This window comes from Aquarana catesbeiana, linkage group LG10 (genome assembly GCF_042186555.1).
Source record: "Aquarana catesbeiana isolate 2022-GZ linkage group LG10, ASM4218655v1, whole genome shotgun sequence".
Classification (NCBI taxonomy): Eukaryota; Metazoa; Chordata; class Amphibia; order Anura; family Ranidae; genus Aquarana; species Aquarana catesbeiana.
This window is the reverse complement of record NC_133333.1, coordinates 90168780-90240868: the sequence shown is the minus strand read 5'-3', so window position 1 is coordinate 90240868 and position 72089 is coordinate 90168780. Positions and strand designations below refer to the sequence as shown.

Here is a 72089-nt window from a genome sequence, read left to right as displayed (position 1 = left end):
TCCTGACTGTGAAGGTGTTGTTTTAGTTTTTACATTTCTAACAGCGGCAGTCCTCAATTTAAAGTGCACCAAACAATACTTTTCATTGAAAAACGTGCATCCAATTACACATTTACCAGTATCTATTGAATATGGGCAATAAGACCCCCCCATCATTCCTGGGAGGCCATCTAGGAGAGACAGATGTTCCCATGCCACTATGGGGGGGGGGGGATCAGCGTCTGTGTCCACAGGCAAAGGTGGACGTAGTCTGTCCTCAGGCAGGGCAAGTTTTTCTCTGTTTAGGGATGTTTCCTGTGTTATCCAGCCACAGCATGCAGAGGAGGTGGTGACCATCCTCATCCTCTATCACCCAGGCTGACACTTGTGCGTAGACCACCGCAGCTGCCAGAGTGGCTTATTCTGCCTCCTTGTCCACAGCTACTCCTGCCATAGCCCCAAAATCATGCATGAAAGAGTCACCTAAATTACTTGAACACGGCATCAGCCACTTGCTTCCTGATGATGCACAGGCATTACTTGATTCTGATGTTGGTTATGAGATCTTAGAACACTGATAAACCACAAATTGGCATTCATGTTCCCCCAGCCGCAGTGTATCGCCAAGGTGGCTCCAGTGATAATGAAATAAATTTCCAAAACACCAATTAAATTTTATCATTCAGAAGGACTTCTCCCATGTTTTAAAGTGGGAGTAAACTCCCATCTCTGACTCTTACCTAAATGTAAGCCTATAATAAGGCTTACCTATAGAGTCCTGTGCCATAAACGGCTGCTCCCGTAAATGACGTCATCGCGGCTCTGGCCAGTAACACAGCCGGAGTCCATGAACCCGGAAGGAAGGCGCTCCCATCTTCATCCGGTCGGATGAAGATGGGAGCACCTGCAGCGGGACAGCATGGCACTGGAAGACTTAGTTTTCAGGTAAGTTTAACAAAATATGCTAGTATGTGATGCATACTAGCACATTATGACATTACCTTTCAAAGTACAAAAACATTTTATTAAGATTTCTTCTCCCCCGCAGGGGTCACTAGTGATTTGGGTCCTCTCCTCTTGTCCAGCCCTATGTGAGGCCTCACCCTCTCTCACACCCAAGCTATGATTAAGCACTGACTACAGTGTGAAACGCGTCAGATTTCCTGAATTTTTCTGCTGTGGCATGTATCTTTGATGACTTTTATTCAATAAAGGCAACATATCAGTTTGAGTGCGGCTGTCCAGGACTTTTTCTAATTACTTCACCACCAGAATACCTTGTCTGTGTAGGCCCTCACACAACCCTTTAGAAGATAAGCAGACTGTATTGGTAGATTAGGATAATAAAGCATAACACAGCAAATTGGTACATGAATGTCAATAAGCATGACTACAACAATAACTGTATAGCTCACCCTACAGGGGTGCTTAAGAAAAGTAAAATTCCAACTTACACTGTGACCTCAAGAATATAAACAGCAGCCCTCCATGTGAGATGATACACCTCAAGTGACCAATAAAGTAGACAAGAGTGGGACATTTGTCATTTGGGAGCTCTCAAACCAGGGGGCTAGGTTTAGGTCTAAAAAATTCAAACTTATGGTCAAACACAGTCCTACCCGCAGGATACAGTACTCTAGGTAAATTTCTGTGATGGATATTCTGCCAGCTACATTGGGGCCCATTTTAGGCTGCTGGCACACAAGGTGATGAGGATAAATCAATAAATGGAGTATAGCAGCGTTATATTACAGATGCTGGATTTGACAGAAGAAGGAAATGCCTTTGAAGCAAATGAGTGCAAGGGGAGGGGGGCAGGCCCAGATGCTGCAGCTGAGGGAGGGGGACCTGGATGTGTTGTAGTTATAGCCCTCAGATAATAAATAAGAACAAGGTCAGCACTCTGGAACACAGGACAGACTCTTGGGCTATGTAGGGCTCTGCCTAAGATAATGTGGCAATACACACAGCAGCAGGTGTAACGGGGTCTATGATTCTCTATGGCTAACAAATTTATGCAGCTTAATAGCCAACCTTTTGAGCCAACTCCCTTCTCGACAGCCCTCTGATGGTGACAAATTAACTGCACGGTGGGCCCCCTTATCCTGAGGTACAGCAATGGAGGCAACAGATGCAATGACGAACTTCTTAGCAGTTCTGCCTGATAGTGTCCACAAATCTGGCAGTAGTTCCCAGGCCACTGATACTACAGCAGACTCTCTCTAGTTCAGCCTCCTGGCTTTAATGCTCAGCAGCATCCAACAAGTTCAGCACAGAGACCTGCTCACTGGGCACAGCATAACATAAGACCTCCGCTCTCTTCTTGCTCCAGTTGGCACGCTTTCCAACAGTCCCTTTCCCAGTTTTTCTTTATATGACCCCTCCTGCATTCGGGTATATGTGGTGCAGCAGGTGTTGCTGCTGAGAGATGATAATAGCAGATCTTCTTACATCTCTTGTGTAAAGGAAAAGAGAAAATCCTGGGCGGCCATACACTGCTGAAGGCATCTTTATTGGAAAATAAAATTAAAATCCAATGCAGTCACTTCATGTACAAAAGAAACAGAGAAAAACAGGATTTTCTCTTTTTGTCTAAACTTGTGCAGAGCCAGCACCTGCAAGTTCACAATAGGCGGGTGTTTTCAGAGTGTCTGGTGCTTCTGAAGCCGTAATTTTCTCCCATCTCTTGTGTAAAGCCAGTCAAAGCTAAACAAGGCATAACTGACATCGCCATCTTGTGGGCAAAAAGTCTCACAATCAGTAACATTGTCCAGTGTTACACATTCAAATGCTCTTTTTTTAGCAAACCAATCTGTTCTCCAATCTTCAGAAACTTGCCACCCGTCTGAAATAGCTAGTGCTATCTGTGTGCATCTATAAAGGTTTTCTCAATTACTCTTCAGGCCTCAAATCCCAGGGAGCTGAAATATTAAAATGTAATGTTTCACTATATTATTGAGGGCTCACCTGCCCCTTTTAGCTCTCTGCATCTTCTGTAGGTACCCCAGGATTCTGGGGCACCCAAAGAGCCTTTTAAGGGTATTTGCAGGCAATGTCATGTGCCTTCCTAATAGCCTTATGACCAGATTACGGAACTGACAGGTGAGCTTTGAAGAATTGAAAGAATTGAACTTCATAGAAATATAATATTAGCATTATATCCTTATTTTTTCAAGGCTTTATTTCTGTTTAAAAAATGTAGCATGCAGTGGCTAAAATATGGCTGCAGCCAGTGTAAATCATATGTCTGTTTTCATAATCGCTAATCCGTCTTTTACATTTCTGATATTATCTATGGCAAGACATTTTTTTAACAGGAAAATATTGAGATTTCCATACAAGTAACAGAGACAAACAAGAAAATTCTACAATCAACCAAGGTACACGTACTGTATACATGCAGGCATGAAACTTAAGACATTTCTATATAAACATGCTAAAGTAAACCTATCTAGAATGTCAAAGTAACCAAATCAGTATCAGCTGATAAAAACAGTGTGTAATTTAACAAGGTATGGGGGAAGTAAAACCTTAGAACCTTACATGCGCAAATGGGAAGCTGATTTGCAACTTACTTTACTACTGCCCAAATTGAACGGGCTATACTGTTTGCACAAAAGTCTTCAATTGCAAACAAATTTCCACTTAGGCTCTGAAGAAAGGGGTACTCCCATGAAACACGCCAGCCATCTTGTGATATCGGTTTGACCCACTTGACATCAGGTCCTGGTTTGCCGGTGTTCAGAACAGCGTACCTGCTCAATTGTCAAACCGTTATACAAATGCTCATTTGTGAGTATATATTTTGCTGTTTTTTTATGCTTTAATAAAGCTTTACCAGTGATAATGCACTAGGTCGGTGGCCCTCCTTCTTTTCTTTTTCAAACAAATTTCAGGAACAGGGTTTCAAGATCCTGTCTTGTTGGTACAGGGTTCCGACAATTCTTCCCCAGATTTTCTCACAGATATCCAACATATGTTGGCAATGCCACCAGGACGAGGGCGCCTTTCTTATATATTTTTTGAAGCTTCAAAAACTTCACCCATTCTGGGAACAAGTCTGCCAATGGGTATAGTTTAGGTATAGTTTATGAGCTCATTATGGTGGAGTTAGGCTATCAACATATGAGTTATCTACTACACATCAAAAGGGCACTGTTGGCCCAATACATATCTTCATGCACAGTTCACCTTTTAAATGGATTTGTATCTCAGCCTTCTGGCTGGCCAAAGTCAATGATATTAAACACATGGAGAGCCTCACAGCATCACTGTGTCATAGAGAAGAAATGTTCTGTAATATATGGTACCCCTGGTTTATTTTTCCCTGCTCATCTGAATTTTCCTTGTCAAAAGAAGTTTATTGAGTATACAATGTTATAAAGATACATAAAGTAAGTTTACAAGGATCTATAAAGTAAGCTCATTGTTTTACAGTAGGGTTTATATAGGTAAATATCATGAAATTTCAAATATTAAACATTGGGTTCACGTAAACCTAAATTAAAGATATATATCATTTCCTTAGTTACTTTTGTAGGTATTTAAATGATTTATACCTACTATACATATTGTTTACAAGTAGAGTGTATATAGGTCAAATAAATTCTGATAATGAGCTTTAATCGTAAGGTGGAGAAAAGGAAAGAGAAAGAAGAAAAAGGGTTGAAAGGTAGAGGTATGGTCCACAAGGTTGTCCCGCTCGTCAGTTTATTATTCTTTTTAGTTCTCTTTGAAGCCTTAGAATGGGTGTCCCTGTAAGTCATTTAATCTGTTACCATGGCAACAGGACAGAGTCATTGAAGTTTGAGAGGAACTGTTGTTTTATCCAAGGATGCCAAAGTTTTTCAAATTTTGTAATTTGATTTTGATCGATGGCTACCATCTTAGCATGGGACATTGTATTATTCATTCTGTGAATTGTTTCTGCTAGTAACAATGTAGGAGATTTCCATGCCTTGGCCACTGTTTGTTTTGCAGCCGTTATTAGTTGGATCATAAGTTTGAATTGAGAGAGTGTTAACCATTCCGGTTTTAGATTAAGTAAAGTTAAATATGGATCTGGTTGTATTATTTTTTTAAATATTTCAGATGCAATCATGAAGACTTCCTTCCAGAAGGTTTGGATTACTGGGCACGTCCACCATATGTGTAAATATGTGCCTATTTCTGGGCATCCTCGAAAACAAAGAGCTGAGGTATTAGGTGAATATTTTGCCACTCTAGCGGGTTCAAGGTACCAGCGAGTTAGGACTTTATAATTTGTCTCCAGTGCTAAGATGTTGGGTGAAGATGACTTAGATGTGAGCCATATGTTAGACCAGTCCGTGTCTTCTAAAGTTCGTCCCAGGTCCTCCTCCCACCTCTGAACGTAAGAGGGTCTATTAAGATTTGCTACTCCATATAATTGATTATAAAGTGATGAAATTGTACCTTTAGCAAATGGATCTTTTGTACAGATTGATTCAAAAATGGATAATTGGGATAATGGTGTATCCCCCTTTAGGAATGGTGTATAGAAATTTTTGATTTGGAGATATCTAAATATCTCAGAGTTTGGTAGATCATATTTTTCTCTAAGCGATGGGAATGAAAGGAATGATTTAGATGCTATGAAGTCATTTAGTGTCTGAATGCCTGATGTTGTCCAAGCTTTAAAAGAATTTGGGTAGATCCATGCCGGATAAAAGGCCGGATTTCTGATAAAAGAAAGGAGAGGATTGTGTGGAGATTGTAACTGATATTTGGTTTTTAGTTTATCCCAGAGAGATAAGAAGTGTTTAGTTATGGGATTATGAATTTTAAAGCGGTCTTTAGGATCAAGCCATAATAAATTTGATAAAATAATAGAGGGTCATTTTCTGAAGCCTCTATAAATACCCATAATGGGATTTCCTGTTTTGCATGGTATTTGGACAGACTGGCCAAATGTGCTGCTCTGTAGTAGTTAGTAAAATTAGGGTATCCCAGGCCTCCTTTATTTTTGGGAAGATGTAGTGTGTGTATAGGTATACGTGGTTTAGAAGAGCCCCATATAAACGAAGTTGCTCTTTTTTGTACTATTCTCAAAAAATAGGAAGGAATTGGAATAGGGAGGACTCTGAATAGATAAAGCAATTTGGGTAGAATAGTCATTTTGATTGCATTAATCTTCCCTATCCAGGATAAAGGAAGTTGCGACCATTGTTTTATTAGATTTGTGATCTGTCTTAATACAGGAGGATAATTGGTTGAGAATAAGTCAGAATGAGATGCTGTTAAATGAATTCCAAGATATGGGATTGATTTTTCTGCCCATGTGAATGGGAGTGCAGCCCTAGCCGGGATCAATTCCATGTTTGTGAGTGAAATATTAAGCACTAGGCATTTCTTAGGATTAATCATAAGGCCGGATAGGGCTGCAAACCCATCAAGAGCTGGTATTAAGTTAGGACCAGAGACCTGTGGTGATGATAGAAAAAGTAATATATCGTCTGCAAATATACATAATTTGTGTGTAATACCTCCTACTTCAATGCCAGTTATAGTTTGGTTTGTTCTGATGTATTGGGCCATGGGTTCGAGTATAAGGGCAAATAATAAGGGAGATAATGGGCAACCCTGTCGGGTACCTCTTTCGATATTAAAGGCTTCAGATTTGTATCCAGCATATTTTATATAGGCTTTGGGTTTATTATATAATGCTTTGATCCATGTTAAAAAGTGGGGTCCAAAACCCCATTTTTGTAATGAATATTGCATATATTGCCAGGATACTGTGTCAAATGCCCTCTTAATATCGAGAGATAGAAAACATAAAGGGATTTTCCGTTTTTTAGCAATATGTGCCAATAACACTGCCCTGCGTATATTATCGCCTGCCTGTCTATTTGGCATGAAGCCTACTTGATCTCTATGTATTAATTTTCCTATAATGCTATTGAGGCGTTTTGCTATTATTTTTGCTAATAATTTAATATCGAGGTTTAACAGAGAGATAGGCCGATAATTCACACAGGAAGTATCATCAGAAAGGGGTTTTGGGATCATACAAACAATTGCCATTAGTGTTTCTTGCCGAAAAGAATGTCCATCTAGAAGTTTGTTAAAAGTTTCAGTGAGAATGGGAGAGAGTATTTCTGAGAATGTTTTATAGTATAAAGCCGAGTAGCCGTCTGGGCCTGGTCTTTTGTTAAGTTTTAGGTCTTTTATGGCGTTAGCAACTTCATCTATAGTTATAGGCTCATCCAAACTGCTTTTTTGATTCTGAGATAACTCAGGTAAGGTTATTTTTGAGAAGAAGGATTCAGCCTCTGTAGGATTAAATTCATTGTTTGTCTTGTATAAAGTTGCGAGATGTGAGTGAAATTTATGGACTATTTTAACTGGATTACAAGTGTAAACATTTTTTGATAATTTCAAACGTATTGGTTTGAAAGATTTGTTAGTTGAATTTAATGCCCGAGCCAAATATGTACCTGGTTTGTTTGTATTCATGTAGAAATTGTGTTTGGAGCGTTTGAGGGATTTATCAACTGACTCAGTGAGAAATAGATCGTATTCCAATCTAGATTTTTCCAGATGAGATTTTGTACTCTGAGATGGATTATCTTGAAATGATATGTAGGCTGCATTAAAATTGAGTTCTAGTTTTTTTGCTAGATGTTTGCGTTCCCGTTTAAATAGTGCCATTTGTCTTTGTATTGTACCACGCAAGACAGGCTTATGAGCTTCCCACAGTGTTATTGGGGAGATGTCTGTTGTATTATTAATTGATATGTATTCCTTTAAAGCTTGTTCAATGGCCATCTGATGTAGTGGGTGTTTGAGCATTATGTCTGGTAAGTACCACGTTGGGTCATGCGCTTTTGGTATGGCTGAGGCTATAGTAGTGTATACTGCATTATGGTCAGACCACGGAATCGGAATTATATCTGATGCAATAATTTCTGGTATCATTCCTATTGTTAGAAAAATATGATCTATTCTGGTGAAGGTTTGATGAGGGTGCGAGAAATAAGTGAATTTCTTTTTCATTGGGTTACTTTCTCTCCATGAATCTACCAGATTGTATTTGGAAAGAAGTTGAGAAAAAGGTAATCTAGAGTTTATTTTGGATGGTGTAAAAGGTGATTTATCTAGAAATGGGAGGAGGACCTGGTTCGAATCCCCACACATTATCACTGTTCCTATTTTGTGTGTATTAATCACTTGTAATATATGTGAGAGGAATGGTGTAGGTTGTTTGTTAGGAGCGTAGTAGGAAATCACCGTGATTGCTGTATCCATTATATAACCCATGAGTATCAGGTATCTACCTTCTGGGTCTTTAATTTCTGATGATAAGGTGAATGGTGTGGATCGGTGAAATGCAATTAGAGTTCCCCTTTGCTTGGTACAGGCAGAAGCCGTGTAAATTTGTTGATAAAAAGGAGAAATATATTTTGGAGTAGAATCTTTGGTGAAGTGTGTTTCTTGGAGGCATACTATGTGAGCCTTCTTGTTATGGAAAGTACGGAAGGCTTTGGTCCTTTTTTGAGGGACATTTATTCCCTGAACATTCAGGGAAAGTATATTCAGTGGTGCCATGGCAATAGATCAAATAGTTTTGACTTACTTTTTGTTATGCAGAGCTAACTGCGCAGATCAACCTGTGTGGACTGAAGAGATGAATAGATAGAAAAGAAACCAGTGAATTCTGGAGTAAAGAGTAAACAAAAAACATATGAGATTAGATGATACATTGTATAAATTATTTTTTGCAAGTAATCACAATTTACCCGTGAAAGAGAATAAATATCTCTCTCAGGGGAATAAGTGCCTTCGTCACACTCCCACATAATATGGTTGGGAGAATGAGGAGGGCTAATGGGGGAACACGGATCTTCCACTTACAGGAGAGAAGTGCTATGTCAAAAGACATCAAAATGATGTTTCATTAATTGGAGTGCAGAATATAGTTTTTGTTGAAATTATTTATTCCAGGGTGGTTGTATATGGTTAGTCTTGCCCTAGGCTAAATAATTCAGTTAGAAAGGTACTGTTAATAACTTTGGTATTGATGAAGATAGTTTGAATTATTTTGGGATTTTAACCCTTTTAGAGTAAACAATTACATATTTTATTCATACGTAACTGTTTAGATATGTTAACTCATAAAATTGAGGTTGTATTGCTTCAGATTAGAATAAACAAAAACATAATTCTAGGAACTAGTTAGGTAATAATATATTTGTTTTAAGAAAAGAAAGAAAAAGCTTCCATTACTTCTGGATTATTGAACATATTTGTCCTAAAAAGTAATAAATCTATTGTTATTACCTGATAATATATAACTGAACAAGAATTTCCTTATTTCACTTATATATTCTAAGGCTATATGAATCAGAAGTAATAAGAAATATAACTGGAATGTAACATGATCCCACACAGTGTGTGACTATCAGAATGCAGTTACATTCAGTTATAAATATAGGTTTTTTATAGAGAACCATCTCTTAGTATAATAAATGAAGAGATATCAGGAATTAGGATGTCAGTCCATTGAATCTTCTTGGTCCATGGATGATGTGGCATAACGGCCTCTTTTGTGAGAATGATGATTCCCATTTTGTTCTGAAATTTTCTGAGTGCTGCCTGAAGGTGAAGATGATGCCATTCTTCTGCGTGTGGGAGTGTTGCTGCTTGTGGGTTCTGTCAGATTTAATTTTAAAAGGGTTTGTTGTAGTTCATCTGCTGATCTGCTTCTGTAAATTGTACCTTGGTAGTTAAATCTGACTGAAAAGGGGAAGCCCCATTGATACATAATGTTGTGGCGTTGCAGTTCCATTAGTTGGGGTTTCATGGATCGTCTTTTAGTAATAGTAAGTTAGGATAGGTCAGCAAAAATTTGATAATTGTGTCCTTGAAAATTAAGTTCCTTTTTTTCTCTTGCAGCAGTTAGTATTTGTTCTTTCGTTCTGTAATAATGAAATTTTGTGATTATATCACGTGGGGGTCCATCTTTCTTTTTGGCTGTGAGGGCTCTGTGTACTCTGTCCAGTTCTAAACGTTCAATAGGGATATCTGGCTTTAGTTCTTGTAATAGAGCAGTAATAGTAGATTGCAGGTCTGTCACAGTTTCAGGTATTCCCCTTATGCGTAAGTTTGAACGTCTGGCTCTATTTTCGTAATCTTCAAGCTTAGTTTGAAGTATTAAATTCTCTTCTTTTAATTGTTCCAATTCTGTTATATTTTCTTGGGTTGTAATTTCAATTTCATCCATTTTTATTTCTAAGGCTGCGGTGCGGTTTCCCAGCTCTCTTATTTCTTTGGTTAGGCTTTTTGTTATTTGGTCTGAGGTTTGTTTTAAAGCCTTATGAAGCATCTTTTCAAATTGTAATAATATTACTGGGGATACTGAGGAGGCTTGTGGAGAAGTTTGTGAGAGGATTTGTTCTGTATCTGACTCAAATGGAGAGTCTTGCTGTGACATTTTCTGTCTGTGAGAGCGCCCTGATGCTGTATCTTGTGAGGTGACTGGAGCTGCTTCAGCTGCAGTGAGTGCCTGTGAGCTCTTTGTGAGGTGATTTTTATTTCTGCCACGGTTTCCTCCCAGTACCATATTTCCTGCCCAAACTTTCACAGTTTGTTCCCTGGGGCAAAAAGGTTCAAATGGATACCTTTTGAGCCTGCAGGCTCCGCGTTGTCCTTCTCTTCTCTCCTCAGCGGTGTGGAGCTCTAACAATGCATGTCTGCTCCGCTAGGCTCCGCCTCCTGCCCTCTGCTCATCTGAATTTTAAGAGTTGTTACATCCCTCCAATGTGGGGCAGTCACTCAAGAGTTCCAAGCAACCCCATGGCTCCTCGTAAATGGCTCCCTTATCATTAACTTTTAATGGTTACTCACACAAAGCCTTGAAGCCTTGATTCTTAGGGCCTTCTCCCCCCCCCCCCCCGTGCTACCCACCTCCCTCCCATTTTTTTCACTTTTTTTTTCTTCACCATCCTTTTCTTTTCTTTTGCTTTCTTTTCCCTGACCACTGTTGTCTCTTTTCCTATTGCTTTACTGTTTTGCAAAATTCTGGTAGGCATTGGTAATCAAACTGTAGTCAGTAGCAGGTTCTAGGTATACTCTTTAATTGTGTACCTTACTCCTTTTTTACTTGAGAGTCTCTACTCAGCAATTGTAAGATTGCTACTTTTGCTACTTAAAGTGGTTGTAAACCCGATTCATGAAATTTGACTTATGCACATATATCTGTAGTGTTTACTTATCTCCTCTCCTCTCTCTCCAAAGCACTAAGTCACGTGTTTTTCTGCTGTTTTGTTGCTTTGTTATCAGCATGATAACTTCTGACAAGTTCTCTGTCAACCAAGATAAAAACAGCCTGAAATTTGTGTCTTGGGATGTAGCTATAAATAGATTAGCAGAGAGCTTGTCTTATCACAGCACAATTCTGCAAGGATCTTCGTTCTTCTACCTATTTGGATGGGGGGCGTGTGCCTTTCCTCCAATCAGCTGTCACATAGTGTATGGCAAGACTCTACTCCTACTGCTGAATGAGGAAATAAAAATTCAAACACCACGTCAAAATTCTAAAGAATATAGAAAGGGAAAGACAGCAGATAAACAAGTAAAACTTATGTAGGGAGATTTGTTTCATCCCTGTGTATCATCTGAGGCTGTTCACTTCACTGGGTATGGGAGAGTGTTTATATCCACTGTAAGGTCTCTGATCCCTAAGACAATACTGTACTTATTGAATATATTTGTTAGGTGCACTTGTTTTGCTCAGCCGCGTTTGAGATGTCATGATCTATAACATAGTTTAAGAAAAAATAAAAAATCTGCAGTACGTGGCGCCACATCCAATTATGTAAACATAAACAAGGAAGAAATTCAAAAATTGAATTTTAAGGCTGCCACTATAATCCCAATAGGGAAAGAGAAGTACTCAGAAAGTAAAATAAAATGTCAAAATATATTTAAATATCATTATAAAAACAAGTTACAAAAATGAATGTATGGGTATGCCATAGTGTGTACAATCTCCCAAATAAGACCAATATGGCTGGACAAGGAAACCTGTGCCAGTGACCTTAGGAATATTGAATATTCTGTCATAATAGTAATTTTACTATTTGAAGGCCAGCCGACGGAATCACAGCGCCAGTACCAATGAATCACTAGCTTCCTCAGGATATTCTATTGGTAGTGGGAGGTACATTGAAATTTATACACAAACTTACAGACACTTCTCACATGATGACAATTTAGATCAAACATAATAGTAGATTTAATTTCAGAAATCATTATAGTCAAGAGTGGATACTTTGAAATACATACCGTGATCAAATACATGAGAGGTATGGGACATCCAAATCACCATGAAGTAAAGGAGGGAAAAAGGGAGGGGAGGGGAAGGAAAGATATAAAAGCTCGCCTGACTGGCTCCAATGGAAATAGAAGAGGGTACCAAACAGCCCTATGAAGAGCCTCATTCATATGTGGCAGCCGGCCAAAAAGTGAGTAATTCAAAATTGACTTCAGTGGATCTGACATATGTCTATTATTTCACATGACACTACATATAGTGTGAGGGAAAAAGATAGTAGTAAGAACAATAGAAATAAGAACACAAATATTTATGTCAAAAACCATCAAAAAATTATTTTGTAGATGATATATATATTTGTATGTTGAAATAAAATGATGTTCTAAGGCTTATAGCAATGAGGGGGGAAAAAATGGAAGCGATCGATATATGTATTTAGATGTTTATAATAAGTATAGTTGTAAATAATGATTATATTAAATAATTGGTTATGATATACGTAAATGTATTGTGTTTCAGACAGGAAAACTTCATCCACGCCGAACGCCTACAAATCTCCATATATACAAATACACGGGAATATATAAACACATAAAAAACACATAGGAATACACTTGTAAGCATTGGAATAGGACTCACTTTTAAATGATGCTCTGGGATGGATAGTGAGTAGGGATGGGTCGAACGGACCCCTGTTCGGTTCGCACCAGAACTTTCGAACACCACGAAAGTTCGGACCCGAATAACGAACCCCATTAAAGTCAATGGGACCCGAATGTCAAAAATCAAAAGTGCCCATTTTAAAAGGCTTAAATGCAAGTAATTGGGCATACAATGGTTATAGGGTTAGAAGTAGACAAAATTATCTGGATGGCCGCACACCGGACGAAATAACATGTGCCTTTATTAATAAAACTGGTTCATAAAGTACACAGGACACTACAGCAGGAACGTACAGAATAGCAGCTGACGCGTTTCACATTTATATTAAGTGCTTACTCAGAATGGTTATAGGGGTCCAGGTCCTTCCCTGGAGGACATGTATCAATAAAAAAAAAAGTTTGTGAAAAACTTCATTTTAATATGAGCAGTGTTTTTTTGCTTTTTAAAGTGAAAGCATAAAAATGAAAAATTCCTTCCAATATAGTGCCTGGGGGGTCCCCTTAGTCTATCTGTAAAGTGGCAGATCTGTACCATGTCTAGAATCTGCTGCAGCAATAATTGCATTTATAAAAACATGACATTTTCCCTGCAAGCTGCCTTTATTTTGCTCAGCAACAGCTGGGGAGCCAGTGTGTATGATGCGGCCACAATGTAGTGCACTGGGAACAACATTATAGATTTTTTTGGATACATTCTGGTGTAACTTTGACTTTGGATAGAAGTAACGGGTGCGTAAAAATTGTTTTTTGGGTGTCTGGGTGTCAGTAGCGCCTTCCCACCGTAACCCTATAGAGGTAATCTTGATAAAAGCAAGAACTGGCCTTGCTGTAAAAAATTGCAATGATATGCACCTGTCAAACAAGTGCAGAAAAATTGTTCTTTGGGTTTCGGTGGCGCATTCCCACCGTAACCCTATAGAGGTACTCTTGATGAAAGCAAAAATTGGCCTTGCTGCAAAAAATTGCAATAATATGCACCTGTCAAACAGGTGCAGAAAAATTGGTCTTTGGATGTCGGTGGTGCCTTCCCACCGTAACCCTATAGAGGTACTCTTGGTGAAAGCAAGAATTGGCCTTGCTGTAAAAAATTGCAATAATATGTACCTGTCAAACAGGGGCAGAAAAATTGGTCTTTGGTGTTAATTGTGCCCATGAAACCTATACCAAAAACATTCTTCCAGATGAAATGATTGAACGCCCTCAAAGCTAGGCAGCCTCCAAGTCCTGCAGAGATTCCACATCCCAAAAAGACTTAATCAGTGACATCGGCATCAGGGGCTTCATAGCTGGTAATGCGGGACTGATTTATTTTTATAAAAGTTAACGGTCCTCAGAGTCTGTGGACAGACGCGTTCTATGATCAGTAACGAAACCTCCTGCAGCACTGAATGCCCGTTCTGAAAGCACGCTGGACGCAGGGCAGCCCAACAACTCAATAGCATACTGGGCAAGTTCTGGCCAGTGGTCTATTCTCATGACCCAGTAAGTCAGTGGCTCGTCAGCTGGAAAGCTCTCCATCTCTGTTTTGGCCCAGAGTTAATCGTCCATGTGATGCAGACACTGCCGATGGGATGTGGAAGCTGACAGCCCTGGGCGGAAAAGACTAAAAAAATTCCAAAATGCCTCACTTAGCCTCACCAACGCTCCTCTCTATACCAACAGAAGACTCAAAACTACATTTTCCACGACACTGTAACCTACTGGAGTCAGGAAAAGCATAAAATCCTCTTTAACGTGTCCTCAAGATATTTTATCTTCTGCACTCTCTGTGGGAATGGGATGAGTTATGAGACCTTCCCCTTATAACGGTGGTCAAGGAGGGTTGCCAACAGTATTCATCCTTCTCCTTTATGCCACATATTCTTGAGTCCTTTCGCAGGCTTTGAAGCATGAGGTTGCCCATGCGCCACAAATTTGCCGACGCTTGAGAAGCAGACTCCTCGGGGTCATTCAGGATGACAGCATCTGGAACTTCCTCCTCCCAGCCACCAGTGTTAATTTCATCGACTAAAACATTTTAGTCGACTAAATGAATACTATTTTAGTCGACTAAAATACGACTAAAACTAAAACAATTGTGTGGCCTAAAATACGACTATAACTAAAATGGGACTAAAACTAAAATGCCATTTTAGTCAAAAGACTAAGACTAAAACTAATTTGAAATTTGAGTTCAAAATTAACACTTGTCTGTAGTGCGTGTTTATACCTCAATACCATAAATTAATAACATTCGATTTTTCACTCTAGCAGTATATAATGAGTTTGGAAATTGTAGAGAAATGTTAACTAATGCATTACAATTTAACTACACCCAATTGATTTTAGACGACAAAAATGAGTTTTAGTCGACTAAAATGTACTGGAGATTTTAGTCGACTAAAACGTAGGACATTTTAGTTGACTAAAACGAACTGGAGATTTAGTCGACTAAATACGACTAAAACTAAAGCAATTGCAGAAGACTGAAATGGGACTAAAACTAAAATGCCATTTTAGTCCTAAGACTAATGCCCCGTACACACGGTCGGTCATTGATCGGACATTCCGACAACAAAATCCGTGGATTTTTTCCGACGGATGTTGGCTCAAACTTGTCTTGCATACACACGGTCACACAAAATTGTCGGAAAATCTGATCGTTCTAAACGCGGTGATGTAAAACATGTACATCGGGACTATAAACGGGGCAATAGCCAATAGCTTTCGTCTCTTAATTTATTCTGAGCATGCGTGGCACTTTGTCCGTCGGATTTGTCTACACACGATCGGAATTTAAAGGATCGGATTTTGTTGTCAGAAAATGTTATAGCCTGCTCTCAAACTTTGTGTGTCAGAAATTCCGATGGAAAAAGTCCGATGGAGCCCACACACGGTCAGAATTTCCGACAACAAGCTCCGATTGCACATATTCCGTCGGAAAGTCCGACCGTGTGTTTAGGGCATAAGACTAAAACTAAATCGAAATTTGCTGCCAAAATTAACACTGCCAACCACATGCTACTCCCAAGGGTCCTGCGGTTGGAAAGCCATCACTTACAGATTGACGCATGTCTTCCTCTTCTTCGAAGCCTATGAAAGTGCCAGAATCCTCCTCCTCATCCTCATCCCCTCTCTCCTCCTGTGTGTTCTGTGACATAGGAATGATAGTGGCTGGATAAAGTGGACCTTGAGAGGAAAGGAAGTCCTCCTCTTCCTCCTGCTGCTCTGCTCCCAGTGCCCTGTCCATAATTCCACGCAGAGTCTACTCCAGCAGGAACACAACAGGGATTGTGTTACTGATGCATGCACTGTCACGGCTCACCATCCTCAAATGCTGACAATACAGTACATGCATCCTTAATGATCAGCCATTGGCGTGGGGAAAAAAAGCTGAGGCTGCCTGAGCCTGTCATCATGCCGTACTAGCACAGGTACTCATTCATGGCCCTCTGCTGCATAAATAGCCGCTGTAGCATTCCCAATGTTGAGTTCCACCTGGTGGGCATGTCACAAATCAGGCGTTTTATGGGCAGGTGGAATTCCCGCTGAATTTCAGCCAACCGAGCACTGGCTGTGTATGACCGCCTGAAATGGCTACAGACTCTTCTGGCCTGCTTTAGTACATCTTGCAACCCTGGGTACGTACTTAGGAAATGCTGCACCACCAAATTGAGGACATGTCATATCAACTTTCCCTGTCTAGGGGCGGACAGGAGGTTTGAGCCATTATCGGACACCACCATTCCTTGCTCCAGCTGGCGTGATGTGAACCTGTCCCTGAAGAGCTGCAAGAATCTCAGCTCCGGTGTGGCTTCTGTCCCCTAAACATACCAGCTGAAGCACTGCATGGCACCTTTTAGCCTGACTCTGGGAATAGCCCTTTGAATGCTTAGGGGGTACCTGATGTTCATAGGACAATTCTGCAGAGGAGGGCATGGAGGTGGCGGAGGAGGAGGAGGGGGTAGAGTTTACAGGTCTGACATCATCACCACCAGCTGTATGGAGATGTGGGGGCACAACAAGCTGTAGCACTGAGCCCTGTCCTGCATCCTTTTGAGTTGCAACAAAATACATCGTCCCTGCCCATGCTTGCTGGACCACGTGTCAGCAGTAAGGTGGATTTTAAGGCTGACTGCCTAGCCCAACGATGCCAGAACATTCCCTTCCACGTGATGGTAGAGAGATGGAAAGGCCTTATGTGAAAAATAATAGCGACTGGAAACCTTCCATTGTGGTACAGCACATTGTGCAAATTCACAGAAGGGGGCAGAATCCACCAGGCTGAAAGGCAGAAGTTGGAGAGCCAACAGCTTTGACATGCTTGCATTTAGACGCTGGGTATAGTCAGAGTCAGATCTTGCCCCTAGGTATTCCTGCACCATGTAAAAGAGACGCTGGCAATGGTTGCTGGAACTGACCATAACTTTGGGGCTGTGGACTAAAAAATTGTCTGAACGCATCGGTCTGACGGCCACCTTCTCCACCGCTCTTTCTTTGACTGACCGAAGCCTCAGCAACACCTTGTCCAGAAACAGGAGTTTGTAACCTCCCAGTCTCTGGGATCGCGTTGCACAGAGCTTTCTGCAAGGCCTCCCGAAGATGTTTCATCCTCTGCTCCCTCTGTGATGGCAAGATAAGGTCCACATCCTTACCCTTGTAATGTGGATCAAGGAGGGTTGCCAGCCAGTAACGATCCCTCTCCTTGATACCACGAATACGAGGATCCTTCCTCAGGCTTTGCAGGATCAGGGAGGCCATGCAGCATAGCTTTGCTGAGGCATTTGGTCCAGAGTCCTCTGGGTCACTAAGGACGACATGATCCGCAGCCACCTCCTCCCAGCCACGTACAAGTCCATGGGTTTCTTGGGACTGTAAATGATCCCTTGAAGACTGCTACTGATGCTGAGTGCCAGGCTCCACCTCAATGCTGACACAATCCTCCTCCTCCTCCTTGTCCTCTTCCTGTGTGATCGGCGGGCACGCAGGAACACTGTCTGGAGAAAGGGGACCTTGAGAGCTAAGGAAGTCCTCCTCTTCCTGCCTCTGTTCTGGCTCAAGTGCCCTGTCCATTATTCCATGCAGCGTGTGCTTCAACAGGTGGACAAGGGGGACAGTGTCACTGATGCATGCACTGTCACTGCTCACCATCCTCGTGGCCGCCTCAAATGGTGACAGGACAGTGCATGCATCCCTGATCATGGCCCACTGGCATGGGGAAAAAAAAAACAAGCTCCCCTGACCCTGTCCTGGTGCCATAGTCGCACAGGTACTCATTGATGGCCCTCTGCTGCGTGTGCAGCCGCTGCAGCATGGCCAGCGTTGAGTTCCCCTGGTGGGCATGTCACAGATTAGGCGGTTCTTGGGCAGGTTAAATTCCTTTTGGAGGTCAGCCATCTGAGCACTGGCATTATACGACCGGCAGAAATGCACACAGACTTTCCTGGCCTGCCTCAGGACATCCTGTAAGCCCGGGTACCTGCCCAAGAACCGCTGCACCACCAAGTTAAGGACGTGAGCCAAACAGGGCACATGGGTCAGTTGTCCCTGTTGGAGGGCGGAGAGGAGGTTGGTGCCATTGTCGCAAACCACCATTCCTGGCTTAACTGGCATGGCGTCAACCACCTCTGAACCTGCCCCTGCAGAGCTGACAGAATCTCTGCTCCAGTGTGGCTCCTGTCCCCCAAGCACACCAGCTGAAGCACCGCATGGCATCTTTTGGCCTGCGTACTTGTATAGCCCCTTGAACGCCTACGGAGCACTGCTGGTTCCGAGGACAAAGCACAGGAAGAGACCATGGAGGAAGAAGAAGAGGAGGGGGTGGAGGAGAGAGAAGTGTTAGAATCACCAGTTGTAGCATTTTGGAGGCGTGGTGGCGGAACAACCTCCAACACTACTGCACCTTGTCCTGCATCCTTCCCAGCTGCCAGCAGAGTCACACAATGTGCCGTGAAACTTAGGTAACGTCCCTGTCCATGCCTGCTGGACCATGAGTCAGCGGTAATATGCACCTTACCGCTGACCGCCCTGTCCAGCGAGGCCAAGACTTTGCCTTCCACATGCCGGTAGAGAGCCGGAATCACCTTCCGTGAGAAAAAGTTGCGTTTGGGAAAATGCCACTGAGGAACCGCACATTCCACAAACTCACGGAAAGGGGCAGAGTCTACCAACTGAAAAGGTAGCAGTTGAAGTGCTAGCAATTTTGCCAAGCTAGCATTCAACCGCTGGGCATGTGGATGGCTGGGAGCAAACTTCTTTCTGCAGTGCAGCAGCTGGGGCAGGGAAATTTGCCTGGTAATCTGACATTGGTGTACCAATAGCAGATTGCCCACAAGTACTTGGCTGTGACACACCTAATTTTCCACCTTCATTCCTCTCAGTGCAGGTCTCAGAGAGGACTGAAAGTATAGTGGGGTTGGAGATCCCAGCTGATGAGGAGCAAGGAGAGGTCCTCTTTGTTCTTTGGTGCGAGTCTTTTAGGTACGCTTGCCAATGAACTGCATGGCAGGTCAACATATGTCTGGTCAAGCATGTGGTGCCCAAGCGGGAGATGTTTTGGCCACGCGAGATACACTTGAGACATATGTTGCCAATAGCAGCAGTGCGATCTGATGCACTCGTCCCAAAAAAGGCCCACACCAAAGAACTTTTGGAATAACACGCAGAGACAGCAGCGCCCTGCACATGCGGAGCTCTGCAGTGTGATGCAGTCAGTGTGCTGCGCTTAAGCTGGCCCCTGGAGGGCATCCTGCCTCGTTGGTGATGTGCCTCCTCCTCCTCTTCCTTCTCTCTCCTATCAGGCACCCACGTGGTGTCAGTGACCTCATCATCCCCTCCTTCCTCATCACTGGAGAAAACCTGGCAGTATGCTGCAGCAGGGGGAACATGACTGCCAGATTGCTGTCCTTCTTGGGCACCCTCCCTGTCTGGGCTCACGTTACTGCCTTCCTCTAGCTGAGTGCCATCATCAGAGCCTTCAAAACGCTGGTCATCCTCCTGGAGCATGTACCCAACACTGTGGTCAAACAGTTCAGGGGACTCCTCAGGAGGACATGGTGGGGCTAGGGAAGGAGTGACTGATGCCATTGAGCCGAGGGAAGAGGCCGCATTGGCAGCTGCTTTGCCAGACAAAGTACCCTGAGCCTGGGTGAGAGACGATGAGGAGGATGAGGATGGCTTGGTCATCCACTCGACCAAGTCTTCTGCATGTTGCGGCTCAACACGGCCAGCTGCCGAAAAAAAGGCCAAGCATGTCCCACGGCCACATGCTGATGAGGATGCAACGTGTCCACGACCAGCACTGTTGCCTCTAGACACAGAGCCTGCTTGCCCTCTTTTATTGGCTTGTGACTGTCTGCTTCTCCTTGTTGGCCTTCCAGACATACTAATGGCCTGCAGTGAGATGTAGCTGCACAAAACTGGGATGTATATATATATATATATATATATATATATATATATATATATATATATATACAGCAATACAGCAGCTAGCAGAATCAACTGCCTGCCTGTAGTATTATTAGTATGAAAACACCTGCACTTGTCTTCAGGTAGCTATACTGTAGGTGCAACTGTGCAAGGTACACAGTACACTAACTGGAAATACTTCAAGAGCCTCCCTGTGCTATTAATAGGGTCAGAAGAAGCACACAAGCACCTGTCTTCAGGTAGCTATACTGTAGGTGCAACTGTGCAGGGTACACAGTACACTAACTGGAAATACTGTAAAAACACCTGCCTGCCTGTCAGTATATTAGGAAGAGAATAACAGGAACGGATCTAGCTAAACTGAATACAGTATATATATATATATATATATATATATATATATATATATATACATAACACCTGGGATGTATATATATATATATATATATATATATATATATATATATATATATATATACACACACAATACACTGTAAGTGTAGCTAACTGACTCGACCTGCCTACTCTATCTAACTTAAATCAAATGACACTGTTTCTCTGTCTATCTATCTCTCTCTGCCGCAACACACTACACAAGGCCACCACGCAGGTGGCCTTATATAGTGTGGGGCGTGTACTAAACCCCCTGAGCCATAATTGGCCAAAGCCTCCCTGGCTTTGGCCAATTACGGCTCTCTGTACACACGGCGCTGTGATTGGCCAAGCATGCGGGTCATAGTGCATGCTTGGTCAGTCATCAGCCAGCAATACACTGCAATACCGCAGGGAATTATGGGCCGCGACGCGCCACTCGAATTTGACGCGAACGGCCCATAACGTTCGTAATTCGCCGAACACACGATGTTCGAATCGAACATGCGTTCGACTCGAACACGAAGCTCATCTCTAGTCCCCAGAGAGCCTCCCCTTACATCAGGGTCACCAGAGAGCCTCCCTACTTACATCAGGGTCCCCAGAGAGCCTCCCCATACACCAGGGTCCCCAGAGAGCCCCCCTTTACATCAAGTTCCCAAAGAGAGCCCCTCCTTACATCAGGGTCCCCAGAGAGCCCCTCCTTACATCAGGGTCCCCAGAGAGCCCCCCTTATATCAGTGTCCCCAGAGGGCCCCTTCCTTAGATCAGGGTCCCCAGAGCCCCCCTCATTACATCAGTGCCCCCAGAGAGCCCCCCCTTACATCAGTGTCCCCAGAGGGCGCATTCCTTACATCAGGGTCCCCAGAGAGCCCCCCCTTACATCAGTGTCCCCTTTACATCAGTGTCCCCAGAGAGCCCCCCTTACATCAGTGTCCCCAGAGGGCCTCTTGCTTACATCAAGGTCCCCAGAGAGCCCCTCCTTACATCAGGGTCCCCAGAGAGTCCCTCCTTACATCAGGGTCCCCAGAGAGCCCCTCCTTACATCAGGGTCCCCAGAGAGCCCCTTCTTACATCAAGGTCCCCAGAGAGCCCCCTTACATCAGTGTCCCCAGAGAGCCCCCTTACATCAGTGTCCCCAGAGGGCCCCCCTCTTACATCAGGGTCCCCAGAACGCCCCCTCCTTTTCCAGGGGTTCCCCGTGTACCTGGCTGGTACCTGGGCTGGGGAGGTGGGAGGCGACGATCGGCAGCTCTATAGTGTCCACGGGCGGTGGGATCTCCCTGAGGCTAGTAGTTCTCTTCCCCAGTATATACAGTGGAGAGGGGGGGAGCCTCTGACCTGAGCATGTATCAGTAAGAGTGTACAAGCAAAACCGACTCACTTGTACACTGAAGAGTGAAACTACTAGATGCTCGGGTCAGAGGACCCTCCCCTCTCCACTGTGTAGACTCAGGAAGAGAACTACAAGCCCCAGGGAGATCTGGCCTCCCACGGGCAACAGAGCTGCCGATCGTCGCCTCCCACCTCCCCCTCACTGCATTCTACATGGACAGCCAGAGGTGCAGGGGGGAGATGCTGGGTCTTGGGGCCACCTACAGCGGCAGAACAGCAGGGTCCAGTTGCAAGTGCGACTGCAGCGACCCCTAAAGTTCCGCCAATGACACTAAACTGTCCCTACTCTAGCTATACACTAATTTAAAGATTACTGACATAGTCTCACTACACTACACTGAAACTATATGAGCTATCCCTACTCTACACTAATGTATGTATGAATGACATGGTCTCACTACACTACAGTGAAACTATCTGAACTGTCCCTACTCCAGCTGCAAACTTTGCAAAGCTGAATGATGGTCCTCCTCACTACACTCACACTATCCCTATACTGACACTAAACTAATATTCTACACTGACAATTGAAGCAAAATAGCACAGTATAGCACACTAACTAACTAATAGCACTGAACAGAGCCCTGTTCTATCTCACTCCACACCAAAATCACACTGAAAATGGCTGCCATTGAAAGAATACTTTTACACTGTGAGGCGGGAATGAGCCATGATTGGATAAAGTCATGATGACAGTGTCCAAACATGACTCTGACAGTGCTCTGTGCCCTGATTGGTTGAAGCTTTCACTGCTTCAGCCAATCAGGGCTTGCAATGCACTGTTCAGAGCCGCAATGCATTGTGGTCAGTTTGGGGGGGGCGAACAAACGGTTGAACGACCAATTTGTTCGGTTGTTTGCCAAACGTCCGAACAGCAAAAGTTCAGCCCAAACTTATGCTCGGGGCGAACCATTCGCCCATCCCTAATAGTGAGTAATGGATTGTATGGTTGATAACAAAAGGCTATACAAGGTAACCGGTGTGATATATCCTATTTTAGAATTCCTAGTGGAAATAGTCAAAGGCGCTGTCCTGTGAGTACAGAGGAAAAGAGAGGAAAACACTTCATAGTAGTAAAGGTCGAGGTGTCCCTCCCCAAATCAAAAAAACCCTCCTAGAAAAAGTGTGTCCCGTTAACTGACCTCTCTGGTGGAACCTTTATAACCCCGAGTTCCGGTCTTTATTACCAAGGTCACCCCTGCCACAGGGTGAATGAGACATCCATTTGGATCGTCTCACCTTCCCCCTTCTATAAGCCAAAAATAGCTGCTAGGAAAAAGGCCCCTCCCTGTGCCCGCCACGTATGGCTGAAGTTGCGGGTGGGTACTTCTCTGGGCAAAAAGATAGAGCCGCGCATGTCTGGAAATGGCGGGGCGGGTCCAGGAATGTGCTCCCCACTACATAGCCAGGGGAACCAGTGCCTGGCAACAGGAATGCACACGGTCAGCGTGCAGACACCCCCCGCTACATTGTAGGCAGGAAAGGAATGTGAGGGACAAAGCAGCCCCACCACACCGCCAAGAGAACCGCCATGACACATATCCACCCACACACAAGGACAACACACACGCATACCTAGGGAAAGACCGAGAGAGAACAAGGACATCCCTCCATACACTCAGGCACATCGACCACATCTCAAACCCCCTACCACATAGCACATCTGTGGTTAGGAGAAGCGTCTCTCATACTCTGGCTGAAAGGATCATATGTAAATTAAATATTATAATGAGGAATAATGGAAAAAATAAATATTTATATATTGTATTGTAAACATAGGATGAATTTGAATTCTATATGAGGCCAGTCAGCAAAAACGAACCTAACATTAGAAAAGGAAAGGAAAAAGAGAGAACTAGAAAGGCATAAAGGGGGAGAAAAATGAAAAAGGGGGGGGGGGATGAGATCAGGGGGGAAGGAAAAAGGGAGAATTTACTCATGGTATCAGGAGCTTCCAATACTCTTCGCTTTCAAACGTATCAACTCTTTATCAAAGAAAAAAAATACTAATAATACAAATGGAATTGGTCTACCATTTATGTAGGAATTATTTCATGTATAAATCCTCAGAACAAAAGATAATAAGCAGAACCCCAAAGAGAATCCCAGAGAAATGGCTGGATGGACAAGCATCGTGCAGCTCTCTTTTTGTCAGGATCTTACTGAACATTATATGGAATAGTTAGGGGGTAAAACTAAAGTAATACAAAACTGAAGTAAGCTAAAGTGGTGCTCCACCCAAAAGTGGGGGAGTGGATACCTGTCTGGGAGACTGGGCCGTGGCGAATTACGTCAGCAGCTTGGCTCCCTCCTCCTCCTTCCCCCGCTGCCGGGCCAGTAGGAGAGTGCAGCGGTGCCTCGCACATGCACAGTAGGGACCCGACTAGAAGCCGTAATGCTTCACTACTGGGTTCCCTTACCGGCAATAGTGGCGGCAGCACGGGACAGCTGATGGAAACATCAGCTGCAATGCCGACATCACTGCACTCCAGGACAGGTAAGTGTCCTATTATTAAAAGTCAGCAGCTGCAGTATGTGTAGCTGATGGCTTTTACTTTTTGCAGGGGTGGGCAGATCTCCGATTTAAGGAGAAATTACCTTCCAGATAGTTTAAATCAGTGGTCTCCAAACTGTGGTCCGGGGGCCGGATGTGGCCATTTGCTTGCCTTTATCTCGCCCCTGGGGCACTATTCCTCCACTGATATGACACACTATTCTGCCAACTGACACCAACAAAATGAGGCACTATCTCTTCCAATGATACTAACAATGGGGGACTATTCCTCACCCTAATACCAAATGTAGTGATGTCTACTCCCACTGATGGCAGGAAAATATCCATTCCTGCTGGCCACAGTTCGGCCCCCTAAAGTCTGAAGGACATTAAATTGGCCCTTTGTTTAGAAAGTTTGGAGACCCCTGGTTTGAAAAAAGGGCTTTTAACTGACACATTCTTTTAGGCCTGGAGGTTTTGGGGCTTGTAAAGTGACTATCCATTTTGTCTCTAATATAAGAAGTTGAGAATCTATGTTAGCCCCTCTATCAGAGGCAGGGACATGTTCCAATGCATAGATTTGCATTACTGATAGGTCAAAATTATGGTATAAACCCACATGTATGCTGATAGCTGATTCTGTTTTTCCATTTTTGATCAGGTAAACATGATTCCTAATTTGTTTCCAGAAGGGTCTACGGGTCTTTCCAATATAGAAAGCCTTGCATTTACATGTCATCATATATACTACTTCAACTGTTGAGCAGTCTATATCGTGTTGTGAGGTGCATATTGAACCATTTGTTAATGTTGTATTTCTGCCTGTTTGAATCCATTCACAAAATTCACAATTCCCACATTTGAAGGTACCCCGTGTGCTTGGCCCTCTCTGTTGGAGTATAGGGCCTTTCGGGGGATGACTTCTAATGAGGTGATCTTTCAAAGATTTCGCTCTTTTGTATGTCACTGTGGGTTTCCGACTAATATATTTGGCCATGATGGCGTCATCGGTAAGGAGGTGCCAATGGTGGGCCAAAATGTCATGCATTTGTGAATTTGTTGTGAAAATTTGGTTATTAGCCTGGTTGATTGGGACTCAGTGTCTCGTTTTTTTGAGTAAATCTGAGAATGTCTAGTTCTTTGTTTGGCTTTTTTGAAGGCTTTTTTAAGGCAAGTTTTTGTATAGCCTCGTTTTAGACGTCTACCTCGTAATTCAATGGCTCATGTAATGAAATCCTCTTCCTTGGTGCAATTTCGCCTTAATCTAATGTATTGCCCATATGTGATACTTTGCACCAAAGACCTGGAATGAGCACTGGTTGTGTACAGTATAGTATTGGATGATGAGGGTTTTCTATATAAAATCTGAGAAAAGGCTACCATGTTCATCAACCTCAATTTGCATATCCAAAAACATGACCTCTTTTTGGCTGCACTCTATTGTGAATCTTAAATTAAAATCATTATGGCCTAATTGGTCCATGAACATTTGTAAGGATGAGCCGAACACCCCCCCAGGCAAAACAGGCAAAAAATTTGGACGAACACACAAACACTGTTAAAGTCTATGGGACACAAACATATAAAATAAAAAGTGCTCATTTTTTTATATGCCGGGATCTGGTTGGGGAGGCCAGGATCTGGGGTGCTCTTGTTAAAGGGGGTTTCCAGATTCCGATAGCCAACCACCCGCAGACCCCCACAACCACCAGGCAAGGGTTGTGGGGTGAGGCCCTTGTCCCCATCAACATGGGGACAAGATGCTTTGGGGGCTACTCCAAAGCACCCTCCCCATGTTGAGGGCATGTGGCCTGGTACGGTTCAGGAGGGGAGGTGCTCTCTCACCCCCCTCTTTTCCCGCTGCTTGCCAGGTTGCTTGCTCGGATAAGGGTCTGGTATGGATTTTGGGGGGACCCCCACAATTTTTTTTTTTTTTAACATTTTAGGTTCGGGGTTCCCTTAACACTCATACCAGACCCAAAGGGCCTGGTAATGGACTGGGGGGGGACCCATGCTGTTTTTTTCAATTAATTTTATCAATATTGCCGAGACCCAACAATTCATTACCATTTTAAATGACTTTTTTTCCTTTAGAAATGTCATTTTGCTGTGGCACTGTTCTAAACACAGGAAAACTGTGCCACATTACAGGCAGACTAAGGGGACCCCCAGGCATGATATTTAAAGGAATATTTCATTTTTATTGTTTCACTTTAAGCATTATTAAAATCACTGCTCCCAAAAAAAGGCCGTTTTTAAAACTTTTTTTTTGCATTGATACATGTCCCCTCGGGCAGGACCCAGGCCCCCAAACACTTTTTATGACAATAACTTGCATATAAGCCTTTAAAATGAGCACTTTTGGTTTTTCATGTTAGTGTCCCATAGACTTTAACGGGGTTCTGAGGCTTTTGAATTTGCCACGAACACCGCATAATGTTCGTTGTTCGCCGAACGTCCTAACAACCAAAGTTCAGCCTGCACATAATGTTCGCCCATCCTTAAACATTTGTAGTTCCTCCCTAGTGCCATCCCAAATCATGAATATATCGTTAATGTACCTGTTCCACAAGATAACGTGGCACAGTTCCATCGATGTGTCCTCACTAAAAAATACATGGCACTCCCACCCCCCCCAGGTACAGGTTGGCGTGCACCTGGAGGAAGTGGGAGCCCCAAAATACAAAAATGTTTTGAAAGAGGATGTTCAAGGAGCCGTAAGACAAAATAATTATATGGCCATAGGGGCCTTTGCTTTTCCCTCAAAAAATCGCCAATCACCTGTAGACCTCTCCTATGAGGTATTGAACTGTACAATGCTTCGACATCAGTAGTGACCATCCATGCATCACGGGGGATTATGAGGTTCTCCAAAATGGGCAGTAGGTCCCTGGTGTCCTGTATGTAAGATAGAAGTGAAAAGACAAAAGGCCTTAGGTAGTCATCCATAAGTTCACTGGCATGTTCTGTCAGGCAACCTATGCCTGATACTATTGGTCTGCCTGGAGGGTCCACAAGACTCTAGTGGACCTTCGGCAGAGCGTAGAATGTGGGGTGACTGAATGCCTCACATTCAAAAAGTTTCAGGTGTCCTTGTCAATAAGAGCTGACGAATAAGCTTCATTCACAATGCCCCTATATTTCTCATAATATCTAGGGTTAATAATTTTAGAAATTAACTTATACCATTTCTGGTTAGCTAGTATTTTTTGGCACATTTTTATGTATTGAATCCTTTTCATAAGCACCACATTGCCCCCTTTGTCTGAGGGTTTGATAATTAGGTCCTGATTATCCTCCAACTTTTTAAGGCCATGTTGTAATGATGGTTTTAAATTATGAGGGTCAAAGTGGGGGGTGTAAATACGATTAATGTCATAACTGACTTTCTGTACAAAGGCCCAGATGTTGGCATTAGACTGAAGTGACTTGTTTTTATAGGTGGTAGGAATTTCCTCCTCATCTGAGGAGTTATCATTACTCTCTCCACCTCATCCAATGCACAATGCAAATTGACCCATAGTCCTTAAATTGGAAGGTAAGCCTAATACTTAAACTCTCCCCTGCAATCAAATAATGTAATCTAAGTTCAATCCCAGTTTTTCTACCTTTATTTTGCAGGATCCAGTGCCTGTCACATGGCTTCAACCCCTCTTCCTTTTGAGACAAGAGCAGCAAGTGGGTGTGGTTACTGAAAGCTAGTGACATCACTTCCAGGGAGGGACACTGTTCCTGTGTAGCAAGTCAGTGTATACAGGAAGAGAGGAGCTAATCATAGGTTCCAGCCCAGTGCTTCTCATTAATAAGGATGCATTGTGCATCTTCATTCATGAGAAAATGAAGAAATAAAAAGAGAACCATTAACACAGGACACGGGAGGGCTGGGAGATGCAGTGCACATATACAGTATAGCTGTGCAGGGATTTAAGTCAGGACTATCACAGGAGAAGGGAGTTGGATGCCAGGGGTACTGTCAGTGTAGCTGGAAGTGCTCTGGGGTCTCGGCTCAGTTCACAGTCTAAAATGAGCACTATACATTAACTCCACATGATTCCGCCTTGTAGTGTGAGTGTAACACATGACAAGCAGAAAACTGCATGATACCACCTTGTAGTGTGAGTGTAACGCACAAAAACAGAAAACACATGATCTTGCCTTGTAGTGTGAGTGTAATGCATAACAAGCAGAAAACATCATGATTCTGCCTTGTAGTTTAAGTGTAACGCATGACTAGCAGAAAACTTCACAATTCCACCTTTGTAGTGTGAGTGTAACGCATGACAAGCAGAAAACTCCACATGATCCAACACTGTAGTGTGAGTGTAACTCATGACAAGTAGAAAACATCACTATTCTGCCTTGTACTGTGAGTGTAACACATGACAAGCAGAAAATCCCAAATGATCCAACATTGCAGTGTGAGTGTAACACATGACAACCAGAAAACTTCACATGATACCACCTTGTAGTGTGAGTATAATGCATAACAAGCAGAAAACTTCACGATTCTGCCTTATAGTGTGAGTGTAATGCATGACAAGCAGAAAACCCCACATGATCCAACGTTGTAGTATGAGTGTAACGCATGACAAGCAGAAAACTCCACATGATCCAACATTGTAGTGTGAGTGTAATGCATGACAAACAGAAAACTTCACATGATCCAACATTGTAGCATGAGTGTAACACATGACAAACAGAAAACTTCACATGATCCAACATTGTAGTGAGAGTGTAACATTTGACAAACAGAAAACTTCATGATACCACCTTGTAGTGTCAGTGTAACGCACAACAAGCAGAAAACACATGATCTCATCTTGTAGTATGGAATGCATAACAAGCAGAAAACATCATGATTCTGCCTTTTAGTGTGAGTGTAACACATGACAAGCAGAAGACTCCACATGATCCAACATTGTAGTGTGAGTGTAACTCATGACAAGTAAAAAAACTTCATGATTCTGCCTTGTAGTGTGAGTGTAACGCATGACATGCAGAAAATCCCAAATTATCCAAAATTGCAGTGTAAGTGTAACACATGACAAGCAGAAAACTTCACATATTACCAACTTGTAGTGTGAGTGTAATGCATAACAAACAGAAAACTTCACAATTCTGCCTTATAGTGTGAGTGTAACGCATGACAATCAGAAAACCCCACATGATCCAACATTGTAGCATGAGTGTAATGCATGACAAGCAGAAAACTTCACATGATCCAACATTGTAGTGTGAGTGTAACGCATGTCGAGCAGAAAACATCACAATTCTGCCTTGTAGTGTGAGTGTAATGCATGACAAGCAGGAAACTTCACATGATCGAACATTGTAATGTGAGTGTAACACATGACAAGCAGAAAACCCCACATGATCCAACATTGTAGCATGAGTGTAACGCATGACAAGCAGAAAACTCCACATGATCAAACTTTGTAGTGTGAGCGTAGCGCATGACAATTAGAAAACCTTACAATTTTGCCTTGTAGTGCGAGTGTAACACATGACAAGCAGGAAACTTCACATAATCCAGCATTGTAGTGTGAGTGTAACACATGACAAGCAGAAAACTTCACATGATCCAACATTGTTGTGTGAGTGTAACACATAACAAGCAGAAAACCTCACATGATCCAACATTGTAGTGTGTAACACAAAGGCTGCAGTATAATGCATTGGATTCCTCCTTGTAGTGTGAGTGTCATGTGTTGGTGTATACACTGCAGTGAGCATTACAGCCTTACAATTAATGCTCTCTCTCTTTCTCAGCTCTAAGCCAAAATGAGGCTTGGAAGAGAGGAGCTACTGCACAGTGTGCAGAGGGATGAGGGTGGTGCTGGGCAGGACAGGGGTGGATTTACTGAAAGCTAGGCTGGATTTCTCACAGAGTGACCGACAATCTTTTCAGAAAGAAAAAAAATAATAGCAGAATAGCAACAAAAAAAACCCCAAACAAATTGCAATCATGTCAATAAAATGTCACTTGACTGTACATGATAGTCCATAAAAAAAAAGAAAATAGTCCAATAGATGTAAAACTCAGTCTATAGCTGAGGCCACTAATCCAGTGAGAGAGATGTATAGCAATCATGTCCAACAAGATAAACAGCCACCATAAGATAAAATGCAAACTCACCGGACTTAATGGCTGCTGTAACAGCAGGGGGGCCTTTTACACATATGGAAATTCCCCTGGAGGCAACGCAGTGGATCACTTTCACAGGCAATTCAAGCCAGAATCCAGCTGAGAATAAATAAGCTCACCCAGAGCCCAGAGTGAAATTTATAGTGTAGTAAATTTATTCCAATGATAAAAGCCACATAAAAAAGTAAATAAAAGTCTAAAAAACTCACATAGGCAGCTGCTGGTGACTCAGAATCGCTCAGTAGCAAGACGTCAGTGCCAAATATCCCTCTCTGATGTGTTTCGTCCAAAGGGACATTGTCAATGTGGCTTTTATCTTTGGAATAAATTTACTACACTGTAAGATTCCAACTGGGCTCTGGGTGAGCTTATTTATTCTCAGGTGGATTCTGGCTTAAATTGCCTGCAAAAGTTATCCACTTTGTTGCCTCCTGAGGGAATTGCATAAGTGTGAAAGGACCCCATGCTGCTGTAACGGCAGCCATTAAGTCTGGCAAGTTTGCATTTTATCTGATGATGGTGGTTCATCTTGTTGGACCTGATTGCTATACATCTCTCTAACTGGACTAGTGGCCTCAGCCATAGATTGTGTTTTCCATCAATTGGACTATTTTCTTTTTTATTATGGACTATCATGTAAAGTCAAGTGACATTTTATTTACATGATTGCAATTTGTTTGGGTTTTTTTTTTTACTATTCTGCTAATATGTTTTTTGCCACTACACTTTTCTATTTATAAGTTTTTAATTTTGACTGGAATTCCACTTTAAGTTACTGTACATGTTTACAGATGTTCTGTATGGCAAGGATGCACACACAGCTCTGATGTCTATAGCTAGTGTGACAGTGCTTGGCCCTGCCACTGTGTGAGTATTAGGAAGAGCAACACAGGGTTCGCACTAATGCAAATTGCAGGGCTCCAGAGTATCTGTACTGAGCAGAGAAAACTGGGTATTTGGTTTTCTCTGGATTTCATAATCCCGAATCAGGGTCCAAAGTGCAAAGGCTTTAAAGAGTCTTGGGTGCTACAAAGCCTTCAATCCTGTGCCCAGGTCTTATTGGAGACCTACAGGCTGTGTGAGTGTAAAGTAATGGGGTATATAGTGTAATAAGTGTTGTGTGTACATAAATGTCTATGCAGAACAGCAAAAAGTTCATAGAGTCCAATTGGAGCATTCAGGGTAATTTTCCGCTGATCTCAATGCACTGCATGCAGTACCTCTGAAGAGACTAAAGAACCTCTAGGCAAACAGATAAGAACATCAGTGCATAATATAGGTGTGGTATATTAACCTTATTATTATGGTGGTGGACTTATTGTGGTGAAAAGACAAATGGCAACTCACATTGTGACAGTTAAAATCAGGCACATCACATAGAAAGGGCTTCCGATGGACAATCTCACAACTAAAGGGAACCTCAGGCCAGGATAGGAATACTGGGTGGATGGATACACCTGTAGGACCAAGAGAACACACTGGGGAGCACCAAACTAAGTGCAGCATTAATTATACTGAAAAATATTAGTAAATTAGCAACTCACATGGGAAGAAGTCCACTTCCTCACCTAAGCTGTCATCCAGCCTGACGTCCGGACTTTCCAGACTGCAAGTTTTAGGAATAGGTTCCCCATCTCACATGCATGAGCTGACCACTCATGGATTACATACAAAAAGTGCCATTTCTTCTTCCCATGTGAGTTGTTAATCTACTTGTATCTTTCAGTGCAATTAATGTTGCACTTAGTTTGGCGCCCCAACCCCCCCCCCCCATCCCCGGTGGGTTCTTTTGGTTCTGCAAGTGTATCCATCCACCCAGTTTTCCTAGTCTGGTCTGAGATTCCCTGTTCTAGGCTGTGTGCACACTCGTTAAAAGCAAGACCTGGCCAAAGCTCAGTGCTCCCATCAGGAGACAGTTGTATGCTCCATCCTGGAGACAGGTGTTCTCCCATTAGGAGAGGTGATCTACTCAAGAGACACCACTCCATAGATTCCTTACCCATAGAATTGGGAAAAGCCATACAGCTGAGCGAATCTGGAGGACTGGGATAGCTGAAGCAACTGGGGGAGTCCAGGAGACTGAAGAATTTTGTGAGTCTCAGATTAATGGGAAAGCCCGGAGTACAAGAAGATACACTATTGAGAGGCCAAGAGTGGGCAACAGGGGGCTGTATCTGTAGACTGAGTGAGCCACAAGAACTCAGAGAGCCAAGAGAGCTGGGTGATATAGTCTGAGGGACCAGTAAGAAGAGCAGGGGTGCTACTGAAGAGAGAGTCAGATGGCTCTGTAGTTTTGTTGTCTGTTGTGTTGATGAAAATCCACTGTATGGGCAACCATTCTGTAAACTTTTAGCTTCCATTCTAAATAAAAGTGGGCTGGCAAACCCTAAAAACCACAGTTCAGACTGGTGTGGACTCACTAAAAGGCTTTTTTTTTACCATTGAGCTAATCACCCCAATATCACATCAGCTAATCATTGTTGCTTTCATATCTTTTCCTGAGCATATAACAGTGTACTGTTTAAGTGAGGCTGGGATATTTAACTGAAACTTAGGCAGTTCACTATTGTCCAAATTCTTCAGTAGTGATGAATATAAAGAACAATTTGCAATTCCCCATATAATCACTGGATGGTGCAAACACCTTTCATTCAAATCACAAGCTCAGCTTATGTGCATTGAAGCTCAGATCACTAAATTGTTGGAGTAAAAACTGTCAACCTTTTGTGTGCCTTTTTTTATTGCTTTAATAAAAGAAACAATTAAAACAATTGTTTGGCATCTTAAATTATTATATTTTCTTACATAAACACCCCATACTACTACTGCAAAAGGCCAATTTTCTCCTATCTTCCCGAAAAATAACTTTGTTATGGATAGTTCAATATTATTTACCATGGGGTCTCACCCCTACACATTTTTTTTCCTCCCTCTCTCAGCGTGACACCCCTGCCCCCTCGCCGGCCCTTTCTTTCTTCCTATTCCCTCGCTTTCTTGCAAAAGAGAACACTCCCCTCCCTGAAGCCCCTCCAAACATACTTTTTTCCAAGGGTCTTTTGGCTGATTCATTTAAATCACACGCCCTTCCTTTTCTCCTCCACCAATGGAGGGGGGGGGGGTGGTCAGGGATAATAATGTGTGAGGGCTTTTCAGTTCAGTAATGCTCTATTATTGCAGGGGACAGCTCTGGATTAAAGGTGAGTGTTGCTGCAAAATTTAAAAAAAAATTTTTTATTGTTACTAATGCTGGCCTCTTCAATTTTAAATGAAAAACTAATTAGGGATCGGCTTAGGGGCTGGTTCACACAACAATGTGTGCATGTCCCTTTTTGCACATTTGCACACAGCTCATTTTTGACAGCCCATTAATTTCAAAGGGCTGCCAAATGCAAAGAAACCTACAAAAAGTACAGTAGGTATGATTTTTTAAATTGTGCCACATGAAACTCATACTGCGGTAGAATGGGGTTGATTTACTGAAACTGGACAGTGCAAGATCTGATGCAGCTCGGCATAGAAACCAAATAAGCTTCCAGATTTTTTTGGGTCAGAAATTAAATGAATAAGCTGAAGTTAGGAGCTGATTGGCTACCATGCAGAGTTGCACCAGATACACTCTCGAGTTTTAGTAAATCAACCCCTATATGTTTTGGTGTGTGCTAGATGTGTGGGATGCAATTAACAATTCCCACACTGCAATGGTATGAACAGGCCCTAAATGTTTATGCAGCTGGGTTGTGAGGATGACGATTCCATCACTTTCCAGTGGTGGATGGATCAGGATTTAATAGCAAAAAAAAATCTTTATATGTCCTGGGTGTGGACAACTTAACTCTGTCTTGACTTTCTGTATGTGGACTTTGGAAATGGTTACATATTGTGATAGAAAAATCCATTATATCAATGAAACTCTGCAAATTTTGAAAAAAAAGACCCCAAACCTATCACGCTCCATTTACTAATCTCTTCAAAATATATTACAGATACTCTTCGTTTAAAAACGTACCTGTTTAACGACCTCTCGAACTTATGACCAGCTCTCTCCACCCTAATGATGTGCTATACATCATTGTACTGTACAGTAAAGTACAGAATTTAAAACAATATTGAGCTGTAGTTTTGTGTTTAGACCTTTTTTTTCACAATACAGTACAGTAGTTAAGAATGCTTAAAATATTGATTACTTGTAACATCAATCTCATTTGAAGTATTTTACTTTTCTTTTGTTTAACTCTCTTTAACTTTGTGTGTGTGTGCTTATTTTTCAGCTTATGGTTTTTCGTTTATAATTTTAACTTTTTCGTTTTTTTTCTTTTGCCTGTATGAAATTCAATAACAATTAAAAAAACATAGAAGATGCAAAGCATATTTAGAGAGTGGGTAGGCTACTGAGGTAATATAATGTTTGATTCACTCATAATACTGTCCTTTTCGTTTTTTTCCGTGGGAAGTAATAAACATTATTATACACTCTATATGTGTTAAAAAAGGCAAGAAGACAACCACAAGTCTGGATGCATAACATTTACCTTTACTCGGAAGATAACAATGATACAACAGAAAGTGAGGGGATTTCTCCACAATGTGTTCCCAGACTGTAAGGAAAACCTGACAGAGCTTTAACCTTTACTTATCCAAAGTTAAAAATATATATTTTGGCTGGAACTCTATTTTAAAACGTATACCTATTTTGAAAACAAGATTTAAGTCTAGTAGATGCGCCTAAAGCCTAAAGCCCCTTTCACACGAGCCGTCCGATCAAGCCTTCCTGTTCGTTTTTCAGGCGGACACAATTAGACCCTCCATTCTCCTCTATCTCCTCTATGGTCAGTCAGATGTAAACGGACTTGCGTCCGTTTACACCCAGCGACTTACTATCTGATCCAGAATAAACAGAAAGGGGCTCTGGATCAGAGGGCAGTTAGGTGGCAATAGACAGCCAGCCCAGGGCCGTTTTTAACACAGGGAAAAAGGGCAGCTGCCCAGGGCCCAGTCATTGTTGAGGGGCCCAAAACATCTACCCCTTGAGCCTCTTGTCATAGGAAACCCTGGTCTGGTGGCAGCGGGATCAGGGAGAAGCGAGAGCCTGAGAAGGAGACGAGTTCTCTGACCACCGGAGAGGTGAGGAGCAGCAGGTGCAGCATACCTGATGCGTCGGCGCCACCCAGAGCCTGGATTCCTCCAACCTCCTCTCCACTCCCAGCTCTGACAGTGGCTCATAAGACAGGTGAATTGGAGCCCCCGAAGACCGGCAGGTGGTCATGCAGCCAGGGATTGCTACCCGCCCTCCTCTCCACTCCCAGCTCTGACAGCGGCCCAGAGGACAGGCAGTTTGGGGCCACTCGAGGACCAGCGGAAGGCGCATGCAGCCAGGGACTGCTACCCGCCCTCCTCTCCACTCCCAGCTCTGACAGTGGCCCATAGGGGGTCACCCGAGGACCGGCCGGAGGCGCAGGCATCCAGGAACTGCTACCAGCGGTCTATTACATAAAAATGGATCTGCTGGAAGGAGCAGAGTACCTCAATCAGAAGGAAATTGGGCCCTGCCCGCTGCTAGCCAGCATGAATGTCCTATGGAAAGTACTGAGCATCATACAAACCTACCCACAGACAGGGAGTGCGCAGGAGGGGCTATTTCTGACCCCTCTCTCTCACCCCCCCTCTCTGACCCCTTTCCCACTCTCTCTCACTCCCCTCTCTGACCCCCCCTCTCTCTCTATCTCTCTCTCACCCCCTCTCTCTGACCCCTATCTCACCTCCTTCTAGCTCTAACCCTCTCTCTTTCAACCACCCTCTCTCTCTCTCACACCCCTTTCCCCCCCCCTCACTTGCAGGCAAGGGGAACTGAGTGGACACTGACTGACAGGTGACAGCAAGTGAGTGTCACTGATCCCATCTCCATCCAGCACTGCCACTGATCACATCCACCCCAAGTTCTGCTACTTATCCTATCCCCCCAAGCACTGCCACTGATCCCTTCTCCCCACTAGCACTGCCAATGATCACACTTCCCCCCCTGCACTGCCACTCATCCCATCCCCCAGCACTGCAATTAATACCATTAACCCCCCTCCCCATCCCCACCAATACCACTGATCACACCCCCTCCCCCTAGCACCAGCACCCAATGGGTGAGCGATGATGATGTGCAGTAACCTCTAGCAACCAATCAGCAAGCAGAAATTATGTGCTGTAACCTCTAGCAACTAATCAATGAGTGGTAAAGTTATTCTGTAATCTCTAGCAACCAATCACAATTTCTGCCTGATCTGCTACACTAAACTAATTTTGAGTTTACCTACTATTTATTGTATGTCACAAAGCAGGTGGAGAGCAAGACTGCATGTGGGGGGCAAAGAAAATGTTTCCCCAGGGTCCAATCAATATTAAAGACGGCCCTGAGCCAGTCCATTTATATTCAGCTTCCCATAGAGCAGAGCAGCCTTTGTCCGTGTCAGCTCTGCATAAGCAGAGCGGACACAGACCTGTTATCCAGCAGCTCCATTCAGCTCAGCAGAAGATCAGTGGACAGATCCCCTGCTGAGCAAAATTGATTCTGGGCCATGTGAAAGGGGCCTAACACTAACTATTTTTAAAAATGTTCCCTCCCCTCTCCTCCTACCTATCCTGCATACTAGGGTTGTCCCGATACCACTTTTTTAGGACCGAGTACAAGTACCGATACTTTCTTTCAAGTACTCGCCGATACCGATTACCGATACTTTTTTTTTTAAATGTCACGTGACAGTGTTTTTTGGGGGTTTTTTTTGTTTTTTTTTTTAACAGTGCTTGCTTTTTTTTGGGGGGGGGGGGGGGGTGAACGGTGTATGTGTGTGTTTTTTTTTTTTTTTTAATTATCAACTTTTATTTTTTACAATAATTTTTTTTTATTCTTTATTGTTTTTTTTTTAATCAGCCCTTTTGGGGGGCTTTGGTGAGATATCAGGGGTCTTAACAGACCTCTGATATCTCCCCCTTGAGACAGAGAAAGAGACAGAGGATAGAGATTCCCCAGTCCCTTTCTCTGCAGCGTCAGCTGCACTGAGAATGAATGGAGAGAAGACAGCAGCTTCTCTCCATTCATAAACTGACACATCGTAATCACAAGAGATTACAATGTTTCAGTTATTGTGAATGGACAGAGTCAGCTGACTCTATCCATACACAAAGGAAGGAGGAGGGGGACTGAGGAACGGAGGGGGAGAACGGAGGGAGACAGATAAGGAGAGAGGAACGGAGGGGACAGATAAGGAGAGCAGAACGGAGGGGACAGATAAGGAGAGCAGAACGGAGGGGACAGATAAGGAGAGCAGAACGGAGGGGACAGATAAGGAGAGCAGAACGGAGGGGACAGATAAGGAGAGCAGAACGGAGGGGACAGATAAGGAGAGCAGAACGGAGGGGACAGATAAGGAGAGCAGAACGGAGGGGACAGATAAGGAGAGCGGAACGGAGGGGACAGATAAGGAGAGGGGAACGGATGGGACAGATAAGGAGAGCAGAATGGAGGGGGACAGCGGAGAGGCACAGAGGAAAGGAGGGGGACAGAGGAACGGAGGGGGCACGGAGGAGGATGCAGTGACAGTCAGCGGTGAACGATCACCGCTGTATGTCACTAAAGCTGGTGAAAGCCGCTGGGGGAGAAGCTTGTAACTCCCCCACGCGCCGATCACAGCTGTCTTCCAGGTATCGGGGGAAGCATCGGGAGCATTTGCCCGAGTACAAGTACTTGGGCAAATGCTCGGTATCGGTGCCGATACCGATACTAGTATCGGTATCGGGACAACCCTACTGCATACCCTGTGTAAAAACAAGATCTGTGTACTTACCTATTTTTAACTTGGTCCAGTCACATTATCCTACAGTTTTAGCTCCCCTGTGTCAGTGAGCTGATGCTGCAGGGGAGAGGAGGGAGCGCCAAACGACAGCTGGACCATGGAAGCCTTAAAGTGTTACTAAACACACTGTTTAATTTACATCATCCCTTCTATTTATGTATATGGATGATGGCACTGTAATTGTTTAAATAAAAAAATAAACATCTAAGTACCTTTTTCCTAATCGATATACAGCTGTCACATGATCCAGATCTTTCCCAGCCTGTCTGCAAGAAAACATAAGCAGGAGGATCTAGTCCTCTGCTGCTGTTTAAAATAAAGAAAACAGCCTTTGGATAACAAAGTAAAAATAAATAATAATAAACTGTTTTAAATTGACATACAAATATACTGTATATTTTAAATTAATTATTTAATATTTTGTGGAAATAACATGGTGTGGGCAGATTTCTGCCAGTCACAGGCTGTGTCACACTTGTCCAGCCTGTGTCTTAGAGTAAGATGGAGGTGAAGCCTTCATTATTCTTCATATCCTGCCCCCATTGTGTTTAGCTGGTTAGTTAGTGGACATGGAGGAGGAGGGAGGGAGTGGGCTGACATTTACCACTGTGTATACGCCCACATGTGTGACTCTATAGTCACATGGCCTGCTCAGATGTGATAGGGAGGAAATGCTCAGCATAGAAACTTACTGAAAACTGAGCATGTGCAGAGTTGTCTCAACAGCTGCAAAATCCATATCGGTGGTGCACTTTAGATTAACTAGCATTATTAATATAAACTTTTCAAGTAAAGGTAGATCGGTCTATTGGTATCATCTGTACACAATGTTCTCAACACTATAGCTTTCTGACACTGGTAATTCAATACATAGCGAAATTTTCGTCTCTCATGTTTATCAATACCCCACTTACACATATACAGTGATACCTCTGCGTCACTGTGAATATGTAGACACCATGTTATTATTTTATGGGTACATTTTTCCATTCACTATTGTCTTATTATTGAGTACTATTATTATTTCAGGTGTATGGCGACTGCCTTTTCTTGGTCGGACTCCACATTGACCGATAGGAACAGTGTTGTGAGCACATCACGTTTTGTACCATCTCCCCGCCCCTTCACAGCTCCCATGGGAAAGAATATTGGACTTCTTGAAAGTTTTTGCGGATGCCCTTTGTATGGCCTTGTGCGTTTTGCTACATAGGAATCCTACATTCACCTCCTAGGTTGACCACCAATTGGGTGTGATCTGGGCAAATACCTGGCATTAACTGTAAGTTGTACACAGTAGGACCCATGTATTTATCTATGGGTGTATTTTCCGTGTTTTTTGTTTATTTTTTTCTGTTGTTCTAGTACTTATTGATCTATTGTTATCTCCAGATACCTTCCTGTGCTTCTGCTGAGGAAGCAAGATCTATCTCATGAAACCCATCGAGAACAAGTCCCACAGAAACCCCAGACCAATGGTGTATCTATGTGGTCCCACATAGTTTGTTATATGATCTCTATGTAACATTATTCACATCCATTTAATGTGCAATACATGTTTTTAAATGTATGTTAAATAAAATGTCTTTATATTTTTTTATAGTTACTGTCTGAGGTGTGACTCTTTAAAAGTCCGTGGGCAAATTGTTTTTCGGTGTTGTATATACCAGTTTGGGACTGAGACATCTCAGCCTATTTCACACCAGCTCCACTCTTTTGTTCACGATACAATATGGTGGAAGACACCAAGCCCTTTTTTTATTTTTATTTGCTTGGATTTTGGACTTCTCTTTGGGGTTTTGCTTTCTGCCCTATCTCCAGCATTTCCAAAAAAAACCATGGAAAATAATCAAGGTACCTCTTGGGAACAGACGATGCAGGGATATCAAACCAAATATGGTAGAACTAATGGGACATCTTCGGATGTGCTAGCTTTTTTCTTTAGACTTAGAAAGTTGATAGAACGCAAATCCACCACTTTTTGGCACATCAAATTTTTGCAACAATATATAGGTGAAAAATGCTGTCCTATTGGCCACGGGTCCAAATATTTCCGAATCTTGGAACTTTTGACAGCACCTTCAAGGCAAGGTGGGAGGATAATCTTTTGGCATGTTCACATAAGATGATGAGATTGCTCATTGGAGAATATAGGAAAATTTTAATTAGTATTGACAAAGATATTAATGAGCTATTTCTACAACATCCCAATATTGTGAACCAACCATCTTTCAAGGACAAAGATATTGAGTTGAGCTTGCACTTGGATAGGTTCAATATGGAGATCATTGGTAAAAAAAGATCAGAAATTTTTCCTAGATAAAAGGGCATTCTGCCTATCGGTGGCAATCTGTGCCATTCAGACGATATCCTTGGAAAGATCAGTCATGGACTGATATGTCTGATAGCGATGCAGCTTCAGATATGGCATCAGTTAGATCTACCTCATCAATTTATAGAAATAGGGATACCCCTTTTAGAAAACAGGGCCACAAACGCCTTAATGGTGAGAATATAAGCAGACTAGATGACTCCAAGAGACGCCCTGAGTTACTGACCCTGCCTGTGACCCGACTTGCTTACCTTCTGCACTTGCTCCAGCATCCCGTCTGTGTGGAGATTCAGTCTGCCTGCACCTGCCTGTATCCACACCCCTCTGGACTTATCTACTGTCTGCCAGCCCCTGCATCTGGGTGCGTGTCTGTGTTTGGATATCGGGTAGTCCAGTGTCCAGCCTGTCTGTTGTTCTGATCCTCCTCCCTGCGGATCCTCATCCCTGCAGCATCAGGAACCTCAGAGCGGCCATCCTAACAGCTGACCTGCCAGGCACTCATACCACTCTGCACTCCCGAGCCACCTGTTTGCTCTATCAGGGGCTGCAAGTCAGCCATCCATCAGGTACGTAGGAATGTGACAGGGTGCCACAGTGCAGCCATCATTTGGCGGCCTGAAGGGAAATCGCTCAGCTCATAAAGCTGTATCTGAGAATGTCACTGGTTCTAATGCTACCAGTTCTAAAATTACTCCTACGGATGTGGACCCCACCAGTGTTTTATCCAGCAAAGACAATGTCAACCTCAATCCAATACGAGCAATAAGGGTACTAGACCAATACGCCTACAAACCCATCTAGAAGGGGATTCTACCCTGAACAGAGAGGTCCAGATGGAGATGGAAATTATTAACCTTTCATCACTTGACCTTACTCCCTCGGATAAACAACTTTTATCCAAAGGCCTGAGTTTCTGTCCCCATAATGGCATCGACCAATTTGAAGCTATCAAGGATACGAACCTATTTGTACGCAATGTTCTGTTGAAGGCCATGTATTCTAGGTCTAGTTCTACCCATGATACCATATCCACAGCAGACAAATTCAGTAAGAAAGATTTCAGAATGTTGAAAATATTAAATGATCTACTGGAGGAAAGTGGGCCCCTCAATCTCATTGTTTCCTTTGATCTCAAGGAGATATTGGATGGTGTTGAGAGAGACACTTATAACCCTAAAACCAATTTAAAAAGAGGATCTCAAATGTTTGCTTCTACCCAAAACTACCCCAATCTAACTAACTTCATTAAGCAGGTGACCTTGGAGATTAAAGAAATTCAATCTCCAACACATAATAAATCTAACCTTACGTCATGTCAACAGAAGGCACTTATTAACTTAATGAAGAATAAGAATTTGGTCATAAAACCCTCTGATAAGGGGGGTAACATCATACCTACGAGAGACCCTGCACCTGCTACAAATTCTTGATGACATACAAGTCCCAGCCTCGGCACTATTAGTTACTATAGATGTCGAGGTGCTATACTGCAGCATCCCACACAAACGAGGTATTGACATTGTCAACTCATTCTTGACCCAAAAAGATTGGAGGGAAGGTCCATTTCACCAATTTGTGACTGACCTATTATATTTCATTCTGTCCAACAATGCTTTCTGCTTTGCTGGCTCCCACTACCTCTGGGTACAGGGCGTTGCTATGGGCACATGTTGCACTCTATCATACGCCAATCTGTACCTGGGGGGGTGGGAGCAATATCTTTTTTCCAGTGATCGCTTTGCGATGTACCTGTGCCATGTCCTTTCGTGGTACATGTACATTGATGATATTTTCATTGTTTGGAATGGATGCTCTGATCTTTTAATTGATTTCTTGCAAAAGCTTAATTCCAATGATTGGAAATCACAGGGGATAGTGTACCTCGTGACCTGGGAATGTGTGGCTTTTTATGTCGGCAAGACCTTGAGGGAGTTTTGGAGACGGATTTACGATCATACTTACGCTATAGAGATAGGCAAAATTTACTCCCCTATAGGCCGGCATGCGACCCAGTACAATGCATATGGTTCGTTTGATGTTAAGTTCCTATGCCTGGAACGTATTCTACAGAATCCACGAAGGTGAGATTGGGACAGGGTTATCCCCGCTCCTGCTGCCATTTGCGAGCCCATTGGTGTAATACCACCATGGTGACGCTGAATGGGCGGGGCGGGAGAGCTGGACTATATAGTCCAGACTCCTGGGTGGGTTCAACACTGTGCCTATACCAACACAGACTTCTGGCTGTCTGTTGTGGTTTGTCTTTCCCCTAAGGGTACGTTTTCACTGGGAATGGCTTTCTTTTTTTTTGGTTTGTCTATAGGTTACGGTGGCCACTGTTGTTTGGCAGGGCAAGTTAGTTGCAGGGTTGCGTAATTTTTGGCTAGTTTTATTCATATTTGATGGTCTTTCTACACTTTGGTTATTTTTGGGTATAAATCTATAAAATCAGCTTTTCATATAAATGTATTACATTCGATCCACATTTTTGTATTTAATTACATATTTACATTATTTTCACACACATATGTATACACTTTGGTTCACCAAGTACACTGTATTATATGTATCGGTGGTGCACTTTAGATTAACTAGCATTATTAATATACACTTTTCAAGTAAAGGTAGATCGGTCTATTGGTATCATCGGTACACAATGTTCTCAACATTATGGCTTTCTGACACTGGTAATTCAACACATAGCTAAGTTTTCAGCTCTCATGTTTATCAATACACCACTCACACATATACAGTGATACCTCTGCGTCACTGTGAATATGTAGACACCATTTTATGGGTACATTTTTCCATTCACTATTGTCTTATTATTGAGTACTATTATTATTTCAGGTGTGTGGCGACTGCCTTTTCTTGGTTGGACTCCACATTGAGCGATAGGAACAGTGTTGTGAGTACATCACCTTTTGTACCATCTCCCCGCCCCTTCACAGCTCCCGTGGGAAAGAATATTAGACTTCTTGAAAGTTTTTGCAGACGCCCTTTGTATGGCCTTGTGCATATTGCTACATAGGAATCCTACATTCACCTCCTAGGTTGACCACCAATTGGGTGTGAGTTGGGCAAATACCTGGCATTAACTGTAAGTTGTACACAGTAGGACCCATGTATTTATCTACGGGTGTATTTTCTGTGTTTTTTGTTTTTTTGGGGGTTTTTTCCCTGTTGTTCTAGTACTTATTGATCTATTGTTATGTCTAGATACCTTCCTGCGCTTCTGCTGAGGAAGCGAGATCTATCTCACGAAACGCATCGAGAACAAGTCCCACAGTCGCCCCAGACCAATGGTGTATCTATGTGGTCCCACATATAAAGTTTTTATATGATCTCTATGTAACATTATTCACATCCATTTAATGTGCAATACATGTTTTTAAATGTATGTTAAATAAAATGTCTTTATATTTTTTTATAGTTACTGTCTGAGGTGTGACTCTTTAAAAGTCCCATGGGCAAATTGTTTTTCTGTGTTGTATATACCAGTTTGGGACTGAGGCACCTCAGCCCATTCCACACCAGCTCCACTCTTTTGTTTTGGAAATAGAGAGCAGCAGGATCAACCAGGTTTTTTGCAAAATACAGAAAACTAAATTCATAGTGACTGAGTATGAACAGAACGTAATACTGCATTTATTGATAGTTTTTATGATGTGACACTATGATGTGACACTTTTTGACTATTTGACAAGTGCAAAAAAAAAAATAGCTCTTTATCCAGCGAGAAATCTTGTGAGCTGATAACTTCCTGTACTCTCTGCCCGGGGACTCTTATCAGTTAGCATTGTTCCCTGCCATCTCCTTTAGGCTGGGTTCACACTATTGTGATGTCAGAAATCACATGCACACCGAATTGATGTGCAGATCACATGCGATGTCTGTGCGATGCGAATTCAGCCATACAAATTGTATGGCCGAATTTGCATCACACTCGGACCAAAATGGTGCAGGGCCCTTTTTTGGTCCTCACTGGAATCGGATCCCATGGGCGCTCACACTTATGCGATCCAATTCCTGCATCATTTCACAGTTCGCACTGAGATTTGCAAACCGATCTGGGGGGTGTCATTAACTTTGCATTGACACCCGCAGCGGTTCGCATAGAGCAGTGTGAACTGCCTGCGAGAGACATGAAATGCGTGAACCTGCACTGGAATCGCGCTGGTTCCCGCTTTGCATATATGTGAACCTAGCCTAAAACTACAAATTCCTGCACAGTGATATATTAGTCTTAACACACTCCCTGCCTTTGTTTCTCAGTACGGTTGTCACCCTAGGACAGAAAGTGTGTTAATGGCAGGATTAACAGGAAAAAAATGTGAGAAAAATTTGTGAAAAAATAAATAAATGATACAGACACCAGCTTATAACAAACCATGTAATTAAACAATGTTTCTGCATTACTATGCTTTTTTTCAAGTATTTAATTTACTCTTTTATCAATAAATGTATAAACACCATGCACGCTTATCTTTTTTTATACATATGCTTTATTCTATATACGTATATATGCTGTTACATTGTTTCCCTTTTAAGCCATACATTAAAGGTGATAACATCAGCTTAAAACTACAGTGTTAATTTTAATCTTGCACTACACACACTTCAGAGGAAAAAGCTATTTCATTGGTTATATATGCTTTTAATACACATTTTGTTTCTTTGTTTGGAGATTTATTAAAGCAACATTTAACTATCACTCATGACACCACTCAGTAGGGTACTGTTAATAAAGTTGAGGATTTTTTCCTGGATATTTTTGTTTAGGATCTTTGTTGAATCTTGTACATCATACAGTCCTGTCTCCTTTTTTATGTTTTCTAATCCCTCTATGAGTGTCTTCTTGAGGGTTTCTCCATATAGCACAACCATGTCTTTAAACAGTGTAATCTTCTGGCTCATATCAGACAGGCAGGTATTTGTTGTCTTTATTACGTTACTAACATCTAAATATGTTTTTCCCAGTAATGAACTTTTAAAAAAGCCCACTTGCTCTTTTAGTTGGGATGCTGTGACAAAAATATTGGTCTGCATCTGGTCAACAAGTTTTTTTATTTGAAAACACATTAACTTGAATTTTTTTGTCAAGCTTTCCTGCATATCAGCTGTATAGGGAGACAAATGTTTAATGAAAACCAGAGACTGCTGTCTTAACTTCTCACTCACCCTTTCATTATATACATTTACATTAACCCTTACCTCTTCAAGATTTTCCAGAATTGCACCTTCAAGATTTTGTAAGTTCAGGGCCAATGACATCTGCATACTATCAATACTTGTTATCAACTGTGTGTTCAAGTCCACCGTTATACTTTCCAGCTTCTGACTAACTGCCAAGGTATTTTTTTCAACTTTAGCTTGTAAATTCTCAAAATAAAGGGAAAGTTTGATCAAAAGTTCTTCTGAGATCATGCTGAACAACCGGTTGACTTCTAATGTGGATGCTGACAAGGTGGTACTTAGCTGCTCCAGCTCATCTAGCATTGGTTGCTGGGCTTTGTCATAGGTCAGTTGTTTGTTGATGCTATCGGCAAAAGTGAAAAATGCTTTCTGTAGTTTTTCTTTGTCAAGACTTTTCATATTCTTCTCCAATAGATCACTAGTGAGTTTAAAAAGAAAATTTGTTAAATGAGAGTTCCTACATTTGAGTCTAGAGAAACAGGTTAGCAGGTGAACAGGGGGCATCAGCTTTCATAACTCTTAGCAATCCCTTATAATTTCAGTAGTAAATGAGAGCTACAAACAAATCCTACCCAGCCAAGAGAGCTGAAGGTGTGATATGGGAGTCCATATTAAAGCATATTTCAGCAGACATTCTCTAAATGCCACTTTTTATAACTATATCAACATTTCCAGACAGTCATGTTGACAATCCCGCAACCAATGTATTATTAAATAAAATGAAATCAGCATTTAATAGATCTCAAACATGATATTAATCTTATGCATATTCTCCTTAGATTTAATGTGTTTCATCCATTTTCTGGACAATATAGCATAGGCATGATTAGTCCCTGCTTGATTGTTTTTTTTCTTTAGGTAGTAATTTGTTATGAATGTAAACTTTACCATATCCAGACTTCTGGAATATGAATAGATTTTGGTTCTGGTCCTTAAAAAAAACATAAAACTATTCTTGCAATGGATGTAATGAAAAGTCAGCGCTAAATTATTTAGGGCAGCTTGCAGTAGGTCAGTATACAAAACTCAAAAGTGTAACACTAAGTAAAAGTGCAACGCCTGAAATGTAAACTATACCCTCCAGTAAGAATATTATATCACAAAAAAACAAAACAAATGTACCATCAGTACCCACTAATTAGAAACAATATATCACTATATCACAAAGCAATCTAATATATGAATAGTGAAAGCAAACAGAATAAAATATGTGTGACTAAAGTCCATTAGCAAAAATGGTGTTCACTTGTGTTAAAAACTTTCACCTTTTGAAAGGATCCATTATATCACTTGTGACTTACACCACTGCCACACTCACAGACTCCAAAGCTGCCAAAAGTAAGCAGCAAACAGCATGTTTGTAGCAAAAGGATTCCAGCCCCTTACGTATGGTCATCAAGCTTCATTTTTGCCTAGAAGTCACCTGGTAGTACCACCTTTTGCCAATGGAGACAGTCAACCCATGCTCATCTCATGGAGCCACACCAGGGGATCGTATATAGTGTAGTAATTTATTTACAATGCCTCAGTCTTCATACACAATGAATAAAAAGCACCCAGATGCCAAGGAAATAACATAAAGACATATACAAAGTGCACTTACAAAGATGGCCACCTGTTCCAAAACTGGAAGTGGCAGTGTGATATCAGCACACAGCTCCATCCATGCGCATTTCGTGTGACAGAACATCTTCAGGGGACGCTAGTATGTCAACGTCAAGAAGGTCATTCTTAGATAGCCTATTAAGGAATCATGTAAACCACTAGAGGAATGCCGTCCAGATTTACAGTGGGCATCATATTCCCAAAGATCAATTTACATCACACTGACCAGATTACGGTGGGGGCATTGTTATGTCATCAACAACCACAGCAGTCATATTTCCAAAGGCCAATGTGCATAGCAGTCATCACTTATAATGGGCACTATTATACATGTTTCCAAAGATCAAAATATATATCACCCATTAGCTTTATTGGGTGCCATTTTCTTGTGGTCCTCACCAACGGCAACCATATTAAAAGCGCAAATGTATATAACTTGCCATGAAAACAGGAGCTATTTACCTAGAGCTTACACTAAGTTATAGGTGCCTGCTATAAAAAGAAAGAAAAAATGTCAATGTTGTGCAAAAAAAAAAAAACCCCGCCATTTTCTTGTAGTACACAATGAGTGCCGCCATGATTACATAAATAAAATATGAATAAATATATTGAATAAAAATACAAATGTATACAAGAAAAATTCCATCATGAATTATAAAAATGCATTCAACAGGCTATTTAGAATAATGCAATTAAAAATTAAAAAAATAGATTTGGAGGGGTGTGTGGGATTTCCCTCTGCAATCTTTGATATCTTGAGAAATCATATGATCCAATATAAATTGGTACACAGAGCATATATTACGCCACATAGACTTAAAAAGATAAATCCTGTGTGCTTTTCGGAGTGTTGGCAATGTGGTGCGAATCAGGGGGATTTTACACATATTTTCTGGACTTGTCCTTATATAGCTATCTTTTGGGTGGAAGTGGTGGATCTATTGAACTCTATCACTTCTGTTCCCTTACAGGTTTCAATGTCTGTCTGTCTATTGGGCTTGGTAGAGACTATTCTTCTTGGAGTGTCTGAGCGAGTCTTTGCTAATATAATATTATTTTATGCAAGAAAAGCTATTGCGCTGCATTGAAAGAAATCTCGGTCCCCTACGCTTTCATATTGGAAACAATTGATAAATAATAATCTTCCATTGTATAGAGATTCTTACCTGAATAGGTCTTGTCCTAGTAAATATGGTAAAGCGTGGGCAAAGTGGCTGGACAAACCGTATACAGCATTGAATGTCCATGGGGGCCATTGTTAATAATATGTGCGTTCCCATATGAGAAATGTTTGGGGTCATTGGGAAAAAAGGAACTAATGTTTAAATGTTATTAATATGTACGTTTTTTGATTTAAATTTTTTTATTAAATCTTTTTGTTAAATTTCTTAGCAGACAAACAAAACAAAAAACAACAAGACATCATACACACTGGACCAAAAATATAATATACAATTTCAAAATCAAATATAACAATTAGTAATCCAATGGAGAGAGAAAAATGTTCATACTGCATACACCTGTTATCAATTAATATCAATGTCTACATTGAGACCTAGGGGTGTGGACAATTTCATGCTGTAGATCCAGCGAGTCTCCATTTTTTGATCTTCCTAGTCCAATTACACCCCCTCCAATGTGGCTTTAGCTTGTCAATGGCCATTTTGTTTCCGTTGGATCCCTATTATGATACTTTCTGAAATGTGCAGACAGATTATGGCTACGCAAGCTTTTTCTTATATCATACACATGTTCCCTCAACCTGTCCTTAACCACCCTAGTGGTTCTGTCTATGTATTGCATATTGCAGGGACATTGTAATAAATATACTACATATTTGGTATTGCACGTGATGAACTAGTTTACTTCATAATTCATCCCTGTACTAGTAGAGGTGAATGTGGTACATTTCCTCTTTGTAAACCCTTTCAAATAGTGCAATTATTGCATGGATAAAAACCTTTCATCTCTAATCTCTACTTTAGTAGGGGGTTCCAATACATTAGGGGCAATTTTATCCCTAAAATTGGGTGCTCTCTGGAAAATCACTTTTGGACGTGCTGGGAGGAAAATGCTGAGAATTGGATCCCTTTTTAAGATATTCCAATGTTTATTTATAATCCTCTTGACTTGTCCCCTGTTGGGTTGAAAAATGTGTAATAAAAGGGGGGGGGGGGGGGGTTTGGCTAGATAGTTCCCAGTATAATATGGCACCTCATCCCAATTATTTTATAGCAACAGTGGGGAATAGGTAGGGGGATTATAGCGGTGCCAGGATTTTAAATACTGTTTCATAACACACAAGTATTACAAATATAATATTTTATTAACAAACATATTAAAAAAGGGTATACAACAAAAAGTATACGCAGCAAGGGTGTACACAAACAAAGGGGGATATACAGAACCAGCATATACAGCAATACTGCAAGAATCAGCCAGTTGTGTGACGGCAGGTCTTGTTAACAGGTACTATGTTCCTACATATTTCGCCAACATTGGCTTACTCAGGGAAAGATGGTTATACCTGTATTAATTTCATGAGTTCGGTAACTCACAATGGGCGGACATACAGGGCAGTCTGTATCTTATTAAAAACATATAGCATAGCTATTGAAGAAATTAATTGGACCATGGAAATGCAATAGGTATAACACCGGCCGGTGTTCAAGGGCGCCCACACCCGCTGTCAGTTTAAACTAGCATAGCTCTGCTGTGTTCAGCATATCAACTTATACCTATTGCATTTCCATGGTCCAATTAATTTCTTCATTAGCTATGCTGGATCTATGGTAACAACTCATCTGTGACCCATCCAATTTTTCACATGATAATCAGCACACTGGGCGCCCTTATCTTCTCTTGTTTTTAGTAAGATACAGACTGCCCTTTTTTTTGCCCCCTGCAGCCACCCTATTTGCGACATAGGATCTTCGGTTCACTCCGGGGGACTGTATGTCCGCCCATTGTGAGTTACCGAACTCATTAAATTAATACAGGTATAACCATCTTTGCCTGAGGAAGCCAATGTTGGCGAAACATGTAGGAACAAGACCTGCCGTCACACAACTGCTGGTTCTTGCAGTATTGCTGTATATGCTGGTTCTGTATATACCCCTTTGTTTGTGTACACCCTTGCTCCGTATACTTTTTCTTGTATACCCTTTTTTAATATGTTTGTTAATAAAATATTATATTTTTAATACTTGTGTGTAATGAAACAGTATTTAAAATCCTGGCACCGCTATAATCCCCCTACCTATTCCCCACTGTTGCGTGTAATAAAAGGGTCATACCTGGATTCCTATCTCAGTATCCATTTAGTATTATCTACAGTGTCTCACAAAAGTGAGTACACCCCTCACATTTTTGTAAATATTTTTTATATCTTTTTATGTGACAACACTGAAGAAATTACACTTTGCTTACACTGTATAACAGTGTAAATTTTCTGTCCCCCTCAAAATAGCTCAACATACAGCCATTAATGTCTAAACCGCTGGACACAAAAGTGCGTACACCCTAATGCCCCGTACAAACGGTCGAATTTTCCGACGGAAATGTGTGATAGGACCTTGTTGTCGGAAATTCCGACCGTGTGTAGGCTCCATCACACATTTTCCATCGGATTTTCTGACACACAAAGTTTGAGTGCAGGCTATAAAATTTTCCGACAAAAAAATGGAGTTCACCAGAGCTTCACAGGTTGTTACTGGAGTCCTCTTCCACTCCTCAATGATGACATCACAGAGCTGGTGGATGTTAGAGAACTTGCTCCCCCCCCCCCTCTGTTTGAGGATGCCCCACAGATGGCCAATAGGGTTTAGGTCTGGAGACATACTTGGCCAGTCCATCACCTTTACCCTCAGCTTCTTTAGCAAGGCAATGGTCATCTTGGAGGTGTGTTTGGGGTCGTTATCGTTTTGGAATACTGCCCTGCAGCCCAGTCTCCTAAAGGGAGGGGATCATGCTCTGCTTCAGTATGTCACAGTACATGTTGGCATTCATGGTTCCCTCAATGAACTGTAGCTCCCCAGTGCTGGAAGCACTCATGCAGCCCCAGACCATGACACTACCACCAACATGCTTGACTGTAGGCAAGACACACTTGTCTTTGTACTCCTCACCTGGTTGCAACCACACACGCTTGACAGCATCTGAACCAAATAAGTTTATCTTGGTCTCATCAGATCACAGGACATGGTTCCAGTAATCCATGTCCTTAGTCTGCTTGTCTTCAGCAAATTGTTTGCGGGCTTTATTGTGCATCATCTTTAGAAGAGGCTTCTTCTGGGATGACAGCCTTGCAGACCAATGTGATGCAGTGTGCAGCGTATGGTCTAAGCACTGACTGGCCGACCTCCCACCCCTTCAACCTCTGTAGCAATGTTGGCAGAACTCATACGTCTATTTCCAAAAGACAACCTCTGGGTATGAGGCTGAGCAAGAGCACTCAACTTCTTTGGTCGACCATGGCGAGGCCTTTTCTGAGTGGAACCTGTCCTGGTAAACCACTGTATGGTCTTGGCCACCGTGCTGCAGCTCAGTTTCAGGGTCTTGGCGATCTTCTTATAGCTTAGGCCATCTTTATGTAGAGCAACAATTCTTTTTTTCAGGTCCTCAGAGAGTTCTTTGCCATGAGGTGCCATGTTGAGAGAGTGAGAGCGATAACACCAAATTTAACACACCTGCTCCCAATTCACAACTGAGACCTTGTAACACTAACGAGTCACATGACACTGGGGATAGAAAATGGCTATTTGATCCCAATTTGGACATTTTCACTTAGGGGTGTACTCACTTTTTTGCCAGCGGTTTAGACATTAATGGCTATGTGTTGAGTTATTTTGAGGGGACAGAAAATGTACACTGTTATACAAGCTGTACACTGACTACTTTACATTGTAGCTAAGTGTCTTTTCTTCAGTGTTGCTACATGAAAAGATATAACAAAATATTTACAAAAATGTGAGGAGTGTACTCACTTTTGTGAGATACTGTATCTGTTTTTCCCACTTGTTTAATCACCAGACTGAGCTCCTTTCCTCATCGCCCACGCAGCACTAAACAGGTGATTTGACTGTCTCCAGTGGCAAGAGGTGGTACTACCAGGCATCTTCTGTGCAATAATGGAGCTGGATGACCATGCCATTAGGGGGTGGAATCCCTTTAAAACAAATACGCTGCTTGCTGCTTACTTTTGGCAGTTTCGGAGTCGGTGAGTGCAGCAGTGGTATTGGTCACAAGTGGTGTTGTGGATAGTTTGATAGTTTGAGGAATAGTTTACATTTCAGGAACTGCACTTTTGCTTAGTGCTTGGTAAAGCCACTTTTATGATGGGTATTTGCAGGCTCTGATTTATTAGAGGTTTACAACACCCAGTTACGATCATAATACATTAGAGCCTCTGCTAGGGATATATGGAATGGCAATTGATGGGGCTTAATTAGAAGTTTTTTTAGGTTTTGTAGATCCATCCTAATAACTGTTTATTTAACATGATCTGTTTAAGCTGGTTGTTTTAGGTGATGGAGATTATATGAAATGTGTCAGCCCTCTGCCAGGCTCTACAGCTACAAGATTTTAATTCAATAGTTTTGTTGCTGACTTGGAAATTTTGGAGAGATAACGATGACATACATATGGGCTCCATACAAATGACCATTCTCTTCAGTCTGATTGAAATTCATCCGACTTCACTATTATCACAGCATTTACTTAACATTAAAAATTATATCTGATGCAAGTGCCACTTTAAGGTATTCTAGCCTGAAGAGCAATACTGTAAAGATCACCTTACGACAATAAGTTCCTTGTTCTCTTCCCTTGCCCTAACCTGTCAGATTTATTTGGTGCCCCAAAACCATCAATGAAGAGTTTTCCAGTAAAGTGATCATTCATCAGTGTAGCACCGATGGGGGGAGATCTTATGGAGAATCTTCACAATGAGATATTTATAATCACAGACATTGGGGTTGATTTAGTAAAGGAACAGAGACTGTTCACTTAACAAAATATATGTTCACTGAGCTTAGTAAATAACATGAAGCCGTGGTTACTTTAATCAACCATTTATTTGCTATCAAAAATCCTGCTTAATTACGGTACTTTTGCAAATGGTTAAATATTTAAAATGAACATCATCTTTTCTTTTTATGTTTATCGTCTTTTTCTGTTCAAAGTAAATCAACCCCACTGTATTTTTACACACATTATTTTATAGTGCCCAGTTCATTTTCATTAGGTTTTCTGTTTCCACTACAGTCAAAAGTAATTTTACCTAGCTTCTGCTCTTTCATCTAAGCTTGGTTAGAAGGAGTATTAAATTCAACTGTGTATATTCCTCTAAAGAGGAGATTGTCAGGATTTCGAGATATTTAAAGGTAGATACTTTTAATTGGTGAGGCATCTGGAAGAAGAGTGGTAGTAAGGGGATTGACAGTCATCAAGGCTGATTTATCCCAATTCATAACAAATCTGGAAAAAGATCCAAAGTGTGTAATTAGGGACATCAAAGACGTCAACGAGTGGCCCGTGTCACCCAGGAAGAGCAGTACATCATCTGCATATAAGGCAATTTTGTCCTTCCTGTTATCCCCTATGATAACGTTAATATCCAGAGATTATCTTATGGATGCTGCCAAGGGTTCAACAGTGAGTGCAAAAAGGAGTGGAGACAATGGGCTCCCTTGTCTCGGTCCATGATTGCTAAGAAAAAAAAAAAAAAAAAACTGGCCGCCCAAAGGCATGTAATGTCTCTGTCATGAAGATCCTGCCAGTAATCGTCGATCCAGACGCACGGGGACACGGCCACGGGTTCCACTGCGCATGCGCGCGCGTTCACGGGTGCTGTCACGCACGGGCACGTGCGCGCGCACTCCCGCCAGTGCTAGGCGGGCTATTTAAATGTCACACTCAATCCCCGCTGTCTGCTCTACAGCGTTCTGTGTGCCTTAACCTGATCTGACCTGTGTACTCTGCTATCTGACCCGGCTTCCTGTTAGACCATCCTGCTATCCGCCTGCACCAGACCCTCTTGGCTTGCCTGACCATCCCTCTGTGTTATCCCTGGTACCTCTGCTGCTCGACTGATACTGACCTCTGGCTTGTTTGACCATCTCTCTGTCTGATACCAGTATCCAGTCTGCTACCTGCTGCCTTGTTCCTGGTTCCAGTCCAGCGTTCCAGCCTACTACCTGCTGCCTTGTTCCTGGTTCCAGTCCAGCGTTCCAGGCTACTACCTGCTGTTTGTTCCTGGTTCCAGTCCAGCGTTCCAGCCTACTACCTGCCGAGTTGTTCCTGGTTCCAGTCCAGCGTTCCAGCCTACTACCTGCTGCCTTGTTCCTGGTTCCAGTCCAGCATTCCAGTCTACTACCTGCTGCCTTGTTCTTGGTTCCAGTCCAGCGTTCCAGGCTACTACCTGCTGCTTGTTCCTGGTTCCAGTGCAGCATTCCTGTCTACTACCTGCTGCCTTGTTCCTGGTTCCAGTCCAGCGTTCCAGGCTACTACCTGCTGCTTGTTCCTGGTTCCAGTCCAGCGTTCCAGTCTACTACCTGCTGCCTTGCTCCTGGTTCCAGTCCAGCTCTTCAGTCCTGCTTACTTACCTGCTTACTTACCTGCTGTGGTTCTGGGTCCTCTCTGCATTCCAGCCTCCTCTTCAGCTTCAGGTTCCAGAGGGTGCCACCACTCCTGAACTTCCGGTGACTGTTGATCCTGCCAGGCACCCATACCACTCCTCACTCCTGGGCCTTCTGTCTCCATTCCAGGGGAACAGGAGTGGGAGCTGTAAGGGAGGTCTTTCTCTGCACTTCAGGCTCAAAACCTACCAGGTACGTGACAGTAGCAGACAGCCATGTCTGAGCCTGAGCAGGGAACGTCTCCCATGGAGGAACTTTGTGCACACCTGGCAGGATTGACTGAAGCAGTCAAGAATCTACAGCAAGGATACACCAGGCTGGAGGAACAAGTGTTAACCTTGTCTAATCCCATTGGGGCCCAGGGAGTTCCTTCCGCTCCTGCTCCTTCAGTCGGGCCTTCCTCAACGGTGGTGATGCTCCCTCCAGAACCCAAGGTCCCGACGCCTGAACGTTTCTCCGGAAATCGCCTTAAATTCAGGGCTTTCCGCAACTCCTGTGAATTGTTCTTTGCTCTTCAGCCACGTACCTTTTCCCTGGAGGCTACCAAGGTGGGCTATGTAATCTCTCTGCTTTCTGGTGACCCCCAAACCTGGGCCCATCACCTCTTGGAGCAAAAGGACGTATCCCTGACTAATCTCTCCACCTTCTTTGACGCTTTGGGTCAGCTGTACGATGACCCCCAGCTGTCCGTGACTGCAGAAGCGGCTTTGCACACCCTTCAACAGGGTCGCAGGGCTGCAGAGGACTATGTGGCGGAGTTCAGAAAATGGAGTGCAGACACAAATTGGAATGATGCGGCTCTCCGCTATCAGTTTCGATTGGGACTTTCTGACTCTCTGAAGGATGAATTGGCCAGGGTGGGTACCCCACAGACTTTAAATGCACTGATCGATCTAACCATCCAGATCGATCGACGCCTAAGAGAACGTAGGACTGAGAGAGCTATGGGAACTTCTCGCCCAACTTGGGTTACCCCTAAAGTTCCTCATCATACGTCACCAGCACCACCTACCTCCACGTTTAACCCACCTGAGCCAATGCAATTAGGGGTCCTGTGGCCTTCTCTTACCCAGGAGGAACGACAACGTCGTCGAGTGAATAATCTGTGCCTGTATTGTGGGGAACCTGGGCACTATGTCAGGAACTGTCCCCTTAAACTCCGTAAGTGCCTATCCCTGTCCACTGACTATGTTGCACCTCTGGTTAAGAACACTACTCACCTTGCTCTCTCTATCCTGTTACAGCTTCCAGGAGAGACTCTGCAGATAACCGCCATTATTGACTCTGGAGCTTGCGGTTGATTCATGGACTCTCTTTTTGCTACCCAACACCGGATACCTTTGTTGCCTAAAGCCCATGGACTTTCCATCCATCTAGCTGATGGAACTGCCATTAAGTCTGGGCCTGTTACCCAAGAGACTGTTCCAATACCCGTCTCCATCTCCAATTCTCATCAAGAACTGCTACGCCTGGATATCATCGCCTCACCTCTGTTTCCCATAATCCTCGGCATGCCATGGTTACAGGCTCACAATCCTGACATTAATTGGATCACAGGTGAAGTTACCTTTTCTTCTCCATATTGCCAACAGTCTTGCAGATTTCAGAACGCTCAGGAGAACCCTACCTTGCTCTGCTTGGATACAGATCCTAGTCTACAACTCTCCATCCCTTCTGCCTATCATGATTTCTTAGATGTATTCAGCAAGCAGGGGGCAGAGGTCTTACCCCCTCACCGGGCCTATGACTGTCCTATCGAATTACTTTCCGGTGCTGAGATACCTTTTGGAAGAATATTTCCTTTGACTGAAGTAGAACAAGGGCTTTAAAACAATATATCGATGAGAATCAAAAGAAAGGCTTAATTCGTCCATCCACGTCTCCAGCAGGTGCAGGTATCTTCTTTGTACAGAAGAAAGACAAGACCCTCAGACCATGTGTAGATTACCGCGAGCTGAACAATATCACTGTAAAAAAACGTTACCCTCTTCCCCTGGTACCAGAATTGTTCCAAAGACTTGGGACAGCTACCATATTCACTAAGCTTGACCTCCGCAGAGCCTACAATTTAGTCCGTATTAGGGACGGAGACGAATGGAAGACCGCCTTTCGTACCCGTTATGAATATTTTGAGTACCTAGTGATGCCTTTCGGTCTGTGCAATGCCCCTGCTACATTCCAGTACTTCATCAATGATGTTTTACGAGACTTCCTAGATCTGTTTGTTATCGTCTATTTAGACGACATACTAATTTTTTCTTGTTCCCTTGAATCCCATTGCAGGCACGTCAGAAGTGTGTTGGCCCGGCTTCGACAATACGGTCTATATGCAAAAGCTGAGAAATGTGAATTTGAACAGGAAAGTATTCCATTTTTGGGGTTAATCATTTCCAGAAGAGGCATTAAGATGGACCCTCAAAAGGTCGCTGCAGTTCTAGATTGGCTAGTACCGAAAGATAAGAAGGGGATCCAGCGATTCGTTGGATTCGCTAATTTTTACCGTAAATTTATTAAGGGGTTCTCAGCCATTATCACACCCATCACACAGCTAACTAAACAAGGTACACGCTTCCACTGGTTTGCTGAGGCCCAAAAGGCTTTTGAGACTCTCAAGGGCCTTTTTACTTCCGCCTCTGTACTAAAGCATCCAGATTCCTCTCTGCCATTCGTACTAGAGGTGGACGCATCCGAAATTGCAGTAGGGGCAGTGTTGTCCCAAAGACAGGGAACTAAGGCCCTGTTATATCCTGTGGCCTTCTTCTCTCGTAAATTGTCCACGGCAGAGAGAAATTATGATGTAGGTGACAGAGAGTTGTTGGCAATCAAATCGGTGCTGGAGAAGTGGCGCTATCTGCTGGAGGGTGCCACTCATCCAGTCTTAATTTTTACAGATCATAAGAACCTGCAATATTTGAGATCTGCAAAAAGGTTGAAGCCACGTCAAGCCAGGTGGGCTCTCTTTTTCTCCAGGTTCTCCTTTCATGTCACTTACTGCCCTGGTTCCAAGATTACCAAACCTGATGCCCTATCCAGGATGTTTCACAAGTCCCAAGAGGTTTCCCCTCCGGACACCATTCTGTCCCCGGGGAATTTTCTTTTGCTTCAGGGAGACCTGCTTTCCCAGATTAAGCAGGCTTCCGCGGAGTTGGGATCTTCCATTAGGTCAGAACTCCAAGTTAAGGATGGGTTACTGTGGCACGAGAATAGGATCTTTATACCTGAAGAACTACGAGTTTCAGTACTAGAACTCTGTCATGACCATGCATTGGCTGGGCATTTTGGCGTGGCTAAGACTACTGATCTGGTACAGCGTACCTTTTGGTGGCCTCAGTTACACGAAGATTGTAGGAAATTTGTTGAATCCTGTACCACTTGTATCAGGAACAAGGGGCACAGGACCAAGGCATGGGGATTGCTAAAGCCATTACCTGTCCCAGATAGGCCTTGGAAAATGCTTTCTATAGACTTTATTGTGGAATTACCTCCGGCTGGGGGTTTCACCTCAATTTTTGTCATAGTAGACCAGTTGTCGAAAATGGCCCACTTTGTCCCAATGAAGGGCACCCCCTCAGCTACAGAAACGGCACAGGCATTCATTAAAGAAGTCATCAGGCTCCATGGGGTACCGGTTAATATCGTTTCAGATCGGGGGGTACAGTTTACCTCCCGATTCTGGAGGTCTCTGTGCAAAACATTGAAGATTGAACTCTCATTTTCATCTGCTTATCATCCCCAGACTAATGGGCAAACAGAGAGAACAAACCAGACTCTTGAACAATATTTACGCTGTTTTTCTTCTTTTGCCCAAGATGATTGGATTTCTGTTCTCCCATTGGCTGAATTCGCCTACAACAATTCTATTCATTCCGCTATCAAACAAACTCCATTTTTTGCAAATTATGGTTTCCACCCTTCATTTTTGCCTAATTCTCTTCCAGAGTGCACAGTACCCGCAGTTCAGGAGAGGTTGGACTTCTTTACTTCCAACAACCAAGTTTTGCAGGAGACCATGACCAGGACCCAGGAGTATAATAAGGCAACTTTCGATAAGAAGAGACGAGGTGAGCTGTTACTTACACCCGGGGACCAGGTATGGTTATCTACAGTAAATCTCAGGATGGCTTGCCCGTCAAAGAAATTGGGTCCCAAGTTTCTTGGACCATTTCCTGTCAAGCGAAGAATTAATGAGGTGGCATACGAACTTGAACTTCCGGATTCACTAAAAGTGCATCCAGTATTTCATGTGTCCCTGCTCAGACCCTCTGTTTCTAATCCATTTCCAGGCCGAAGTACGGATCCTCCTGATCCAATTTTGGTAGATGGGGAGGAGGAATTCGAGATGGAGGCTATCATGGACCATAGGAGAAGAGGTAACCAAAATCAATTTCTCATAAAATGGAGGGGGTTCGGCCCAGAAGAAAATTCTTGGGAACCTGAGGATAATATTCATGCTGAAAATCTGTTGCAATCTTTTAAAAGCCCATCCGGAGAAATTTCTTCAAAGGGGCATCTGGAGGCTGCCCCTTGGGGGGGGGCAATGTCATGAAGATCCTGCCAGTAATCGGCGATCCAGACGCACGGGGACAAGGCCACCGGTTCCACTGCGCATGCGCGTGCGTTCACGGGTGCTGTCACGCACGGACACGCGCGCGCGCACTCCCGCTAGTGCTAGGCGGGCTATTTAAACCGGCCTGTCACACTCAATCCCCGCTGTCTGCTCTACAGCGTTCCGTGTGCCTTAACCTGATCTGACCTGTGTACTCTGCTATCTGACCCGGCTTCCTGTTAGACCATCCTGCTATCCGCCTGCACCAGACCCTCTTGGCTTGCCTGACCATCCCTCTGTGTTATCCCTGGTACCTCTGCTGCTCGACCGATACCGACCTCTGGCTTGTTTGACCATCTCTCTGTCTGATACCAGTATCCAGTCTGCTACCTGCTGCCTTGTTCCTGGTTCCAGTCCAGCGTTCCAGCCTACTACCTGCTGCCTTGTTCCTGGTTCCAGTCCAGCGTTCCAGGCTACTACCTGCTGTTTGTTTCTGGTTCCAGTCCAGCGTTCCAGCCTACTACCTGCCGCCTTGTTCCTGGTTCCAGTCCAGCGTTCCAGCCTACTACCTGCTGCCTTGTTCCTGTTTCCAGTCCAGCGTTCCAGTCTACTACCTGCTGCCTTGTTCCTGGTTCCAGTCCAGCGTTCCAGGCTACTACCTGCTGCTTGTTCCTGGTTCCAGTGCAGCGTTCCAGTCTACTACCTGCTGCCTTGTTCCTGGTTCCAGTCCAGCGTTCCAGGCTACTACCTGGTGCTTGTTCCTGGTTCCAGTCCAGCGTTCCAGTCTACTACCTGCTGCCTTGTTCCTGGTTCCAGTCCAGCTCTTCAGTCCTGCTTACTTACCTGCTTACTTAACTGCTGTGGTTCCGGGTCCTCTCTGCATTCCAGCCTCCTCTTCAGCTTCAGGTTCCAGAGGGTGCCACCACTCCTGAACTTCCGGTGATTGTTGATCCTGCCAGGCACCCATACCACTCCTCACTCCTGGGCCTTCTGTCTCCATTCCAGGGGAACAGGAGTGGGAGCTGTAAGGGAGGTCTTTCTCTGCACTTCAGGCTCAAAACCTACCAGGTACGTGACAGTCTCCCACAAGTAGTCCCACTCCATGCTATTGAACACCTTGGCAGTGTCCAATGACAATATAGCCCTATGCCCTGAGTTATTAGCATGAATTTTAATATTTAGAAACAGTCTGCAAAGATTTTTTGCTGTAGATTTAGTGGATGAAACCTAACTGATCCTTGTGTATCTGCTTCTGATGTTGCTAATCTGTGTATAAGTATCCTCGCCAACAATTTATTATTGAATGTAAGTAGAGATATTAGGCGATAATCTGGGAGCAGTGTTTTTTTTTAAATATTGGAAGAACTATAGTTATTGTGTCATTGATACAAAGCTGTACCTAGTAATTCTGCTAGGCCTCATTCAACATTTCAAAGAACTCAGGCAGAAGTATGCGCTCAAACATTTTATATTTCCACTGGCAAACTGTCAACTCCCGTTGCCTTGTTATTAGGTGTTGCCACTACTGCCACCATAAATTCCTCCAAGGTTAGGGGTGAATTCAGAAGGTTTCTATCTGAATCTGTGAGACAGGGCAAATGTAAAGATGCATTAAAATTCTTAAGTGTTGTAGGTATATGTTTGTAAAGGTTTTGGTAAATAGATTGAAAATTTGCCTGAATATCTAGGAGGTCATGAGAAACTGTTCCCTCGGATGTCAAGATAACACTAACAAAAGATGGAAGTCTTTGGGAATTAGCAAGGACTGCTAACAGGTTGCCGGTAATTTCCCCCTCTTCATAACAGCTGTGTAAAAAAATCTACATTTTTACATTTTTGCAATAGACATATGTTTTTAAGGTTTCCGTGTCTCTCTCTAATTTAGAGAATTAGCTGCAGAGGGATTACCTACAGTGGGGACGGAAAGTACATTTTTCACTCTTTGTTATATTGCAGCCATTTGCTAAAATCATTTAAATTCATTTTTTTTCCTTATTAATGTACACACAGCACCCCATATTGACAGAAAAACACAGAATTTTTGACATTTTTGCAGATTTATTAAAAAAGAAAAACTGAAATATCACATGGTCCTAAGTATTCAGACCCTTTGCTCAGTATTTAGTAGAAACACCCTTTTGATCTAATACAGCCATGAGTCTTTTTGGGAAAGATGCAACAAGTTTTTCACACCTGGATTTGGGGATCCTCTGCCATTCCTCCTTGCAGATCCTCTCCAGTTCTGTCAGGTTGGATGGTAAACATTGGTGGACAGCCATTTTTAGGTCTCTCCAGAGATGCTCAATTGGTTTTAAGTCAGGGCTCTGGCTGGGCCATTCAAGAACAGTCACGGAGTTGTTGTGAAGCCACTCCTTCGTTATTTTAGCTGTGTGCTTAGGGTCAGTGTCTTGTTGGAAGGTAAACCTTCGGCCCAGTCTGAAGTCCTGAGCACTCTGGAGAAGGTTTTCATCCAGGATATCCCTGTACTTGGCCGCATTCATCTTTCCCTCGATTACAACCAGTCGTCCTGTCCCTGTGGCTGAAAAACACTTCCACAGCATGATGCTGCCACCACCATGCTTCACTGTTGGGACTGTATTGGACAGGTGATGAGCAGTGCCTGGTTTTCTCCACACATACCGCTTATGCCCCGCACACACGGTCGGACTTTGTTCAACTTTCTCCCATCTCCCAACTGCATCTCTGGAGCTCAGCCACAGTGATCTTTGGGTTCTTTTTTACCTCTCTCACCAAGGCTCTTCTCCCCCGATAGATCAGTTTGGCCAGACGGCCAGCTCTAGGAAGCGTTCTGGTCGTCCCAAACATCTTCCATTTAAGGATTATGGAGGCCACTGTGCTCTTAGCAACCTTAAGTGCAGCTGAATTTTTTTTGTAACCTTGGCAGGATCTGTGCCTTGCCACAATTCTGTCTGAGCTTTTCAGGCAGTTCCTTTGACCTCATGATTCTCATTTGCTCTGACATGCACTGTGAGCTGTAAGGTCTTATATAGACAGGTGTGTGGCTTTCCTAATCAAGTCCAATTAGTATAATCAAACACAGCTGGACTCAAATGAAGGTGTAGAACCATCTCAAGGAGGATCAGAAGAAATGGATAGCACCTGAGTTAAATATATGAGTGTCACAGCAAAGGGTCTGAATACTTAGCCTCGGTTCACACCAGAGGCGGCACAACTTGCAGGTCGCCTCACCGAGGCGACCTGCACACGACTGCCGGGGCGACTTGCAAAACGACTTCTGTATAGAAGTCTATGCAAGTCGCCCCAAGTCGCCCCCAAAGTCGTACAGGAACCTGTTTCTAAGTCGGAGCGACTTGCGTCGCTCCGATTAGAACGGTTCCATTGTACTGAACGGGACGCTACAAGTCGTCCCAGTGTGAACCGAGGCTAAGGACCATGTGATATTTCAGTTTTCCTTTTTTAATAAATCTGCAAAAATGTCAACAATTCAGTGTTTTTCTGTCAATATGGGGTGCTGTGTGTACATTAATGAGGAAAAAAATGAACTTAAATGATTTTAGCAAATGGCTGCAATATAACAAAGATTGAAAAATTTAAGGGGGTCTGAATACTTTCCGTCCCCACTGTATATAATTGGATTCCACCCTCAGCACCTCATCCATCAAAGATCTCTCCCATTCTCCCTTGGGTGGATATGTGCAAATTTCTTACATAAAGACACGGATGAGCAAGTTTGGGATGGAGAAACTTGACTGGCCCTGCACAATGTGAGTCCTGACCTCAACCTGATAGAACACCTCTGGGATGAATTAGAGCGGAGACTGCAAGCCAGGCCTTCTCGTCCACATCAGTGCCTGACCTCACAAATGCGCTTCTGGAAGAATGGTCAAACATTCCCATAGACACACTCCTAAACCTTGTGGACACCCTTCCCAGAAGAGTTGAAGCTGTTATAGCTGCAAAGGGTGGGCCAACTCCATATTGAACCCTACAGACTAAGACCGTTTATGTGCGTGTAAAAGCAGGCATCCCAATACTTTTGGTAATATATTGTGTGTGTGTGTGTGTGTGTGTGTGTATATATATATATATATATATATATATATATATGGGCTATTGTTTGTTTAGCTACAGTAGTAAGGGTATAGATAAATGATTGGTTGCAAAGAATATTTTAACTTTTTTTTTTTCAATAGGGCTCTACTCGCTGGCTGCGGAAGTCAAATGTTTATTTTCTAAAAACAAGAAAAAATGCATAGGCAGCCAGGATAGCTCCATTTGTGTGAAATTGTGCTGAATAGGTTTAAATTCACTATCACAGAATTAGTAAATGGGTGCAAGTCCAGGAACCATTATTTAGAGCAAAAGTTACAGGTACTTTGCTTTGTGACAAATTCTCTTTTAGCTTTTCTCTAACCCATCAAAGAAATAGTACCAGCTTACCTCACTTGGTTGCTGAAGTCAGACACTGAGGCGCTGTTCTTGGTAGCCGTGATCACTTTCACAGCGTAGTCCAGGAATGCACTTGCCAAATTTTTACTGGTAGCTTCGACCTTTGAGCCTAAGATGAAGAGTGATTATTATTACAAATAAAGAAAACAATTTCTAAATAGCCTCCTTACAGTATACTGAAATTTGATTAACTGCCTTAAGTTACCGTAAAATTGTCACTGAGACAGAAAGTGAATGAAAATCTCCATTGGTTGCACAGAATGCAATAAAAAGACTTAGAAACTCTGTTAACTTTTTATTGCTGTTTGTTGTTGCAGATGTCCACTTACTTCCTCTGCTAATACATTTTCTGAACTTATCTTTATTCATTCTTTGTAACTGCCATTCATGCACAGTACAACACCTTCAGGAGAGAAGCATTTTGTTTGGCCCTGTTAGAGATTTTACCTTACTTCCTGTTGTTGTGGCAACTTTAAAAGCGAGTGATAAAAAACGAAAATTCTTCTAATCCATCTCTTTCATAATGATATTTATGTGGAGCCCTAGGAATCCTCTAGAGCAGCATTTCTCAAACTTTTTAACATGGCTAAACCTTTAAATTACTTTCCAGGCTCAAGGAACTCTTGTTAATAATACTATATCAAAAGTTCACAATACATTAGTTTGATGGTCACTTAAAGGGGTTGTAAAGGTAATTTTATTTTTTTTAAAAAATAACTAACATGTCATACTTACCTTCACTCTGTAGCTCGTTCTGCACAGAGTGGCCCCGAACCTGCTCTTCTGGGGTCCCTCGATGGCTGTTTCAGCTCCTCCCCGCAAGAAATAACCACCTTAATGCGAGCTCCCTCGCATGGTGGTTAGTTGTTGCGGGCGCGCTCCCGTGATACAGCCGGCGGCTATAGCCGCTCGCTGTATCACTCGGCCCCGCCCCCCGGCGCGCCGCATCATCGGATGTGATTGACAGCAGCGCGAGCCAATGGCTGCGCTGCTTTCAATCCATCCCCTGCAGCCAATCAGCGACCAGGCTGAGCTGCAATAGAGATGACGAGAACGAGCAGCGGAGATTCGAGGCGTCAGGTAAGTAAAACGGGGGGGCTGGGGGCGACGGTATTGTCAAAAGTTTTTTCACCTTAATGCATATAATGCATTAAGGTGAAAAAATTTTTACCTTTACAACCCCTTTAAAAGACTGTTCCTTACATTTGTTGTCATTGGGAAGATTCCCCCCTTAAAGACAGCTAAAAAGATCATTGATGATAGTTGTTACTTATCTGAGAGGCAGAAGATGCTCATTGCTCAAGGAACAACTTGCAACTTCTGGAGGAACCTTAGGGTTCCATAGAACCCTGTTTGAGAAAGGCAGTGTTAGAGATTGCTATGGGTTCCTTGAGGAGTTAAGGAGTGAGCAATTGTGGACTGACTTGCCACCTGATAGTGCCTGCATGGTTTAAAGGAGAAGTATGGGAAAAAATGTTTCCCATAATCATACTTACCTAGGTGGATGCAGCATCGGTCCGATGCTACATCTGTCCCCCGCCCCCTCTGCACTGAGAACCGAGCCATCGAACACTGCGGATGGCTCGGATCTCTCGGCTCCCCAAGCACAGAGCTGCTGCCTATCAGTCAGCAGCTCTCCTGCTCTGTTCCTTTACGCTCATTGGAGCTCTGAGCTGTGGATGAGAGTGGAGCGGCCTTCTCAGTGGCTCAGAGGCTGAGACGGCCATCAGTCAAGGCACCTGGTTGATCCAGACTTCATTGTCGTGATGATGCAGGACCTGGACTGATTCCAGTGCCGTCAGCAGAGAGCAGACTTTAGAGCACTCTCTGCTGAAAACGGGTCACAGGAGTGCAAAACGAATTGCACTCCTGTGACCCTTAGGAGAAGCCCACCCAAACAAGCTCAGGTTGGACTTCTCCTTTAAGGACTATGTCGCAGAGCCGGTATTCTGGGACCAGTGGGGCCTATCCCTTAGATCAGTAAAAACTGATGATCTTTTTAGCTGTCCCTAAGACTGATGTGTGTTGCTGTTGGAGAGTTTCCCTAACTTCCTGGCTGGTAAAACATCAGCAGGGCAGGAAGCAGTGGCGGCTGGTGCTCTATTTTTTTTTTTGGGGGCGGGGCGGCAAACAAACCACCCAATCCCCCTCCCCCATTTGTTCGATCGGTCAGTCAAATCCAAAACCCCCCGTCTCTTGGTCGATTGGTCAGTCAAACCCCCCCATCCCCCCTCACGCTCACCCGTCTGTCCGCTCATCAGCCCCGCACTTACTTCCCCCTGCGTCTCCTCCTCAGTGCCTTCCCCCCTGCTCCCGGCCAATACAATCGCTTCTCCTCTTGGCCAATACCACTTCCTAATTGGTCGGGAGGAGAAGCAGGAAGACAATAGTGAATATTTTTTTCACTATTGTCACACAGCTGGGTGGGCTCAGGGCGCAGTGCTCTGCGCCCCAAGCCCACCCTTTTTTGAAGCCAATTAGAGCCTCAGGCTCTAATCACGTGCTTAAAAAAAAAAAACACTGAAATCCATGCGTCCGGTGCCCTGCATGTAAATCAGAGTTAGGACGCATGGATTAGAGCCGCTGCCACTGGCAGGAAGTGAAGTTGCATCCCTAACTAGTTCTAAACCTTCCCCACTTTAGCCAAAACTAAGACAAATATTTTGGCTCAACTTACATTTTAAAGTATTGGTGCATAGTTGCCAACAGTCCCGATTTTCCTGGGACAATCCCGATTTTGGGACCCTCGTCCCGGATGGAGGGTGTCCCGAATCGGGATTTTCCATAAGGAGAATCGGGAATGTTTTTTTTTTGTTTTGGAGCAGCTGGCTCCAGCAAAATGGCGGCCGGCGCCGCCGCTCTATCTTCCCCCTAGTAACATGCTTGTGTAGTGGAGAGAGGAAGGGGGCTCGATCCGTGCAGCCAATGAAGCGGCTGCACGGCCCCTCCCCTCTCCACTGAAGGAGAAGACAATGCGACGGCGCGGCGTGTCTTGCCGAAACTAAGTTCCCCTGCCCCGTACTGCGCAAGCGCTGCGCCTGCGCAGTACAGGGGGGTCCATATTTGCCGAGGGGAACTTTCTCGGCAGGCAGAACACCGGCCGGCCGCACCTGCACTGAAGGGGGGTGAGCGGGGGGTGAGGGGGGTCTGCAATTATTGAGGGGGGGGCTGCATTGAGGGGGGGTGGCTGCACTAATTGAGGGGGCTGCATTGATTGGGGGGGTCTGCACTTATAGATGGGGGGCTGCATTGAGGGGGGGTGGCTGCACTAATTGAGGGGGGCTGCATTGAGGGGGGGGTCTGCACTTATAGAGGGGGGCTGCATTGAGGGGGGGTCTGCACTTATAGAGGGGGGGTCTGCACTTATAGAGGGGGGCTGCATTGAGGGGGGGTCTGCACTTATAGAGAGGGGCTGCACTAATAGAGGGGGGCTGCACTAATAGAGGGGGCTGCACTAATAGAGGGGGGCTGCACTAATAGAGGGGGGGGCTGCACTAATAGAGGGGGGGCTGCACTAATAGAGGGGGGGTCTGCACTGATGGAGGGGGTCTGCACTGATGGAGGGGGTCTGCACTGATGGAGGGGGTCTGCACTGAGGGGGTCTATACAGACTCTGCCGGGGGCACCTGATGCAAGGACAAACTCTGCCGGGGGCACCTGATCGCAGGCGACGTGGCTAGTGACACGCTCAGGGATCCCACTGATTCGGCATTATGGTGAGTTGAATGATTTAATTTTATATTACAATGTAATAATAGAAATAATGCGCTTCAATCATCCTGACACCATAACAACCATGGTGCCGGGATGATTGAAGCGTTAACACCTGGCGTTTGGAGTATCTTTATCTGCTGATTGTTAAACTTTATAGAATACACATATTTCTATTGTGCAGGATCTGGGGTTGCTGTCCCGTCATTCCCCCTCTCCCCCTCTCCTTCTCCCCCTTTCCCTCTCCATCCCTCATTCATCTCAGACTCTAACCACACCCTCTTGAGCCACGCCCATTTACGCCACGCCCACTTGTACGCGTAAGCCACGCCCATTTTTCGCCGCCGCGCGTTTTGCGCGCCGCACTTGCCTTTTTTTTTTGCTAGGTCACGCCTACAAACGAATGCCACGCCCCCTAATTATTGCAAGGCTCCGCCTACAGCCAAAAAAGTGTCCCACATATTTTTTTTGCAATGTTGGCAACTATGTTGGTGTAATATTGCCAATGAAATGCATCAAACGCAAACACTAATTTAATTTAAAAAATGTTAAAGGGATATTGTTTTTTCTCTAGTGCTTCTTGTATCTCTTGCTTACTGACCTGTGATGGTAAACACAAGTGTGACAGCGATCATTTTCACCAACATCTTCACTGTAAAATCTGCAGAGCAAAATATGAGTACATGTAAAAATCATTGTCAGTAGCATGAATATGTATATTATAAAGTTAAAGAGCTGGGAGCCTGGGGACTGCAGATAATGTTGCAGTGCACTGTATTGCAGTATAACAGGCATTGGCAGAATATGTGGAAACATCTTACTTTATCTGGTTACTGAACATTGCTTCACAAGAAAGATCTTCTCCTAAATATTATTACAGAATGTTCCTCATTTTACTTTAATACAGAGCTCTTTATAGAATAGCTAACCTTTACAGTGGATTTGAATAACTAAGGGGTCTCCAAACTATGGACCTCCAGTTGTTCAGGAACTACAATTCCCATCACGCCTAGTCATGTCTGTGAATGTCAGAGTTTTACAATGCCTCATGGGATGTGTAGTTCTGCAACAGCTGGAGGGCCATAGTTTGGAGATCCCTTAAAGGAATAGAGACTGTTCATATCACAAAGTGAATGTTTACTGAGATTTTCTTGTTCTTGCAAAATTCTTGTTTTTTTTTTGCTTCCTTCATAAATGATTGAAAATTCAAAATGATCACAGGTTCACCTTCCAGTATTTGCCCTTATTCGCTCTACTGAACAGCCTCTTCTACATTAGTAAATCAACTCCACTATCACTTCTATTGCAGACAAAGAAGCTGAAGAAGAAATAGTAGATAGGTAAAGTTACTGCTTGAGTTAAAGCCTTAATAAAACCAAAATGTAATATAGTTCAGCTTACCAATCCTTAGATGTGGTGGCTACATCATTTTTGTTTTTTAAGCTTTTTTTCCTCTCTGCTTTAACCTTATGATCTGACCATTAACACACCTCCTATATTAGGCTGGATTCACACCTGTGCATTTTAGTGCTTTTTGCATTTTGCAGATTTGCACTACAGTCCATTTAACATGGTTTCCTATGGAACTCGTTCTGTAGTGCAAATCTGCAAAATGCAAAAAGCACTAAAAAATGCATAGATGTGAATCCAGCCTTAGGGTGTCTACATTCAGGATGAAGAGGCAACAGAGACACCTTTGGACAAGAGCATTGTCAGTCAGGGGAGGGAGGGGGTGTTGGGTATACTAGCAGATCTAGATACACTAACAAATTCAAGCCAAACTCCAGTTCACATTTTTTAAGCAGTAACAGCAGCAATTTTGTTCCTTATGGTATAAAAGTTTTACATAAATAAAAAACAAAACAAACAAACTGATCATTGTAAGCACCCCTTTCACTGTTAAAAGGTTTGTCTCAACTATATAACTGCTACATCTGCAGGACAGCTTGTTCTTTTGAAAAACAACAGACTTACTGGCAGAATCACTAGGTGAAAATAAAGGAAGGGAAGTCTAAAATGAATACAGACATTACTTGTAAGAATTGGTAAGCTACAATATAATTAATGTTTGCTTTTGGGTTTAACACCACTTTAATCACTGCATGGCTTTCCAAACAAGGTCACTATACACACAAATTGAACTGCTATTATCTAAAATTTCAGTTGTAAGGTAGAAATGTTTGCCATGTAACCACATAATAAATTAATAGCAAATTGAATGTACAACGTAAAAGGTTTCAAACACACCAATACCATCTATTCTGCTACTCCCATGTTTGCTTTTAGTAATAGGTATGATAAAAATTTCTTACCTAATATCTCTATTTATCCTTCCAAATAATCTTTCAGTGTGAACATATTGGTGATTATATATACTGTTATATATATTAGGCCAGCCCCATTGTCTACATGTGTTTCAAGCTAGCTACCTGAAACTCAGCTCACATTACTGCGTGGAGTCCTTGATGCCTCTCTGTTTTCATAACAATGCTAGAAGTTTGATGATCCCAGAGAGTCTCGATCAATGACTTCTTGATGTCCTTTGTCTAAAAAAAAATGATTTTGTAGCTCTTTAGATGAGATTTTCATTAATCTGTGGCATACACAGTGTTTAAGACTTCTTTAAAGAGTAACTCCACTTTATTTGATCACCCTCTGGGTGATCCATGTACAGTGCAGGGATGTTAACAAACTTTATTGCAGACTCCTACCTCTTTCTGCTGTGAAGAAAAAGCTCTTTGTCTGATTATGTCAATGTACATAGTGAATCTGAACAGGAGTGAATTTTTCGTTATTAATCAGCTGATGCAATTCAAGTGTTCTAATGAGGAACATTGCAGTGTCTGCACCCCAGTCGAAGAAGTTAACCCTCTGGGATCAAAAAGGCATTGATCAAATGATCTGGGGATATGCTGGATGGTTCCTCAGTAAAATCTTGCAGGGAGACGTTTTAAGACAGGAAGGATTTACCACACTCCATAGATGGGGAAACAGAGAGAGAACTCATAGTGAAATAACGTTTGGCCACAATTATCAAGCGCATTCAATGCGCAACTTACGGGATTTTTGGCAAAAACAGGCATCAGTAAAAAAAATCATCCAAGTTCACAGCTGAATGGCGTGCGTTCCACGGAGACGGAAATTTGCGCCAATGGTTAACACGAACCGGAAGTACGTTAATGCTTTTCACCCCTCCTCCAGGGCATCATTAAGGTCATGTCCTTGATTTTACTGAGGAACCATCCAGCATATCCCCAGATCATTTGATCAATGCCTTTTTGATCCCAGACTGCGAAGCTGAGGATCCAATAATTTTGGTGCATGGGGACACCAAAGGGGAAGCTGCTTCACTGATTCAAAAGTTTTGGAGCACAGATTTTATGTTTTTGTTTTCTCTTAACATTAATACATTAGGCACTGTGTATTAGGACGTATATTGCTTGACATAGGCTGATAGCACTGTTTTATATATTTTTCCATTGTTTAAGGTTGTAGCATCTTTCTGCAGCAGCTGCGATCTTTCTATTATTTTTCATTAATTTTTGTTTATTCATATTTCACTATTTGAGTTAACTCTCCAGCACGAATTTTTGAATTAGATATATTGAGTGTCTGGTCAGATTCACTAAAAGTATTTCAGCTGAGTTTTTCTGCAATCAAATATGCTGGAGGAAGTGAGAAGTGTATATAGACTGTATATAGGAGAAGTTGTCCCTGAGGCTGTTTGGGGTCAAGTGGGCATCCCATAGTTTCCCGATCCCTATCCAAGTTGTATCCCCTCAATAAAAAAAAAAAAACAAGGTGCTGGACTGTTTCCTGACTTTGGAGTGAATGTGGGGATTCGGAGTGCCTGGCTGTGCAGGGTGGGGGATGCCATTTCACCTGCAGCTCCTTACGGGGTGCGCTACATTGCTGCTTGAATCATATATGTGGGGAAGTGGGTGTACGGTTATTTTTAATTTCCAACAGTGCTGGGTATTTCTGCATATCATTTTGGCTGTTGTAACAACAAAGTTTGACCTTTGGTGTTTGCACTATTATGTT

General features: G+C 43.0%; 1 protein-coding gene across 1 annotated transcript; it reads right to left on the bottom strand.

The window, feature by feature from the left end:
- Positions 1 to 45511: 45511 nt before the first annotated feature.
- On the bottom strand, positions 45512 to 68710 carry LOC141109849 (uncharacterized; the record flags this gene model as incomplete). Its single annotated transcript, XM_073601106.1, has 3 exons — positions 45512 to 46533; positions 64326 to 64443; positions 68647 to 68710. Coding segments are annotated over 3 exons (1092 nt in total), but the record flags the coding sequence as incomplete, so codon positions are not given.
- Positions 68711 to 72089: the final 3379 nt, after the last annotated feature.